Source organism: Spinacia oleracea, chromosome 1 (genome assembly GCF_020520425.1).
Source record: "Spinacia oleracea cultivar Varoflay chromosome 1, BTI_SOV_V1, whole genome shotgun sequence".
Classification (NCBI taxonomy): Eukaryota; Viridiplantae; Streptophyta; class Magnoliopsida; order Caryophyllales; family Amaranthaceae; genus Spinacia; species Spinacia oleracea.
Window position 1 is genome coordinate 18,201,288 of NC_079487.1, and position 72,089 is coordinate 18,273,376.

Consider the following 72,089-nt stretch of genomic DNA (forward strand, 5'->3'; position numbering starts at 1 on the left):
GAGCTGAATGCCTAGCTAGAGGCCGCTTCAGTTCAAGTGGAATTAATGATATTAATCCACAGCTTACTCTTGACTGAACCCGTAGGGTCACACAAATAGTACGTAAACGGATCAAGTATTTAATGGCATTAAATACTCCATCTATGAATATTCGGAACCGACGGATCTTGGTTTCAGTGGGAGCTAAGATCGTCACAGGCAAGAAATGAATACTCCGGAAACGATGATATTGCCGGAAACGGAAATATGGATCGTATCGGAAATATGAATATTATCCAAGTCGTAGATGTTGCCGGAAACGGAAACATGGTACGTATCGGAAAATATTATTGGAAATGGAAATATTACCAGAATCGGAAATATTGCCGGAAACGGAAATATTGTCAGAATCGGAAATATTACCGGAATCGGAAAATAATTCCGGAAACGGAAATATTAAATATTTGTTCGAAACGGAAATTAATTCCGGAATCGGAAATATTAAATATTGTTCGTATCGGAAATAAATTCCGGAACTGGAAATTTAATCGGAAGCGTATCGTACGAATTAGCATCGGACGAGGCCTGCCGGACGAAGGCCCAGCACGAAGCCGGGCCATCGCCCAGCAAGCACGCACGCCACAAGCCCAGCCAAGGCAGCGCCCAGGCCTACCGCAAGGCAGGCCCAGCGCGCGCCAAGGCCACGGATGCGTGGGCCGCGCTGCGTGGGCTGCTGCTCGCACGCGCATGGGCAGCCCTTGTGGCTGCCGTGTGTGTGTGAGTCTGTGCTCATGCGTGATTCCTAAATCTACAAGTGTTAGTGTATGATTAAATTTCTATTCCTAATTGGATAAATTAATTAATAGAATTCATGTAGGATTCTAATTTCAATTAATTCGTATCCTACTAGGATTACGATTCCTTTTCCATAACTCTATAAATAAAGGCCTAGGGGTCATTATTTATACACAAGTTTTAAGTATTCAAAACTAAGATTTTTAAGCAGAAAAATCAGCCAATATTCTTGCCTACCTAACCGAAAATATTAGAACCTTAAGGGCGATTCTAGTTGGTCAATCTTAAGGCGGATCCGGACGTGCTGTGGACTATCTACGGAGGGACGACACTTGGAGTCCTAAAGACTTGTTCTTGTTCGGTTCGGGCGCAGCTAGGGAAGGCACGCAACAAAGAGTATGCATCTAAACTATGCTAAATGATTATGTGTAAATAATATGTTTCCTGGCTTTATGGTTTTTCCGCATGATTTATGAACTGTCATATGAATCATAACCTTACATTTTTAGAGCATCCTGGAATTCGAAACATGCACGAACCTTGTCATGGTCCCACCCAATACCCAAAGGACGAATGAAATGATGAACTTTCCAGTCCTTCGCTTGCAGTAACGTAACATTTGAATTAAAAATAGGAACTTCACCCTCAACCCACCTATTTCCCCCTGCCAAAACTTTCCTTCCATTCCCAATTTTCCAGCTACGACCTTTAAGAATATTGTTGAAAGCTCTTCCCATGCCACGCATACCCCAAGAAAGAGCACGCCCTCTAACTGAAGCTTGAACCCCGGATTGTAATGGCTTTGCAAACTTATGATTAACAATAGCAGCTAACATAGAATGGGGGTTATTACTTAAACGCCAAATATGCTTCATGAGTAAAGCCTTATTTAAGCAGGACGTACCTTGAATGCCTAAGCCACCTAGTCCTCTAGGGAGCTGCAGAACTTGCCTATTAACCCAATGCATGTATTCCTTTATTTGAATTTCCAACCCAAAAAAACCTAGTTATAATTGAGTCAAGCTTGGTTGTTATGGAAAGAGGAATTTCCATGCAATTGAAAATATGGGAAACCATGGCAATAAGAACAGAATTGATAAGAATCAATTTTTGAGGTTGGAATTCTTGCGGCTTGAAAATTGAAAATTGCGGCTTGGAATTCTTGTTGCCTGTAGATGGATGGAGTTTATGATGATAATGGTATTGAATTAATGAGGTTGTGAGGGAGACTTTGTTGCGAGGGAAGTTGCTAAAGGCGAAGGCGACGACAAAATATGTAAACAAAAACATCAAGATACATTGTTCTTATGTCGAATTCGGAGTTACCCATGTACTTTTTTTTAATGAGATAAAAAAAAACATCTATTTAGTCCTTGCACTTGCATATTTATAAATGGAAATTTACGAACAACTACCTTTACTTTATTCAACTTTGCGAAGAACTACCTTATAATTTACTTTTTGTTGAGATCGCATGAATAACTCACTCGAGTTTTCCAATTATAGAATTAACCATTCTGCAAGTTCCCTTTTTTGTATTGAGAGTCTTATGCATAAAATTTTAAATGTTAAGAAAATATTTATATTCCAGTTTGAATAAGCTCTTTTAAATTTTCGGTAAAATTAGCGGTAGCGGGTAGCGGGCAGCGGTTCGAGTAGCGAGTAGCGGTGAATGGTAGCGGGTGACGGTTAGCTGTCAAAGTAGCGGCTGACTGATATGTGTGTTCGGTAAAAGTAGCGGTTGATATTCTAGAATAAAATAAAAGGTAGAATATTGTTTTAAACTTTATTATAAATTTGTCAAAAGCTACCCGCTACCTTAAAAGCTACTAATTTTAACGTTTGACAAAAACTACCCAAACGCTACCTCTACCGCTAACCGCTACCTAAACGCTACCTTGCCAAACGCTTACAAATTTTACAAGTAGCGTCTTGACTAGGTCAAAACGCTACCCGCTACCTCAAACGCTACTGCCGAACACGCCCATAACCTATTTATAAAAAAGAAGAAAAAAGATAATACTTGATCCTAGAAACACCTCATTTATAGACCGATGGTGATATAATAAGATAAAGATGTACGGAAATCGACAAATCCGTGCATCGCACGGGCTTCAAAACTAGTAGAATATAAAGGGGAGTTTTTTCAAGAACATTTATAAGCATTTATAGCGGCAATAGCGCCATGTAGGATTTTCACGTCATCAAATATATATACCTAATATTTATTTCTGATTTATGAAAATAAAAATAGATAAATAAAGTCCCGGTAAAAGATAAATAAATACTTAGTAAAAGATAAGATGAGATAAATTTTACTAGGAATTAACTACCATTCTATATATAATGCAACTACATTACCACAAAAAGCTAGTCCCTCCGTCCCTTAATACTCGCACCGGTTTGACCGGTGCGGAGTTTAAGACATTTAAATTGACTTATTAATTTAATGGGTGTTAGTTGATAGTGGGTTTTTTTTTAATATAGTTAGTGGGAAATGGGTAAGAGGTGGAGAGTAGTGAGTGGGGGTGTGAATTTGTAAATGATTTTTTGTAGGGAATAGGGGTGTAGGTGGGTTTAGTAAGTTAGTGTGAGAAATAATATAATATTGATATAAATTTCCATTTATAGAAGCGGTGCAAGTATTAAGGGACAATCCGAAAAGGAAAGCGGTGCGAGTATTAAGGGAAGGAGGGAGTACAATTATTTAGAATAACGTACAACTACAATACTCTATATAATCAAGGTTTGATTATGTAAAAATTGTAAAACTCTAAATAGTACGTGTAATATTTCAACATTAACACTCAAATCATTACTCCAATTTATTCCTCTTTTATTCAAGAATGTTCACTTGAATATTTTTGGTGTAGTTAATCAAGAAATCGGGTGTACACTAAAGAGCCCATACTTAATTCCACGTCATTTTTTTCTTCTTGATAATTGAAATGCAGTCACACTTCATTTTTAGTTAAGTATCTGATGGCCAGTGTTATTTTCCAAATAAGATATCATTATTTTTATTTTTATTTTTCCACAAAAGAACAATCCCGACATATAACAGGGTATTTCATGTTTAATAATAACTCTTTGAAAAAATATACAAGCTAGTTCGTAAAAAGATAATGTTTTGATAACCAGTATCAAAAGATAAGATTGAAGAAAAATAACATGTTTAATAAAGACTCTTTGAAAAAATATATTTCGTACAAGTTTAGTAAAAAGATAATATTTTGATAACCGGTGTTAATGTGTTGAGTAATTTTTATTTTATTTTATTAACCATAAAGATTGAGTAAATGATTACCACTAATTTACACAACCATGGATATATATATTGACATTGGACCCATAATTATTATAATGATGAATGAGTTGTATCATGAGCATCTGTCACCATGTCATTAAGATAAGAAAGAAATAAAAGTAGATAATAAATAAAAGAGTATAGAAAGAATGAGTAACTAGCATACTCAATTAATTAAATAAATAAATATGTATGGATTAGTTCAGTTGTGGAATCACTTCCCATAAGCACGCAACTTGATGATAAGTTCACCATAAATTCTTATTTACAATGGGTGTACAATAAATATTGTACACCAGAGTAAAAGTTAACTCAAAAGGCTTAAAAGTTAAGCTTATATACGTAAAAGTTATCTACTTTTAAGTGAATTTTTTTTGATTTTAGTAAAACTTATTTTTTTCAAAATTACTAACAATGTATAAAATTAATCATTTAACCCTTTAAAATATTTATCTATCAATTTTTTTTAACTAATAAAAAAGTTAATCAAAACTAGGTTAAAGTTACAAAAAACAAAAGTTAAAGTTATCTTGGTGTACAATAAATTTATTGTACACCTTGTGCGCGCAAGACCTTTTGTAATCTCACAGTTCGTTTCAACCGGCTTCCTTCTCTTTTGACGTTAGAATCATGTGCTAATTAACTGTAATTATTTGACAAGCTTTCATCAGGTCATAGTCTTGTAACCTTGTGTTGTATACTGTATTACTTTGACATGCAATTATGTAAAACTTTAAAGCCAGAAAATGTTTATCATGGGGCAACATGAAGGTTGTACTTAGGAAGCAATGTATAAATTCATGATACTCAACTTGGCCTATGTAATACATTCATGATACTCAACTTAGCCTATGTAATACATTCATGATCATGTACTACTATCTTTCCAGAAATGTATCATATACTCTCGATGTTCTCACTTGGCTGCTTTCTGATGCTGTTGTGATTTCTAGTCTCCTTTTCCTAGACTTTGAAAAACCGATATTCATGGAAGGTAAAGCACCTCTATATATTTTTGTATACTCCTTCCGTCCCGGAATACTAGAAACGATTTGACTTTTTGCATTATTTACATAATTTACTTTGACCCTATTTTATTTCAAGTGTATGAAAACAAATGTTAGTATATAATATATTGTTGGCTTCATCTTAATAAATATTTTCAAAATATTAATATTTTATATTATAAGGTTTTTATAATATGTAGTTAAAGATATTGGTGGTCAAAGTTGTGCATTGACAAGCGTGTCCAATATTCCTCAACGGCTTACTTAGGCTCCGTTTGGTAAGGCGTAAAACGTTTTCATTGTAAAATGATTTTTCATGGAAAACACTTTTCAAGGGAAAACACAATTCCAAACTAGTTTTCATTTGTTTGGTACCTTAAAGGAAAATGGGAGAAGATGGTGAAGATTGAAGGGAAGAAAGGAGAGGGAGGTAAAGAGGAAAGAAGGAAAAGTGGTTCCCCTCCTTTTCAAATGGAAAATGGTTTTCCACCTTTAAGGGAGTCATGGAAAATTATTTACATCTCTTACCCAACCAAACAACGTAAAATGATTGAAAAGGGGAAAATCGTTTTCCATGAAAACGTTTTACGCCCTATCAAACGGAGCCTTAGTCTTCGACTTCTTCCTTGACTCGTTCAAACCTCCTGACGGCGCTGGACCTTGGGCCTTGACCCACAATCTTAACCTAACTCTTGGTCGTCTATCCCTTGTCGTCAGTCGCTTGAACCTACTCACGACCCTTCTAGGCGACACGTCTTTTCGTGCAGTCACAACATATACCTTAAGGGTATGAAACCCTTGGCTGTGATTGGTCTAAAATTTTAAATTCTATGTGGAGTAGCTATTTTAGATTTAAATTTTAATCCCATATGAGATTGCTTATGTGAAAACAATCAATGAGAGGCCAGGAGTGTTACTATTTGATACCCTTGGGTAGGGATGGCAATCACATCCGAATCCGAACCGAGTCCGACCCGATTCGAAGGAAAAAACCCGATCCGAATCCGAGAAAAAAAAGTCCGAATCCGAATCCGATTAAAAACATCCGAATCCGAATGGATATGGATCGGATATGGAGTCTGCAGAGACTCCGGCCCGACTCCGACCCGAGTCCGAATCCGAATCCAAATCCGACTCAAAATTATTTCAAAGTGTATTATTTTTCGTACATAACTGTTTTTTAAAGGAAGTTCCCAATTTAATCTAATATATTTAATTAAAGCGCATACATTTGTATTTATTAATTTATTAGAAACTCATTAGATTTTGGTAAATGAGAAATATGATTTCTAATTTATTTTAAAATTAAGAAATACAAGTTCTATGTAAGTAAAGTTAACGCATTATTCGGATTTGGATTTGGATATGGATTCGAATTTGGATATTATATGGATGCAATTTTGGAGTCCGAATTTTAAATGGATTTGGATATGGATATGGATATGGATATGGATATGGATGCAATTTTGGAGTCCGAATTTTAAATGGATATGGATATGGATGCAATTTTGGAGTCCGAATTTTAAATGGATATGGATATGGATGCAATTTTAGAGTCCGAATTTTAAATGGATCGGATTTAGAGTTTACTACATCCGACCCGAATCCGATCCATTGCCATCCCTACCCTTGGGGTATATATATCAGTTCCCAATTGTTACCTTCTGGAATTTGGTTTAGTGGTGGGCCATTTGTATGGGTTGGTACATTGCCATTTTGATGAAGCCTAAGGCAAGGACAAAAGTATCAAAGGAAGGCAAGAAGTAGGAGAATAAAAAGTACTCCCTCCGTCACTTAATACTTGCACCGCTTTTTTTTTGGGTCGTCCCTTAATACTTGCACCGCTTGTAAAAATAATTTTTTTTTACCAATATTATATTATTTTTCATACTTACCTACTAACTCACTCCCTACAAAAAAATCATTTAAAAATTCAAACCTCCTTACACATTTGACGCTAACTATATTAAAAAAATACTCCACTATCAACTAATACCCATTAAATTAATAAGTCAATTCAAGTGTCTTAAATTCCACACCGATCAAACCAGTGCGAGTAGTAAGGGACGAAGGGAGTGCACTTTTATTTATATTGGAATATACAAAAACTATAAGAATTAATTTGTGATGGTGGAGAAGTGTACGCAAGGAATTTTGGTGGAAACCACGTACACTTTTCTCATTCCTTAATTTCTCCATCTTTTCTCACCCCCTCTATAAATATCTTAGGTGAACTCCAAAGACTTCCCATTCATTAAAGTTACGGGGATAGAAGACGGTGGCGGCAAACATGATGTTGCCGGATAATCCAGTGATAAGTGATATTTGTGCCACTGTTATAACGGCAGCTATTGATCGCGGTGTGTTTCGGATTTGGGAGTTGACTGCTAAGTACGACGTCTTGGACTCTGTAAGCTTTAAACTTTTGCTGTTTATTTTGGTTTGATTTTTAGTTGTCAGAGATAAATGACTGAAGTTTGTAGTCATAAACTTGTTATGACAACTAGAGAAATCTTTCTTCATCTCTATTGCTTATCTATATATGTTCTCCTATTTGTGTAGAGACTGTACAGGAAGCTTGTGCATATCAGCATTGGACTAGTTTTCATGCTTTGCTGGCCATTATTCAGGCAGGTAGTCCGGTTACATTTTAATCTGCAAAGAGAATTAATTGTGATGAGTAATTGTTAATTGACTGTTGCAGCTCTGGGTATCGTGGTGCATTTCTAGCTTGTCTTGTTCCCGGACTCAGCGCAATACGCGTGCTTCTTATTGGACTTGGGATCTGTAAGGGTGAATCCACTGTCAAGTCTTTGAGCCGATTTGGAGACTACAGGTGACAATTTTCAGTATCAGTTTCCTTGTGCCTTTCTATGGCTTGTTATTTATTTTCATGGCTTCTTCGTGCAACAGGGGACTTCTGAAGGGATCTTTTTACTATGTATCGGCCATCAGTTTCGCTTGTTTAGTTTTTTGGAGGACTTCCCCAATTGGGATTGCAGCCATTTGTAACCTGTGTGCTGGAGATGGGAAGTAACCAACTTATGTTCTTGAGTTTTGAATGACAAATGTTTTTACTTTTCATCTTAAACTGACGCCTATTGTAATATTTCAGGTATGGCTGACATTGTGGGAAGAAGAATAGGCAAGGATAAACTTCCATATAATAAAAACAAGTCCTATGCTGGTAGTATTGCTATGGCAACTGCTGGATTTGTGGCCTCTGTCGGGTAAATTTCTGTATACCTTTTTTAAATTTTAATCTTTATTTAGGTGTTATTGACATTGATATATAACAGGTACATGCACTATCTTTCTGCATTTGGATTCATGCAAGAAAATTGGGGTTTGGTATTTCGTTTGTTGGTTGTATCACTTGTTAGTTCAGTTGTGGAATCACTTCCCATAAGCACGCAACTTGATGATAATCTCACAGTTCCACTCGCTTCCTTTTCAACCGGCTTCCTTCTCTTTTGACGCATTCTTAGTATGTGCAACTGCAATTATATCAAGCCATTCTCCCTCTGTATACTGTATTACTTAGGAAAATGTATAAATTAATGATACTCACCCTATGTAATACACTCATTATTGTGTACTACTACTATCTAATAGAAGATACTAAGGGTATACTCGTAATTGTATTACTATACGATATTTTATTATATATATGAGTCACCCGTATACCCTTACTATCTTTTCAGAAATGTATTCATATACTCTCGATGTTCTCACTGGGCTGCTTTCTGACGCTGTTCAGATTTCTAGTCGAGGTTGTTTTTTCGCATATCAGATATGTGTGGCAACACACATATCAACTAAAAGACAAATAGCTAAAAAACAAAAAAGGAAGTACCATTCATGTTAAAAAAAGTACCATTCTGTAAAAAAAAGTACCATTCTGTAAAAAAAAAGTACCATTTTTGTTTAAATAAGTACCATTTAATTTCTTTTTTGTCCTTTTGCTTATTTTGTCTTTTGTTCTGATATGTATTTGCCCATACATATCTGATATGCGCAAAGACTTCCTCATTTCTAGTCTCCTTAGCCTAGACTTTGAAAAACTGATATTCACGGAAGGTGAAGTACCTGTATATATTATTATATAATCCTTACAAACAAAACATATTTTTTGGGCACTTATATATACGGCCATAAATAATGTATCGTTTCTTCTAAGAGGGTCTAGAAAACACAAATTCTTATTTACGAGTGGTGTACAATAAATATTACAATAAATAGTATAATAAATTAATTTTTCAAAGTCACTATAAATTAATCATTTAACACTTCAAAATGTTTATCTAACAACTATTTTTTAATAATATTAAAGTTATTCAAAACATATTAAAAGTAACATAAAACTAATGCTACTGATCACATCCATACATTTCGTTGAATGCTACACTTCACAATGGAGTGCCCCTTAACGACATTTATTTTCTCCAAAGCTACTAATCACAACAACTTATTATGGACTGCTATGCTTCGCAATGAAGTGCCCATACGACATTTATTTTCTTCAATGCTACTGATCGCATCCATACATTTCGTTGAATGCTACGCTTCACAATGGAGTGCCCCTTAACGACATTTATTTTCTCCAAAGCTACTAATCACAACAACTTATTATGGACTGCTACGCTTCACAACGAAGTGCCCATACGACATTTATTTTCTTCAATGTTACTGATCACATCCATACATTACCTTTTGTGCGGAATTTGCAACCTTAGTATTGGTTCTTTCTTTCATTTCCTTTGGACCGTCTGTATTTAAAGACAGTCCTAATTATACATCATAGCAGAATACAGACTGTGGCGTTTATCAGCCTACATACATATCATCCCTACATTTCGTCAAATGTAGTACTTTCTCAGAGTGCTGGCATTCCAGGAATTCTTGAGTGTGGTACCGTCTGTAGGGGAATACAGTTAAACATACATAACATGTGCGGAACATCCCCAAAGCCAGGAAACATGTAAAAAGAACAGTTTAAGCAAACTTACACTTCGAAGCGTGTTTTCCCGAGTATTGTATCAACGAACACGAACAAAGAACTCCACCTGTTGTTCCTCTACTTGGTTCACCGACACGTTCAAATCCGTCTTGATTATTGTAGCTTAGACAACGCACAAGATATTTGCTTTTCGGGATGAACAGTTTTCACAGAGAGAAAACTGAAAAACGTAATATTGGAATTAGGTTTAGGGTTTCTGGAAAACTGAATGTTGTGTAGTGTGTGTGAAAATATAATTAACCTAATTATATCAATGATGTAACCGGCCAAAGACCAAATGGCCTTGACCGGCCACATCACCACATACGCCCAAACCTGCGCCCAGCCACACGCTGCAGGCCGAATCTAAAGGAAATAATGCCCTTGGTCCAAGTATGCATTCAATGTTAAGTCTACTAAATGCGGTTCAGTATTAATTAACAAGTTAATAATTCAGTGAGAGCAAGTGATCTGAATGCCTAGCTAGAGGCCGCTTCAGTTCAAGTGGAATTAATGATATTAATCCACAACTTACTCTTGACTGAACCCGTAGGGTCACACAAATAGTACCTAAACGGATCAAGTATTTAATGACATTAAATGCTCTATCTATGGATATTCGGAATCGACGGATCTTGGTTTCAGTGGGAGTTGAGATCGTCACAAGCAAGAAATGAATACTCCGGAAACGATGATATTGCCGGAAACGGAAATATGGATCGTATCGGAAATATAAATATTATCCAAGTCGTAGATGTTGCCGGAAACGGAAACATGGTACGTATCGGAAAATATTATCGGAAATGGAAATATTGCCGGAATCGGAAATATTGCCGGAAACGGAAATATTGTCAGAATCGGAAATATTATCGGAATCGGAAAATAATTCCGGAAACGGAAATATTAAATATTTGTTCGAAACGGAAATTAATTCCGGAATCGGAAATATTAAATATTGTTCGTATCGGAAATGAATTCCGAAACCGGGAATTTTATCGGAAGCGTATCGTACGAATAAGCATCGGACGAGGCCTGCCGGACGAAGGCCCAGCACGAAGCCAGGCCATCGCCCAGCAAGCAATGGCGCGCCACAACACAGCCCAAGGCTGCGGCAGGCCTACCGCAAGGCAGGCCCAGCGCGCAGCTAAGGACCATGGCAGCCTCGTTGGCTGCGGTAGCTCGCATGGGATTCGTGGGCGTGTGGGCTGTGCGCGGGCATGGCCTGCATGCTTGCGGGTCATGCTCGTGTGTGTGTTTGTGTCCATGCATAATTCCTAAAACTATTAGGATTTGATGTATGATTAAATTCCTATTCCTATTAGGATTATTTAATTAATTAGAGTCCTTGTAGGATTCTAAGTTTAATTAAATCGTATCCTACTAGGATTCCAATTCCCTTTCCAAACCTCTCTAAATAAGGGCCTAGGGTCATAATTTATACGCACAATTGAAGTATTCAAAGGGTAAGTTTTTGAAAGAAAAATCAGCCATACACTTGCACAACAATAGCCGAAAATTCCTAGCACCTTAAGGGCGATTCTAGTTGGTCAATCTTGAGGCGGATCCGGACGTACTGTGGACTATCTACGGAGGGACGACACTTGGAGTCCTAAAGACTTGTTCTTGTTCGGTTCGGGCGCAACTAGGGAAGGCACGCTACAAAGTGTATGCATCTATACTATGCTAAATGATTATGTGTAAATAATATGCTTTCCTGGCTTTATGGTTTTTCCGCATGATTTATGTATTGTCATATGTATCATAACCTAACAGTGGTATCACGAGCCTCTTATTATTTTCATAATCTGAATTGCATAAACATGGTTAAATATTACAAATTTGCAAGAATTAAAAGGGGTGATTAATTTTCGTAATTGTTAATTAATTGCAAATTGCGTTTATTTAATTATATGTACGCAGTTTTTCGTCAGTTTCTTCGTTACTCATCCAAATCGAGTGATTTTTGTGTCAATTCCGCATGTAAAAGGCATTCTAAAGTTTTGACAAAAACAATATTTTTCGGCCGAACCCAGAATTCTCAAATTCGAAGCCTAACTATGACTTTTCGGAGGTTTTAGTTTTTCGAACGCAAAATTTCGTAAATTTAAGATGTTAAATTAAATATTTGCGATTCTTGTTGATAAATCTTGAATTTTTGATTGACCTACTGTATATGTTTAACAAGTTTGAATGCCTAGCCTTGTTAATTATGCAATCTAATTTGTAATTATGATTAATTTGTTGAAAATTGGAATAATTTAGAATTAATTTGATTTTCATAATTAGTTAGTAATTTAATTAGATACCTATGATTAAAAACCACCATAAAAATTGTAAATTTGTGTTAAATTTTAAATTTTTATGACCTAGACTTGAATCCATGATAATCGGAAATCAATTAATTAATAAATTTTTGATTTTTCGCCCTAAAATTATGAAATTAATATGATTTATTAATTTGTCATTAACTTTGAAAATAAAATTTTTAATTTTTATGCAATCGCTCATAAAACTTGCACGCACAAAGCAATGGACGCTACGTGTTACCCTTAAGGGGTGTTGTATAGTGCGGGCGTGCGACGACGAGCAAGGGAGCTCGTCGCCCACGCGGTACGAATGCAGCGAGCAAGGCGATGGCGCGCGAGCACAAGGCAGCAGCCCTGCCTTGTGTCGAGCGCTGTGCGCGATGGGCGATGGGCGAAGCAATGGCACGCTGTGGGCGCGCGAGCGAGCGAGAGCTGGTCGCCCAGCGATCGCTGCTCTGCGCACCACAACGCGTGGCCTCGAGCGAGCGATGCGAGGAGCATCGTGGCTGCTGCGATGCCAGGGCAGGCAGGCTGCGCGCAAGCGTGGCTTTCCTTGCTGCCTTGCGCGTGGCTGCTGCGACGTTGTGCCATGGACATCGATGGGTTGTGCACTCGACGGGGTTTGGCGCAAGCCCAAGTGCTCGTCATGTCACGATTGTCGAGTTTTAAAATTTTAATTTGAAATTTTCAGTTTACGTAATTTTAATTAATTTTAAAATTAATAATTTAAATTGTTTTCTTGGATTTTAATTTTGAATATTATAATTATAATAAATTTCATTTGTTCTAATTATTTTACTAAAATTAAAATCATGAATTAATTTAAATACGACTGAAAAATAAATTAAATAAGCGGATTCAATTATAAATTTATATGAGCTTTAAATTTTAATTAAATTTGTATGTTTTCGGTTAGACTAGAAATACATTTTTATGTTTAAAATTAGTAAAGCATATGAATTTATTGGTTTAAGTGGGAGCCCTTTTAGTCATAAACTCTTGATTAGGTCTACAAATCCTTAAGGTTAAAACAACTTGATTAGAATTAATAAGGACTGAATAATTTGTAGATTATTGGTGCCCTTGATTAATTGCTGCAAATATTTATGTGATGCATAACGTGTTTTACTAACCAGCTATGTGGGCCATCCATGATAATGAATGGGTGAATGGTATATATTGTATATGTACTGTTTTGCAGGTTATGAAGTGACTAGTATGGCTCAAATAGGATAGAAAATATGGTTTGCGTACCATTAATTTCAATGTAATTGGTCTAAAGTACCAAAATTGTTTTTCAATTCAAATATGGACTGCGTACCATCAAATAGTTGTAATTAGTTTAATTATATCTTATCCTATTTGAAGAAAATGGTGCCTCCCACGGAGATTTTCGAGACGGACTTTGAAGTTGAAGCTTCAAGATGAAGTCGGGCCATACTAGATCACATTTATCTTATGCATGCTTTAAGTTATTTATTGCTTTAAATATGTCTTAATTATGCATGAGATTGCGGCTTGATTATGTTGCATGATTAAGGATTTTAGTTCACTTAAAATCTAACCAACATAGTAAGAGCCTTAAGTTCCAAACTTAAAAATTGAGTTAAAAGGTGCCATGCCAAAATATACACTTGCTTGGATATCCTTTACATCAATCTAGTAATAGTTTTCGCTCAGCGAGGTGTTACTTATTGGTCCTAAAGGGGCAAGGTACACAAATAATTGTGAGTACATGTTAGTTTTGGTGAAACTGAACGATATAAGTAAGGAGTCCTTTTATGTCGTGGCAAAATCGATAAGTTTACCTAATAAGTTCTTAGACTTGCATATCAACCAAGAATAGTTTCTAGACTATTAGCAAAAGGTTTTTGCTTACCTAAGATGTTTTAGGATTAAGTCGACAAACTGTGCTTAATTCTTCAATGATTTTAGGATCTTGGAATCATTTTATTCACACCTGCCGGAACAATAAATTCGAATAAAATGCTAATAACTTGTTTAAATTGCATGATTGCTTTAATTTTCAAGTTATTATTCATGATAAATGTTTAGACTTTGCATGCTTCAATGAATGTTTTAATTATTGTTTATAATTAAATATCTTGCACTGCAATAAATCCTTTTAGAAAGGTAACAGTAAATTTCCTCGATTGGTAGTGAATCTAAGAACGATTCACGGAAATGAGAGAAAGTGAGCAATTTAAAATGTACGTTTCTTATATCGACTTTTATGGTTGTTTTCTAGTATCAAAGTCGAATGGCAAACCGATTGGTGCTTGTGAATTCAAAATACAATGTAGTTTTGAGATCATAAAGCATTGAGTTTAAAACGCTCAGCTTTACCAATGGTTAACAACCTAATATCTCTGTCCATTTAATTCTCGAATGAGTCTAGTCCCTAGACATTAGAATAGCTCGATGCTTAGAGAACTTTAAAAGCTTCTGGTAAGATCATCTAGTTGAAACTTAATAAATGGTAAGAACTTTGTTGTAATGACATTGGACATGTCTAACAAAGTATAAAAGTCAACACTAGAGAATTCAATTCTTAAGACTATAAGAAAGGGTACAAGAAATAGGAAAACAAGTGAAAGGAATTTACAATTCTGTTTCTACCTAAAAGTTAATGTTTAAAGAGAAGTGACCTAGCAATCAAACTTTCTTGGTATCATATACCGCTTGAGGTTCTTACTTCGGTAATAACTCAAACAATGGAAGCTAGGATACACTAGTGGCCTACAAGTGGGAAATGAAGCATGAAAATGCTACATTAATTGTAGGGTCATCTAGTTTGTTTTAAGTCCTTTCAAAGGCTGGAACTTAATGGCTATTTTGTTCCATAATCAGCATACCTAAATTTCTGTTTTCAAACACAGAAAGACTCACATTCAGAAGAACGAAAACAATGCTTGTTTGTTTGTTTGTTTATTTGAATGAAATTGTCATTTACGGGTTGAGTCAATATGCTTGATTAAAACAAACAACTCTTTAACAATAAAACTTTACTAGGTTCAAATCAACCCCTTGATTTGAGTTCCACTAATCTTTGGCATTGTTGCTTAGACCATATCAACAAGTTAACATTCAAAAGCTCTATTTTGATGGACTTTTGAAAGTTCATTGATTTTTAGATCAATTTAAGACGACTAGTATTACTTGTTGAAAGTAACAAAAGATATGAACTATTGTTAGAACGCCTAGACAATAGAGTTCAAAGCTAAAGAAAGATTTTATGACTTTATTATTTCACATGGTTTTGAGTGCATATTGGTTTATTTACTCAATGTGATATAAGTTTGAATCTGTTTGGCTAGTTCAAAGACTCGGAAGTATAAAATCCACCTGGCAAGGAATCATAAAGATCTAGGTCAGATCATGTTGATGATTACTTGAGTCAAGAATGATCATCAATGATTGTGTGTTGCAAATTCACGATCTAGCTCCATAAGATATGGCATATCTACGTTGGAATAATCGAAGTCAATTAGTACTTGATTCGATCAATGATGAATCATAAAGACTTTTCCTATAATTTCTAAAACAAAATGCTCTACTACCACCAAACTAAACCAAATTCGTCAAAGCTATTGAAAAGTAATTTCAGAATAACTTTTCATAAGATATATCTAGAGAGTTGCAAAACTCAGTGGGAGCTTAGTGTTTGTCATTCGACAAACTAAGGCCCAAGTATAGATATATGTTTCATTGTGATTTATTCAAATGAGACACAAGGGTATTGTTTCTACCACGAATTTTTGAGAACATAATGTTTGTTTGCTCGAAATAATGTCCTTTTGGAGATTCGTTTCCAAAATGACAAGTGGGAGAAAATAGACCTCGAAAGGTCTTCGAGGCGAACAACAAACATAAACGGACATTCAGGAGGCTTTTCGAAGTTCTTTAGAAAATCCGAACATGTATTCTTTAAGGACTTTAGAAGTGGCTTTAAAGAATAGACATCTCTTAGAAGACTTTACAAGTGCTTCAAGGAGAACAGAATATTCAAAGGACTTTCAAGTGGCTATTGATATTCTATTTGTTTGATGTTCTATACCCAAGTAGGCATAGAGTTCAAGTCACTGAAACTATGAGATTCTTCTATTAGATAGTGAAGAAACCTACAACTTGCAGTCAAACTATTATCATGTAGATTAATGAGTTTGTGACCTGTAAGAAAGCTATGACGAAACCCATATTCCCTAAAATGGTTAGAGGCCATATATAGACTCAAATGTTTTAAATGGTTAGAGGCCATAAAACACACTCAATGTTTTGATGACAAAATTGAAATTTTGTTGATTTGCAAGAATAGTTTCACACCTATTGGTTGCAAGTTTGGATAAAAACCATCAAACATGAAATTGTGTTCACACACAAAGCTAGATTAGTTCCTAAAGGTTACAAGAAAATTCACGACGTAGATTGTGTTTAAGCCTCATGCAAAATCGTAATGCTTAAGTCTATAATTCAAGCAATGATTTCATATTGGTACATATGGCAATTGGATGACAAAACGTATTCCTCAATCAAATGTTGGAAGAAAAACTATGTACATGGCATGTCATAGGATTTGTGGATCCAAATAAATGCTTGAAAAGGAATGCTAGCTTATGAAATCTAAGTACAGATTTAAGCAAGCAATTGGGAATTGGAACTGTATTTTAGTGAAGCTAATAAGCATTTTAGTTTCATAAAATGTACATGATTCTTATAGATGTATAAGAAGTTTAGTGGGAGTACATAAAAACTTAATTGGTCCTATGTGTATCACACACATATCTCTCTATTGTGAAATAACATTCAAATGCTAATGACTTAGATTTGAAATTATTCATCAATGATGGACCAAGGCGAAACTTAGTACATACTGGGTATTAAGATCTATTTACAAAGATCTTATATTAATGTTTTGGATTAAGTAATGGCATTTACTAAATCAAACACGAAAGACTCCATTGGAGATATTCGACCCATGTGAATAAATCTAAGTAAAGAATGTTTGAACTATGTATAAGCATTTACTAAGTTAAACATCAAAGGATCTAAGTAAGATTCTTAACCTATATTATATGTCAAAGAATTTAGCTGGATTTAGTATCTTCTGAAACTAGATGAGCTAAAGTTACATGAATAGATTTCAATTGGGAATTATTCTGCAATAGAATTTATCATGTATGATATAATATGAGGATCGCCAAAAACGTATCGTATTACTTTAGGCATGACGAACATATACCAATCTCTATTGATCTAAGTGAAGATCAACTAGATTGAGATCAAGAATACTTATGGTACTTGAAAAGGTACATAGGAATGGTTCTTGATTCAAGGAAATAAAGATATGCTAAATATTGATGCTACACGCATAAACACTGGCAAAGGATCAAGCAAGACCCTTTGGAGTTAACCATTGATAAGGACGAGCTATAGAGCATCGTGTTTTGAAATGACAACATGGATTGGAGACCATGAGTTGTTGCGTGGGAAATTAAATATTAATTTCTATGTTCTAAGATATAGTTGGAAAGACTTCCGCATATCTATGAACTGCTTGGATAAGTAAATCCAAACAAAGCATCACTAGCAACCTAAACAGTTGAAGTAAAAGTACTTATTGCCTAAGAAGCAATAAAACAGAGTTGTTTATATTAATGAGTTCTTCATTGAACTTGGGAAGATCACATGTCTGTTAACTTAATGGTTCTTCATTGCAAAATGCGTAGAACCACTAATGTAGTTAGAAAGACTAGATTGAAGGAAATAATGCCCTTGGTCCAAGTATGCATTCTATGTTAAGTCTAATAAATGCGGTTCAGTATTAATTAACAAGTTAATAATTCAGTGAGATCAAGTGAGCTGAATGCCTAGCTAGAGGCCGCTTCAGTTCAAGTGGAATTAATGATATTAATCCACAGCTTACTCTTGACTGAACCCGTAGGGTCACACAAATAGTACGTAAACGGATCAAGTATCTAATGGCATTAGATACTCTATCTATGAATATTCGGAACCGACGGATCTTGGTTTCAGTGGGAGCTAAGATCGTCACAGGCAAGGAATGAATACTCCGGAAACGATGATATTGCCGGAAACGGAAATATGGATCGTATCGGAAATATAAATATTATCCAAGTCGTAGATGTTGCCGGAAACGGAAACATGGTACGTATCGGAAAATATTATCGGAAATGGAAATATTGCCAGAATCGGAAATATTGCCGGAAACGGAAATATTGTCAGAATCGGAAATATTATCGGAATCGGAAAATAATTCCGGAAACGGAAATATTAAATATTTGTTCGAAACGGAAATTAATTCCGGAATCGGAAATATTGAATATTGTTCGTATCGGAAATGAATTCCGGAATCGGAAATTTAATCGAAAGCGCATCGTACGAATAAGCATCGGACGAGGCCTGCCGGACGAGGCCCAGCACGAAGCCAGGCCATCGCCCAGCAAGCCAAGCGCGCCGCACAAACAGCCACGCCAGGCCCAGCGCAAGGCCAGGCCCAGCAGGCTGCGCGCAGCGCGCGCGGGCGCTGAGTGGGCTGCTGCTCGCGCGCACGCATGAGGCCCATCGTGGCTGTCGTGCGTGTGTGTGCAAGTGTTTGTGTTCGTGCACGTTTCCTAAAACATGCAGAGTTCGGTTAATGATTAAATTCCTAATTCTATTTGATAAATTAATTAAATTAGAGTTCTTGTAGGATTCTAGGTTTGATTAATTTGTATCTGAATAGGATTTCGATTCCCTTTCCATACCGCTATAAATATGAGGCTAGGGCTCACAATTTATAACACAAGTTTCAAAGTATTCAAAGTGAGTTTTTGAGAGAAAAATTCAGTCACATATTTGCCTATAAAGTGCCGAAAATAATAGTACCTTAAGGGCGATTCTAGTTGGTCAATCTTAAGGCGGATCCGGACGTGCTGTGGACTATCTACGGAGGGACGACACTTGGAGTCCTAAAGACTTGTTCTTGTTCGGTTCGGGCGCAGCTAGGGAAGGCACGCAACAAAGAGTATGCATCTATTCTATGCTAAATGATTATGTGTAAATAATATGTTTTCCTGGGTTTATGGTTTTTCCGCATGATTTATGAATTGTCATATGTATCATAACCTAACAGTGGTATCACGAGCCCCTTATTATTTTCATAATCTAAATTGCATGAACATGGTTAAATATTACAAATTTGCAAGAATTAAAAGGGGTGATTAATTTTCGTAATTGTTAATTAATTGCAAATTGCGTTTATTTAATTATACGTACGCAGTTTTTCGGCAGTTTCTTCGTTACTCATCCGAATTGAGTGATTTTTGTGTCAATTCCGCATGTAAAAGGCATTCTAAAATTTTGACAAAAATAGTAATTTTCTGCCGAACCCAGAATTCTCAAATTCGAAGCCTAACTATGACTTTTCGAAGGTTTTAGTTTTTCGAATGCAAAATTTCGTAAATTTAAGATGTTAAATTAAATATTTGCGATTCTTGTTGATAAATCTTGAATTTTTGATTGACCTACTACATATGTTTAACAAGTTTGAATGCCTAGTCTTGTTAATTATGCAATCTAATTATTAATTATGATTAATTTGTTGAAAATTAGAATAATTTAGAATTAATTTGATTTTCATAATTAATTGTAATTTAATTAGAAACCTATGATTAAAAACCACCATAAAAATTGTAAATTTACGATAAATTTTAAATTTTTATGACCTAGACTTGAATCCATAACAATCGGAAATCAATTGGATAATAAATTTTCGATTTTTTCGCCCTAAAATTATGAAATTAATATTATTTATTAATTTGTCATTAATTTTAAATATAAATTTTAAATTTTTATGCGATTCGTTCATAAAACTTGCACGCACGAAGCAATGGACGCTTCGTGTTACCCTTAAGGGGTGTTGTATAATGCGGGCATGCGACGACGAGCAAGGGAGCTCGTCGCCCGTGCGGCACGAATGCAATGAGCAAGGGCGTAGTGCACGAGCACAAGGCAGCAGCCCTGCCTTGTGTCGTGTGCCACGACCAATGGACGAATGGGCATGGGCGTAGGGCGAGCCAAGGCAGTCGCGTGTGGGCAGCAAGCGAGCTGCGCCACAACGCGCGCTGCCTCGCACAAGAGCGCGCAGCCTCGCGCGCAGCGAGCGCAAGCTCGCGTGCCACGAGCGCTGCGCCTAGCATTGCTCGCGCGCACAGCGAGCGATGTCGCCCGCCCAGCGAGCGATGTCGCGCGCCCAGCGAGCGATGGCTCGCGCGCACAGCGAGCGATGTCGCCCGCCCAGCGAGCGATGTCGCGCGCCCAGCCAGCGATGGCTCGCGCGCCCAGCGAGCGATGTCGCGCGCCCAGCGAGCGATGTCGCGCGCGCACTGCGAGCGATAGCCCGCGTGCGATGAGCGCTGGCGCGCGCAGCGAGCACCAATGCGTGCGGAGGCTTGCGATAGGGATGCAGCAGCTATGCGACGAGCGCATGGGCTGCGCGCGCATGGCCAGCGATGGCTGTGTGCGTGCGGCCCATGGGCGTGCTACGCGTAGGGTGTTTGCGTTACGATTAGATCGTTTTGAATGTTTAATTTGAAAATTTCAGTTCACGTAATTTTAATTAATTTTAAAATTAATAATTTAAATTATTTTCTTGGATTTTAATTTTGAATATTATAATTATAATAAATGTTATTTATTCTAATTATTTTACTAAAATTAAAATCATGAATTAATTTAAATGCGACTGAAATTAAATTAAATTTTTTGGATTCAACTATAAATTTATATGAGCTTTAAATTTTAATTAAATTTGTATGTTTCCGGTTAGACTAGAAATACATTTTTATGTTTAAAATTGGTAAAGCATATGAATTTATTGGTTTAAGTGGGAGCGTTTTTTTTTAGTCATAAACTCTTGATTAGGTCTACAAATCCTTAAGGTTAAAACAACTTGATTAGAATTAATAAGGACTGAATAATTGGTAGATTATTGGTGCCCTTGATTAATTGCTGCAAATGTTTACGTGATGCATAATGTGTTTTACTAACCAGCTATGTGGGCCATTCATGATAATGAATGGGTGAATGGTATATATTGTATATGTACTGTTTTGCAGGTTATGAAGTGACTAGTATGGCCCAAATAGGATAGAAAATATGGTCTGCGTACCATTAATTTGAATGTAATTGGTCTGAAGTACCAAAGTTATTTTTCAATTCAAATATGGTCTGCGTACCATCAAATAGTTGTAATTAGTTATAGCTTATCCTATTTGAAGAAAATGGTGCCTCCCACGGAGATTTTCAAGACGGACTTTGAAGTTAAAGCTTCAAGATGAAGTCGGGCCATACTAGATCACAAATATCTTATGCATGTTTTAAGTTATTTATTGTTTTAAATATGTCTTAAAATGCATGAGATCAAAAGCTTGATTATGTTGCATGATTAAGGATTTTAGTTCACTTAAAATCTAACCAACATAGTAAGAGCCTTAAGTTCCAAACTTAAAAATTGAGTTAAAAGGTGCCATGCCAAAATATACACTTGCTTGGATATCCTTTACATCAATCTAGTAATAGTTTTCGCTCAGCGAGGTGTTACTTATTGGTCCTAAAGGGGCAAGGTACACAAATAATTGTGAGTACATGTTAGTTTTGGTGAAACTCAACGATATAAGTAAGGAGTCCTTTTATGTCGTGGCAAAATCGATAGGTTTACCTAATAAGTTCTTAGACGTACCTATCAACCAAGAATAGTTTCTAGACTATTAGCAAAAGGCTTTTGCTTACCTAAGATGTTTTAGGATTAAGTCGACAAACTGTGCTTAGTTCTTCAATGATTTTAGGATCTTGGAATCATTTTATTCACACCTGCCGGAACAATAAAATCGAATAAAATGCTAATAACTTGTTTGAATTGCATGGTTGCTTTAATTTCAAGTTATTATTCATGATAAATGTTTAGACTTTGCATGCTTCAATGTATGTTTTAATTATTGTTTATAATTAAATATCTTGCACTGCAATAAATCCTTTTAGAAAGGTAACAGTAAATTTCCTCGATTGGTAGTGAATCCAAGAACGATTCACGGAAAAGAGAGAAAGTGAGCAATTTAAAATGTACGTTTCTTATATCGACTTTTATGGTTGTTTTCGAATATCAAAATCGAATGGCAAACCAATTGGTGCTTGTGAATTCAAAATACACTGTAGTTTTGAGACCATAAAGCATTGAGTTTAATACGCTCAGCTTTACCAATGGTTAACAACCTAATATCTTTGTCCATTTAATTCTCGAATGAGTCTAGTCCCTAGACATTCGAATAGATCGATTCTTAGAGAACTTTAGAAGCTTCTAGTAAGATCATCTAGTTGAAACAAAATATTCAACATAAAATGGTAAAGAACCTTGTTGGTGACATTAGACATGTCTAACAAAGTATAAAAGTCAACACTAAAGAATTCAATTCTTAAGACTATAAGAAAGGGTACAAGAAATAGGAAAACGAGGAACAAATGAAAGGAATTTACGATTCCGTTTCTACCTATAAGTTTATGTTTAAAGAGAAGTGACCTAGCAATCAAACTTCCTTGGTATCATATACCGCTTAAGGTTCTTACTTCGGTAATAACTCAAATAATGGAAGCTAGGATACACTAATGACCTACAAGTGGGAAATGAAGCATGGCAATGCTACATTAGTTGTAGGGTCATCTAGTTTGTTTTAAGTCCTTTCAAAGGGTGGAACTTAATGGCTATTTTGTTCCATAATCAGCATACCTAAATTTCTGTTTTTCAAAACACAGAAAAACTCACATTCAAGAAAAACAAAAACAATGTTTGTTTGTTTATTTGAATGAAATGGTCAATTACAGATTGAGTCAATATGCTTGATTAAAACAAACAACTCTTTAAAGAACTTTACTAGGTTCAAATCAACTTCTTGATTTGAGTTCCACTAATCTTTGGCATTGTTGCTTAGACCATATCAACAAGTTAACATTAAAAAGCTCTATTTTGATGGACTTTTGAAAGTTGGTTGATTTCTAGATCAACTTAAGACAAGCTAGTCTTACTTGTTGAAAGTAACAAAGAATATGAACTATTGTCAGAACGCCTAGACGATAGAGTTCAAAGCTAAAGAAAGGTTTTATGACTTTATTATTTCACATGGATTTGAGTGAATATAGGTTTATTTACTCAAATGTGATATAAGTTGAATCTGTTTGGCTAGTTCAAAGATTCAGAGGTATAAAATCCACTTGGCAAGAAATCATAAAGATCTAGGTTAGATCATGTTGATGATTACTTGAGACCAAATATGATCATCAATGATTGTGTGTTGTAATTTCACAATCTAGCTCCATAAGATATGGCATATCTACGTTGGAATGATCGAAGTCAATTAGTACTTGATTCGATCAATGATGAATCATAAAGACTTTTCCTATAATTTCTAAAACAAAATGCTCAACTACCACCAAACTAAACCAAATTCGTCAAAGCTATTGAAAAGTAATTTCAGGATATCTTTTCAATTATATATATCTAAAGAGTTGCTAAACTCAGTGGGAGCTTAGTGTTTGTTATTCAACAAACTAAGGCCCAAGTCTAGATATATGTTTCATTGTGATTTATTCAAATGAGACACAAGGGTATTGTTTCTACCACGAATTTTTGAGAACATAATGTTTGTTTGCTCGAAATAATGTCCTTTTGGAGATTCGTTTCCAAAATGACAAGTGGAAGAAAATAGACCTCGAAAATCTTCGAGGCGAACAACAAACATAAACGGACATTCCGGAGGCTTTTCGAAGTGCTTCAGAAAATCCGAACTTATTCTGTAAGGACTTTTACAAGTGGCTTTAAAGAATAAACATCTCTTAGAAGACTTTACAAGTGCTTCAAGGAGAACAGAATATTCAAAGGACTTTCAAGTGACTATTGATATTCTATTGTTTGATGTTCTATACCCAAGTAGGCATAGAGTTCAACTCACTGAAACTATGCAATTCTTCTATTAGATAGTGAAGAAACCTACAACTTACAGTCAAACTATTATCATGTAGATTAATGAGTTTGTGACCTGTAAGAAAGCTATGACGAAACCCAGATTCCCTAAAATGGTTAGAGGCCATATATAGACTCAAATGTTTTAAATGGTTAGAGGCCATAAAACATACTCAATGTTTTGATGACAAAATTGAAATTTTGTTGATTTGCAAGAATAGTTTCACACCTATTGGTTGCAAAGTTTGTTTTAAGGATAAAAACCATCAAACATGAAATTGTGTTCACACACAAAGCTAGATTAGTTGCTAAAGGTTACAAGCAAATTCACGATGTGTATTGTGTTGAAACCTCATGCAAAATCGTAATGCTTAAGTCTATAATTCAAGCAATGATTGCATATCGGTACATATAGCAATTGGATGACAAAACAATTCCTCAATAAAATGTTGGAATAAACTATGTACATGGTATGTCATAGGATTTGTGGATCCAAATAAATGCTTGAAAAAGAAAGCTAGCTTATGAAATCTAAGTACAGATTTAAGCAAGCAATTGGGAATTAGAAATGTATTTTAGTGAAGCTAATAAGTATTTTAGTTTCATAAAATGTACATGATTCTTATAGATATATAAGAAGTTTAGTGGGAGTACTTAAAACTTAATTGGTCCTATGTGTATTACACACATATCTCTCTATTGTGAAATAACATTCAAATGCTAATGACTTAGATTTGAAATTATTCATCAATGATGGACCATGGCGAAACTTAGTACATACTGGGTATTAAGATCTATTTACAAAAATCTTATGATATTGTTTTGGATTAAGTAATGGCATTTACTAAATCAAACACGAAAGTCTCCATTGGAGATATTCGACCCATGTGAATAAATCTAAGTAAAGGATGTTTGAACTATGTATAAGCATTTACTAAGTTAAACATCAAAGAGTCTAAATGAGATTCTTAACCTATATTATATGTCAAAGAATTTAGCTGGATTCAGTATCTGCTGAAATTGAATAAGCTAAAGTTACATGAATAGAATTCAATTGGGAAATATTCTGCAAAAGAATTTAACATGTATGATATAATATGAGGATCGCCAAAAACGTATCGTATGACTTTAGGCATGACGAACATATACCAATCTCTATTGATCTAAGTGAAGATCAACTAGATTGAGATCAAGAATACTTATGGTACTTGAAATGATACATAGGAATAGTTCTTGATTCAAGGAAATAAAGATATGCTAAATATTGATGCTACACGCATAAACACTGGCAAAGGATCAAGCAAGACCCTTTGGAGTTAACCATTGATAAGGACGAGCTATAGAGCATCGGGTTTTGAAATGACAACATGGATTGGAGATCATGAGTTGTTGCGTGGGAAATTAAAATAATAATTTCTATGTTCTAAGATATAGTTGGAGAGTCTTCCACATATCTATGAACTGCTTGGATAGGTAAATCCAAACAAAGCATCACTAGCAACCTATACAGTTGAAGTAAAAGTGATTATTGCCTAAGAAGCAATAAAACAGGGTTGTTTAAAGTTCTTCACTGAACTTGGGTAGATCACCTATCTGCTGGCTTGATGGTTCTTCATTGAAAAATGCGTGGAACCACTCTTGAAGCAAGAAAAACGTCTGCTAACTTGATGGTTCTTCATTGCAAAATGAGTAAAACCACCATCAAAGTAAGAAAGACTAGATCACATAATAAACAAACTCGAAAAGATCTTATCATCATATCTCGAAGAACATTCGATGAAAATGATATTAAGATTGGCAAAGCATGGTAACTAAACCTATGCAACAAGTGAGAAGCAACACTCACGTTGTAGCACTGGAAATCAAGCATAGCTTTGAATTCCATGAAATGTTTTAAAGATGGGTTAGAGGCCCATGGTTGTAAAACATTGGGGTTGAACATTTATCATATATGAAATGTGTTTTCATATTCCATTTAATCTTGGTTTAGTATTAAATGATGAGTCCCTTCAATTTGACAATATATTCAAGATAGACTGTCAGGACCAGTCCTGTGACTAAGAAATGTCTATCAAGTGAACTTGAATGTCAAAGGTTGAAAATGGTCCCTAATCAGAGTTTTCTATAAAATTGGACGCATAGAAAACGTTAGACGATTAGAATGCAAGATGACTAGTAGTTCTGTTTCTTGAACTATGTGGACATGGCAATGTCATAATCATTTGCATAGATACTTACTTTGGGAAGACTAGTATCGGACAAGACCTATGAAACTTTACTGTAAGAGATGAAAGTCTGTCATAAGTAAATTTCATTAAATTATTAGACACTAAATCCTCAATACCTGAGTGATTTGAGATTACTTGTTTGAGAACTGGTTGCTTTGACGTTGACCAACCGTCGCACCGTAAAAGGAGGCTATAAAGGCAACGCTCAGGTAATCACCTATCAAACGAAGTCTAATCTCAAGATCGCAAGATTGGGATTGTCCTCCCATAAATCGGGATGAGATGCTTAAAAGTTGTACAAGGCCACTCGGAGAGCTAGAAACTGTGAAATGCATGGCCGTGCTCGGATGAATCATAGGCTATGATTATCTGTTTATTTGATCAGTTGAACTCTGAAACCGAGGAACACCTCTGGACATAATAAGGATGACAACTCTTACCTTATGTTCAAGAGCAAGCATCGAGAGACAAAGGAATTAGGAAATGCACACTTGTCCCTAAGGACAAGTGGGAGACTGAAGGAAATAATGCCCTTGGTCCAAGTATGCATTCTATGTTAAGTCTAATAAATGCGGTTCAGTATTAATTAACAAGTTAATAATTCAGTGAGATCAAGTGAGCTGAATGCCTAGCTAGAGGCCGCTTCAGTTCAAGTGGAATTAATGATATTAATCCACAGCTTACTCTTGACTGAACCCGTAGGGTCACACAAATAGTACGTAAACGGATCAAGTATCTAATGGCATTAGATACTCTATCTATGAATATTCGGAACCGACGGATCTTGGTTTCAGTGGGAGCTAAGATCGTCACAGGCAAGGAATGAATACTCCGGAAACGATGATATTGCCGGAAACGGAAATATGGATCGTATCGGAAATATAAATATTATCCAAGTCGTAGATGTTGCCGGAAACGGAAACATGGTACGTATCGGAAAATATTATCGGAAATGGAAATATTGCCAGAATCGGAAATATTGCCGGAAACGGAAATATTGTCAGAATCGGAAATATTATCGGAATCGGAAAATAATTCCGGAAACGGAAATATTAAATATTTGTTCGAAACGGAAATTAATTCCGGAATCGGAAATATTGAATATTGTTCGTATCGGAAATGAATTCCGGAATCGGAAATTTAATCGGAAGCGCATCGTACGAATAAGCATCGGACGAGGCCTGCCGGACGAGGCCCAGCACGAAGCCAGGCCATCGCCCAGCAAGCCAAGCGCGCCGCACAAACAGCCACGCCAGGCCCAGCGCAAGGCCAGGCCCAGCAGGCTGCGCGCAGCGCGCAGCGCGCACAGCGCGCACAGCACGCGCAGCGCGCAGCGCGCGCGGGCGCTGAGTGGGCTGCTGCTCGCGCGCACGCATGAGGCCCATCGTGGCTGTCGTGCGTGTGTGTGCAAGTGTTTGTGTTCGTGCACGTTTCCTAAAACATGCAGAGTTCGGTTAATGATTAAATTCCTAATTCTATTTGATAAATTAATTAAATTAGAGTTCTTGTAGGATTCTAGGTTTGATTAATTTGTATCTGAATAGGATTTCGATTCCCTTTCCATACCGCTATAAATATGAGGCTAGGGCTCACAATTTATAACACAAGTTTCAAAGTATTCAAAGTGAGTTTTTGAGAGAAAAATTCAGTCACATATTTGCCTATAAAGTGCCGAAAATAATAGTACCTTAAGGGCGATTCTAGTTGGTCAATCTTAAGGCGGATCCGGACGTGCTGTGGACTATCTACGGAGGGACGACACTTGGAGTCCTAAAGACTTGTTCTTGTTCGGTTCGGGCGCAGCTAGGGAAGGCACGCAACAAAGAGTATGCATCTATTCTATGCTAAATGATTATGTGTAAATAATATGTTTTCCTGGGTTTATGGTTTTTCCGCATGATTTATGAATTGTCATATGTATCATAACCTAACATAGATCACATAATAAACAAACTCAAAAGATCTTATCATCCTATCTCGAAAAACATTCGATGAAAAGGATATTAAGATTGGCAAAGCATGATAACTAAACCTATGAAACAAGTGAGAAACAACACTCACATTGTAGCACTGGAAATCAAGCATAGCTTTGAATTCCATGAACTGTTTTAAAGATGGGTTTGAGGCCCATGGTTGTAAAACATTGGGGTTGAACATTTATCATTTATGAAATGTATTTTCATATTCCATTTAATCTTGGTTTAGGATTAAATGATGAGTCCCTTCAATTTGACGATATATTCAAGATAGACTGTCAGGACCAGTCCTGTGACTAAGAAATGTCTATCAAGTGAACTTGAATGTCAAAAGTTGAAAAATGGTCCCTGGTCGAAGTTTTCTATAAAAATTGGACGCATAGAAAACGTTAGACGACTGGAATGCAAGATGACTAATAGTTTTGTTTCTTGAACTATGTGGACATGGCAATGTCGTAATCATTTGCATAGATACTTACTTTAGGAAGACTAGTATCGGACAGACCTATGAAACTTTACTGTAAGAGATGAAAATCTGTCATAAGTAAATTTCATTAAAATTATTAGACACTAAATCCTCAATACCTGAGTGATTTGAGATTACTTTTTTGAGAACTGGTTACTTTGACGTTGACCAACCGTCGCACCATAAAAGGAGGCTATAAAGGCAACGCTCAGGTAATCACCTATTAAACGAAGTCTAATCTCAAGATCGCAAGATTGGGATTGTCCTCCCATAAATCGGGATGAGATGCTTAAAAGTTGTACAAGGCCACTCGGAGAGCTAGAAACTGTGAAATGCATGGCCGTGCTCGGATGAATCATAGGCTATGATTATCTGTTTATTTGATCAGTTGAACTCTGAAACCGAGAAACACCTCTGGACATAATAAGGATGACAACTCTTACCTTATGTTCAAGAGCAAGCATCGAGTGACAAAGGAATTAGGAAATGCACACTTGTCCAAGTATGCATTCAATGTTAAGTCTAATAAATGCGGTTCAGTATTAATTAACAAGTTAATAATTCAGTGAGATCAAGTGATCTGAATGCCTAGCTAGAGGCCGCTTCAGTTCAAGTGGAATTAATGATATTAATCCACAGCTTACTCTTGACTGAACCCGTAGGGTCACACAAATAGTACGTAAACGGATCAAGTATTTAATGACATTAAATGCTCTATCTATGGATATTCGGAACCGACGGATCTTGGTTTCAGTGGGAGCTGAGATCGTCACAAGCAAGAAATGAATACTCGGGAAACGATGATATTGCCGGAAACGGAAATATGGATCGTATCGGAAATATAAATATTATCCAAGTCGTAGATGTTGCCGGAAACGGAAACATGGTACGTATCGGAAAATATTATCGGAAATGGAAATATTGCCGGAATCGGAAATATTGCCGGAAACGGAAATATTGTCAGAATCGGAAATATTATCGGAATCGGAAAATAATTCCGGAAACGGAAATATTAAATATTTGTTCGAAACGGAAATTAATTCCGGAATCGGAAATATTAAATATTGTTCGTATCGGAAATGAATTCCGAAACCGGGAATTTTATCGGAAGCGTATCGTACGAATAAGCATCGGACGAGGCCTGCCGGACGAAGGCCCAGCACGAAGCCAGGCCATCGCCCAGCAAGCAATGGCGCGCCACAACACAGCCCAAGGCTGCGGCAGGCCTACCGCAAGGCAGGCCCAGCGCGCAGTTAAGGACCATGGCAGCCTCGTGGGCTGCGGTAGCTCGCATGGGCTTCGTGGGCGTGTGGGCTGTGCACGGGCATGGCCTGCATGCTTGCGGGTCATGCTCGTGTGTGTGTTTGTGTCCATGCATAATTTCTAAAACTATTAGGATTCGATGTATGATTAAATTCCTATTCCTATTAGGATTATTTAATTAATTAGAGTCCTTGTAGGATTCTAAGTTTAATTAAATCGTATCCTACTAGAATTCCAATTCCCTTTCCAAACCTCTATAAATAAGGGCCTAGGGTCATAATTTATACGCACAATTGAAGTATTCAAAGGGTAAGTTTTTGAAAGAAAATTCAGCCATACACTTGCACAACAATAGCCGAAAATTCCTAGCACCTTAAGGGCGATTCTAGTTGGTTAATCTTGAGGCGGATCCGGACGTACTGTGGACTATCTACGGAGGGACGACACTTGGAGTCCTAAAGACTTTTTCTTGTTCGGTTCGGGCGCAACTAGGGAAGGCACGATACAAAGTGTATGCATCTATACTATGCTAAATGATTATGTGTAAATAATATGCTTTCCTGGCTTTATGGTTTTTCCGCATGATTTATGTATTGTCATATGTATCATAACCTAACAGAATCCCACAGCGTGCGCAACCGAGCAGCTGGGTCGTGGGCCTCGCATGCTCGCTGATGCGATGCTGTTGTTGTTGCGCGCTTGTGCCACGCCACGGGCTGGCCTGCTCGCCTTGCTCGTGAGCTCGCTCGGCCACATCACCACATACCTTGTAAGGTTTTTATATGTTGTGACTATTTTTTGAATTCACAGATTGAAAGTCTGCCACAAATGGTTGTTGGTGTTTGTTCAGATAACGGAAATGCTCAACTTGAAGCTACTACTCATTTTCGCAAGCTGCTTTCAATATGTAGCTATCTGATGTTCTCTATATGTATTGGACTCTGGGAATATGTGTATAAGCATCTTACTTTGTGTAAAAGGTAGAGAAATTCTTATATAGTTCCTCAATGAATGTATATTGCCTTTTTCTATCGATGTATCACTATATTCTCCTGCTTTTTGTTATTGTTGCAATTGTATAATTCAGAATTCTGTTGTTTTGTGGTTGATTATTATAGAAGAGCTCTATTAATTCCTGAAGTTTAATGTTCTATATTAATTCTTTAGGTTGGTACTAAGATTTAGATTCTTTGTCATGTAAACGCATGATTACTTTGTTTCACTATTTAGATGTATGATTATATAATATAACCTTAATTTTTTAAAATATGAATTTTGTGAACATTTTTTTAATCCAATATTTACATTTAGTGGTAGTAATACAATTTTAAACTTTTATATAATCCCGCACGCATCGCGTACATATAAGACTAGTACGTATTATACGACATGCCTCCTAGTGAGTCCAATCGGGGCCTTCGATGATGTGGTACATACCGTAATAAAAGCCCAACAAGGCCCAATCAGTAATAGGAAAATGTTGACGTTGTCTAGGGAGGTAATTGAGAAAGAAGGGAGTTTAAAAACATCACCCTTGCAGTTGCAGCCTTGCTTGTATTACAGACTTGCAGTGACAAGAATGCTAATGCACACTTCTTAACGTGTATCTAGCTTTTGAGCCCGTTCAAGGAACGGGCGGTTGTATAGAGTTATTTAATCTATCTTTTTAAGTTCTAATTTTATTGAGCTTGTGATTTTAAAGAGAATATATGATTTAAATAGAAGTAATTTTGAAAGTTGAAATAATACATAAATTAAATAGTGCATTAATATTAAGTGTTAATCGGGAAGATGAAGTGGAAGATATTGAATGAATAGATTGGTGAATTGATGTTGTATTAGGAAGATGAAGTGAAAGAGACAATTGGAGTTGTGTAATATATCAAACAACAAAGAAAAATAAATAAAAACCCAAATTGATGGAGGAAAGAATGGGCGACACGTGTCATCTAATTAAATGTGTTGACACGTGTCATCTAATCAAATGTGATTTTGCTTTTTATAGACTAGGTATAGATTAGTTGCATTTTCATACAGATTATTTTTTTTTCTTCTCTATTTTCATTGCCTTTTATCGTAATTTGGCTTGTGTATGCCATCTGAAAATCCTCACGAGACCTTACTTGTCCACTAGAGTAACCTAGGGGTTTAAAGCCTAGGAGGCATAATTTTTAACCCAGGCGTATAAATAGTGGTAGTTTTAAAACAAAACTTTATTTATTATTATATTTAAAACACGTCGTTAAGTAACTTTAAAAAAAAAAAGTTTTGCGTGCACCCGTATAGTAAATTTATTGTATATCCGGGTAACTTTCACCTAGTTTTTGTTAATTTTTAACATATTTTGATTAACTTTTTATATTATGAAGAAATTTTTGATGAATGAACTTTTTAAGTGGTTATATACTCAATCCACAGTTACTTGTCATTATACTTTTTATTAAAGAGAAAAAATATTACTAAAAAATAAATAACTTTTACATTAATTATAAATAACTTTTACATTCATTATACGTAATTTCTAACATTGTTCATAGATAACAGTTGTGTTTGAAAAAAGTTCAAAACCGGAGGAGTAATTACAAGTTTTGACTTCTCTTAAGTCATTACTCTTACTCTTACGTAGTTAATACAGAATTAGTAACCTAATTAAAGCAACAAAAACGTTTACGGAGTACGGAGTAGTTATATTGGTTGACAAGTTTTGACTTCTCTAATTCTCTGAAATCATTAATCTTATGTAGACATGTAGTTAATATTGAATCTATATATTATACTAAAAGAGAGGAAATCAATGTGGTGATGACAAATGTCACTCATGGATTCGCCTCTTTTTTAATATAAATATAATATATTTGAAAAAGAATTGAAATAACATTCCATTTATAGATTGTTTATTTTTGTTATAAAAATACTGAAGTATAATATGTTTCTACAATAAATGGCATTTACCACTATTTACCACTGATAATAAGACTTTCAATAGCTATCGATGGATCTCAACTGTTTAAATTCAAAGACCAATATAGTCAATTACTTTGTACGACTATAAGTTTTAATAGATAATTAGAAGGAGAAAAAAACACAGAACATTAAGGATTTCCCAATCAATATAATACAGATCGTAAATTACATGTTAGTGTTTCTACAACTAACAATTAAATGTTATCTTAATTAATCATTTTTCTTCCACCCAAAAATGTTTTAAATTACTATATGTGCCATGACTTAAAAACCATTGACGACCTTGCATAGTTGAAGAACAACTCCGATGAAGAAAGATAAAGAAAAGGATGAATTTCAATTCGCTAATTAGGGCTAAAATAAGAAATGAAATCTTCAATTAATAATTGAATTGTGAATTTGGGAACTCTTAAAATTAAATTATCAATAACATCTATGGAGGGAGAGAAAGTAGACTTGATAAAGATAGAAGAGTGGGAGGTTAATGAAGTAAATATCCGTGAGTAGGCTATAATTTATGATGTTGTTATGAGGTCAATAGTTTGATCCGTAATATACAAATATACAATGTTACTAATTAAGCTATAATTTAGGTTGTTGTTATGGGAACTAACTAGCTAAGGATATACAAGATATCTACATGCTAAATTTAAAATGTACATAAATTATTTAGTTTACATAATCTAATTTACACATATCATAGTAATATATTGCAATTTCAGTACATAGCGGTACACGTCATTCACTCTTGACTCATTCATAATTGTATATAATTTTTTTAACTACTCTTAGAAGAATATTTTATATACATACTAAGTGTTACCATCTATATACTTCGTATATGATATAAATGACAGCAGGTGATAAAAATTTAATTCCAAAATATTTGTGTCCAAAAGATTGCATCTTAGGATACATATGGTATTCTGTAAATTGCTTCCAAGATATTTGAGTCCAAAGATGTAGTCTATATAATACTATACTAACTATATTTTTTTTAGATGCAACTCTTTGATTTTTACACTAGCTATTATATTCACACACACATCTTTCCACTTTTTGTCTTTGTTTTTTTGGTGATTATTAATACTTTATTATTTGATGCAAATTATTAATACTTTATGATGAATGTAGTCATGTACTCTGTAACATTTTGTTGGAATTGTCTAAATACTTACATAATACTACCATTTTTTAAAAATAATTTTCCTAATTGATAATTTAAGATATTAATAGTTGATGTCACTTGCTAACAACCGTGAAAATAAAAGTGATTTATCCAAAAAAAATAAAAAAAGTAGTAAACAAGAAACTCTATGCGCAACTAACACAAGGTCCTCTCTACTTAAAAAAGCTCCTCGAAATATTTTAGGCTAAAAAATTTATTCGCTCATATTATTGAAGTTTTAAAGGCATGTTGATTGAAATTTTGACTAATATATCGTAATCAACTATTTCCAAAATCGTAAGATCTAGATGATTAAGTTTCCTTATTATTAAATATTTACAACAATAAAATATTTTTTATATGTTAACGTAAATGATTGCTATATCACTTTAAAATTTCGTGAAAAATAAATTTTTACATATAAATGGTGCATGACAATTGATGATGGAGCGAGTTTGAAACTTAGATTGGGCAGCGACAAAGATAAACATAGATGATTGACTAATGTTGACTAACAAATAGAGATTTACTGTTTGTGGGCCGGTATAAGGATAACATGTACCCACCTGGTAATAGGGCGAGTTTGAATTGATTGGATTTGAGAATACTCACCCAATAATAATTATGTATGTCGGTTTTAAATATTTTTATTAATATTATTATAGCTAATACAATCAATTTTAATACTTTGTAATAAACTTATGTCAATATATTTAAAGTTAATTGAAAGGAAAAGTAGATAATTTATCGAATATAGGGATGTCAAATTGTTAGTGGGCAGTTTTTTTGAGAGACCCCCTCCATGCATCCGCCACACGTGGGCTGTGATGGGTTTGAAAAATGTATTCGTCGCGGGTGACGGGGCGATAATCGATTTTAGATTATTGGATCATACCACGTTGCTACTCCATAATGTACGTAATTGATTATGAATATATTAAAAAATAAGTTAATACTAACTTACATATTATAATTTTCTATTTATTACTCAATTACTCTAATTAGACAAACGAATTGTCAAAGGATCTAGAATAGAGTTTAAAAATTCAAGATTCTTTTACAAAAAAAATGAAGTTGAGTCTAGGGGTGGGTTTGAGGGTGGTTTTAATACACGGGAGAGGGGGGTGATGGAGTGGAGATAAATTTTATTTTTTACCTCTCGAGACGGGGATTGAGAGGGGTGAGTATCGTTCCTATTGTGGATGGAGGGGATAGTAATTGTACGTATGCAGGTATGAGTGTGCGCGCCTCACCTCAAAGTCATCTCTAACTAAATAAAGTAAATGGTGTAGGAAGGTGTTTAGTGATCTGGTAATGAGGTTGATAGGGCGACTGTGAGAGTATTAATTAAGTGAGTATTACTACCGAAATGAAGGGTGGACCGAATAAAGTATTACGGAGTAATATTAATGAAATAATGTTAGAGTAAAGAATGTTTAATGGAGAAAATGATGGTGCATCTAGCATTAATCCATAATATTAATACTATATGGCAATGAGGTTGATAGGGCAACTGGGTTAAGTGATCTGGTAATTAGGTTGATAGGGCGACTGTGAGAGTATTAATTAAGTGAGTATTACTATCGAAATGAAGGGTGGACCGAATACATTTATGCTTGACACAACTCACAAGTGGTGAATGAGAATGAAAACAATTGAATCTATGTACCCTTATTTGTTTTAATAAATAAGACACCGAATGAGCAATAATAAATTCTTCCATCATTATTTTAATTTGAAGAATATCTATAAACTATATTTTGATGATTATTATCTACCATATTTCATATAAGTTTATATTTAGATTATAAATCGTGCATCGCACGGGTATTATACTAGTTAGTAACCTAAAGCCGCAAAAACGTTTCTTTACTACAGAGTAGTTTTATACTCCGTATATGGTTAATTTAGTCCAATTTACATAACCTCCTTCATTTTTATCCAATTTACAAGTTCTGAAAAATTATCACTCGGAATAAAATAACTTTTACATTATTATATCAGGATAACTTGTTAACATTTTGAGCTAGCTTTACATGTGCCTTACCATATTTATCGTACACGTACTGATCTTCAATAAGAGTTGCGTTTGAAAAAAGTACAACAATCCGAGGAGTAATGACAAGTTTTGACTTAAGTCATTACTCTTACGCACTAAATACAGAATTAGTAACCTAAAGCCACAAAACGTATCTTTACTAGTATTATATAGGTTAATTTAGTCCAATTTACTATTCCTACTTCAATCTTATTTGCCTAAAATGGTTCTTCTATCACTAGCCTTCGTACCAACAATCTTTCTCATAATTTTATTATTGTACCGTCGAACTCAAGAGCACAAAGTCAAGCTCCCACCGGGCCCGAGGCCGTGGCCGATAGTAGGTAACATCTACAATCTCAAACCAATACACTTTAAGTGCTTCTACGAATGGGCCCAATTTTACGGCCCTATTATATCGGTCTGGTTTGGATCGGACTTAAACGTCGTAGTTTCGAGCTCTGATTTGGCCAAGAAAGTGTTGAAACAACATGATCAAGAGTTGGCTAATAGACACAGAATTAGATCTCAAACTAACTTCACTAATGATGGAGTAGATCTCACTTGGGCTGATTATGGGCCTCACTATGTTAAAGTAAGAAAAATTTGTAACCTTGCATTGTTTACGAGTAAGAAGATTGAAGCCCAAAGGCCCATTAGAGAAGACGAGGTCACCTCCATGATCGAGTCAATCTACAAAGACTGCAGCAATTCGTCAGGTATGGTACTTAACTAGTATAGCATCCGTGTAGTTGCATACGGAGTAGTTTACAACGTTAGGAATAATTGAGTCTAAATTCAACTTTTGGTCTTTTCTCTTTTATTAATTCTACATATGATATTTGTTTTTTTTAATAATCCAAGCTATTGGGCTATTCTCTTCTAATACTCCCATATGACGGTCCAACTGAATAGTTAGTTATCCTTTTATTTTAATTACTCCATCACTCCATAAACTTACCTACCAACAATTATGCCTCAACGAGTTATCGGACCATTAAAGAAGAGGGATCTGTCGGGTTGAAGGGAAAAAGAAGGAAAGAAAAAAATATGCCTCGACGAGTCATCACACAATTAAAGGAGAGGGGTATGTCGGCTTGAAGGAAAAAAGAAGGATAAACAAAGCTATTAAATAAAATTAGACGAATAGCAGAGTGACAGTCAAGGTAACATGCTACAACATGTTGACTACCTGTTAGGACCATTAAACGAGAATAGGGTCCAAACATTGAAATAATCTCATACTTCCTCCATTTTTTAATAATTGCACCATTCTTGAATTTAGCACTATTCACATATTCTTATATAGTTATTTTTTGTGATTTATAGGTAAAGAAAAATATATTCATGTGGGATCTTGTTAGATTCGTCTCGAAATATACTTTCAAATCATCAAATTTATATAATTTTTTAAAATGTATAATGAGAGATATTAGTGGTTAAAATAGTGTATTGGCAAGCGTGAAATCCCAGATGGTGCAATAAAAAAAAATGGAGGAAGTATGTGGTTTTAATAAAAGAAAGTCAACCAATGTAAGATGATTATGATCAATTTTTCTTACAACATTATAGAATAAAATTTTGCACAAGTATCACAATCGATCTATTGCTTTACATTTTTTGCAAAATTTTCAATATATTGTTGTACAATTTTTTGCAAGATTTATCAATTACTCATTAATTTTTATGGATTAAAACGTAGAAAAATGCGTGATAACATTGAGAAAATACTTGGTGGAAGTGGCAATAAACCACATAAGTAGGGTAACATTTGGAAAGAGGTTTCTCAACTTAGAAGGCGAATTGGACGAGCAAGGACGAGAATTTATGAGCATAATACTTAGTGTGAGGTCGATTAAGAGGCCGAGTATGGTGGTGGAGCACGTTCCATGGCTACGGTGGATGTCACGCTTCTATGATCCACCTCTTAACGACCATAAGGATCGAATGGACCGCTTTGCTAAAGAGATCATGGAGGAAGAAGATAAACAACATCTTGTACATGCATTGCTATCATGCAAGGACGAGTATGGTCTAAGTGAAGAAACCATCATTGGCCTCTTTTGGGTATGGCTCTTAATTATAACTAGACCTATCAAATTAGTCATGAGATTAATTTTACAACAACTTTTGTGTAAGACTGTCTTACTGGAAACACCACTTTAATTGTTTAACTAATTGGTTCTATTTGTTAACTAATTATTCTCATTCCTTAACTGATTGGTTTCAGTGTTTAACTAATTAGTTCAGGTGCTTAACTAATTGATTCCATTGCTTAACTTATATGACATCAAGGTGGTCTTTTGTGTAAGACCGTCTTGTATAAAAGTTCGAAAATGATAAAGGTCGCAACATGCGACCTTTAAGCCGTGTCACAATGATGACATGTCATTCTTATGTTTCATGATTTAAATTGGAAACTAAAATATTTAACTTATATAATCTATTATACATATTTCAAAAAAAGGTAGGAAAATCTTAACATTCTAATTTGTTTCCTTCTTTACATCGATTACCCTATTTGCATATTTTCATAGTAAAAATATTGCATTGATAGTAAAAATATTTTGATGACGCAAACCCACGTGACGCCTATATGTACCAATTAAATTTCAACACGTACGATTGCGACAACTAAATATTGTCGTAACTTGCGACCTTTATCATCGCCCATAAAAGTTTGTATTAATTTTATACATTAAGCCAATTTTGATCGCCTTTTTCTTCCATTCAAATCTGTTTTTGAAATTTTTCTACGATTAATTTGTTAGAACATAAAGGCGCATAAATTTCAATTTAAAATCAACTTTTGTGTTTTCTCTCAACATTTGAATTTTGTATACATTGTATTTTTTTTTTGTTATTTTTTTTAACAGGACATGATCATGGCGGGTATGGACACAATTGCAATCACAATAGAGTGGGCTATGGCGGAGCTACTAAGGCACCCAAGAGTTATACAAAAGGGTCACGATGAACTAGATCATATAATCGGTCATGAAAGAAACATAGTCGAAAAAGATTTGGAAAATCTCCCATACTTACAATCTATCATCAAGGAAGCCTTGAGAATGCACCCTCCTACCCCTTTGATGTTACCACATAAAGCTAATGCCAACCTAAATATTGAGGGTTATGAAATTCCAAAGGGAACAAGTGTCCTTGTAAATGTTTGGGCCATAGCTCGTGACCCGGATATTTGGCCCAACCCACACGAGTTTAAACCTGAACGATTCTTTGAGGAAGACGTGGATATCACGGGTCATGATTTTAGAATTTTACCATTCGGAGCGGGTAGACGTGTTTGTATGGGTGCAAAAATGAGTATAAGTTTGGTTACGTTGATGTTAGGTCATTTGTTGCAACACTTTGATTGGCGTCCGCCGAACGGAGTTAAGGCTGAAGAGATTTCTATGGCTGAAATTCCAGGAGTTGTTAGCTATATGGCCACCCCTCTACAAATTGTGCCTCTTCCAAGGTTACCGTCACATTTATATAAACGAATAATAGTTGATCATTAACTATGAGCGTTTTCGGCGGTAACTTGTTGAAATAAATTTGTTTACTAGCCTTTTATTTTTTATTTTTTATTTTATAATACTCCCCTTTGTTTAATTAGCACAATAGTTTCATGCTTTGTGTTGATATTATATATGTAACTTGGTTAAATAATGAGCTTATTTTTTATAATCTGATCTGGTCTGATTTTTTATAATTAAGATTTAAATAAAAACTACATTATTAATACTATATTTTAGCCCGTGCGATACACAGATTCTATTAAATTGTTAAGTTCAAATAAAACTCCTATATACACCAACTGTTTTTATATTACACTAGACTTGAAACCCGTGCAATGCACGGTTTATTATAGATATATTCATATTATCATATATAAAAGATTATTTGATGAAATACAATGAAGTTAGAAGAAAAAAAATCACAATCAGTTATGCCGATAACTAAAAATAAACACAAAGAATTTGCTAATAACAAAACATGCATGCTGAGGGAGTGTAATTAATAATTTCTTTTGAACCATCAACTAATGGATTACGATTTGTATTTATATTTCTATTTTAATTATTATAGTTTACTCAACGCAAATGATATTTAATTTGCATATATGTTATCCTAAAAAATGGTACTCTTTAGATAAAGAGTGTTCTTTATCGTAAACTTGGAGTAAAGTATAACTCTAAGCTATTACTCAATTCCAACAATTAATCTTATCGATGCACAGATATGTATTTTCATTGCATGATAAATACACATTATAATAATATGAAATATATAAAAACGCGGTTAGTTTATAATTCAACAAATACATACTATAAAGATATATTATAAAATACTCGTATAAGATATTGTTAACCTTGTACTTTGTTATACTCATTTTCTTTATCGGTTGGTTAATTACATTAAATATCGAATAATTGCTTCGTTATGATGAGATAAAACTAACATAAAAAATAAGGAGGATAAATTTTAGTCTAAGTAATTTATATACTTCTTACTCGTTTTCCATTGGTAGCATAAATATAACACTTACCAATTACCATTCAAACAACCCATGCATATGATGCATAACTAACTACATGTGAAGGAATTTGAGAAAAAATGGTGATAGAAGTTACAAAGAAAAACACCACAATCACGTACAATTACAAAATCGAGTAGGAGGAGAAGGAGTGACGAACCTAAGAGAACCAGAACTATTTATAATGTTTTCATGGTTAAAGTTTAGGTTACATTAAAACTCTAGTATTTTTAATTGAATTTAAACTTTGACAATACTTTTATCAATACAAACCTTATCTCATGAAGTATTTATCTTATGACTCAATATTAATTATTACTATATAATTTTTTTAAAAAAACCATTCTCATATTTCAATATTCAACCTATGACCCAAATAATTAAAAATAGGGGAAACAAATCTACCCGCTTCTTTTGTTTTCCCACCCAAAATCTACCACTAAAAAAAAAAAAAAAATCCCAAATGTTTGGATATAAATCCATATATGTAGAAGTACTATGTAGCAAAAGATAGTTTTTTCCATTGATTGAAAATCTACTTCGTGGAAGCAAGTGTGCAATACAAAGGAGCAGCTCAAACAGTTCTTTACTTGTGCAGATTTTGAGAACATGCCTCATTACTCAGTGAAACAAGTGTATGAGAAATTCCTAGGGGACAAGCCAAGGGTGCATGGGGACAAAATAGTTTGGAGTAGGCTGAATGTTCCAAAACATAGATTCATCTGCTGGTTGGCTGTTCAATCAAAGCTCCAGACTACAGACAAACTAGCAAAGATAGGCATTAGTCAATCTGCTAGTTGCTTGATTTGTGGCTTGGATGATGAGACTCATCAGCATCTCTTTTTTCAGTGCCAGTATAGTAAGAAAATTATTATAGCAGTACATCAGTGGATAGGTTTCTCTATTCATGGCAATTTGGTTCAGTTAGTCAGGAAAGCTGGACAAAGTAAAGCTTCAAAGTTCAGGAAACAGGTGTATTTTGCAGCTGTTGGTGCTGCTGTCTACCTTATCTGGAGGTGTAGAAATACAAGTTTTTGGGATAACTCCATTCCCACTGTCAGTCAGAGTATGAAGGTTTTGAAGCAAATGGTCAAGAGCAGAATTCAGGTTGTTCTGCCAAAGCATGTAAGCAAGAGAGATAGTGAATGGTTCACAAATTTGTAATAGCTTTTAGGCATTGTGGTTGTGTTTTAGAGCTTGTATAGCTTTGTGTTTGCTGATTTCAAGGGCATAGAGTCCAACCTAGTTGGTTTGTATGTCTTGGAATTGGCTTAAGGTGTAATTGTTTGATCCAATTAATATATTTCTCTCTTGCTTAGCAAAAAAAAAAAAAAACTACTTCGTTTATGTTATCAAATTAACATACGTAGTCTATTTTAATATTAATATATATATTTAATATTAATTAAATATTGTGTATTTGGAATTATCATCCTCAATCTATAGTAATACCGTATGAAGTGTGATTCTACGGAGTAATATTTATCTTTCATAAACATTTAAATATATTTAACTAATATTTGATACTTTAAAATTAATTAAAATATCTACGTGTCACCTAATTAATTATCTACATGGCACTTGATTAACCAATGGTAATCCTAAGTGGCGCTTGGTACCTAATTGTTTATCTATATGACATTCAACTTTATTTTATCGGATTAGTGTTTGACTCTGGATTGAATTTTATTTTGGATTATTATTTAATTTTTGATGAACTCTTTTTTAAATTTATTTTTTAATTATTGGAGTGTTTGATTTTGGATTAAATTTTATTATTATTATTATTATACGGAGTAATAATAATTATATTATCATTATTATTATTATTATTATTATTATTATTATTATTATTAAATTGAATTGAACTGAATGCTCATGAACTGAACTGAACTACGAAATAATTCCTGAAAATGAAATTAAGCAAAAAAGAACAGGGTCTTTAGTATATTAAAAATGCTACATTACTACAAGGAATTAAAAGGGCGAATAAATCTTATTTAGATTAATTGCTTTAAAAATCATAATTGAGAAAAGAGGTGAAAGTTGAACAAATAATAAACGACATAACACTGAATTGAATCAAAGATTTAGTAGTAGGATAATACTAAAATAAACCATATAGAAGCCTAATTAATCAATGAGTTGAATATGAAAATTGAGGCGGTTCTGAGAGCGAAAGGACACAATTCGAATAATCTGGCCTTCCCGGAGCAAGTTTAACCTCAACAAGTTATTCCACCCGTTCTTCAACAAATAATACGTCAATCCACCCATGTTGTCAGGGTTGATATTACTACCGATGTTAAAACGTTCCAAGTTGTGATGGATGATATTACTGTTGGAAATTCTCATTGGGAAACACAAAGGAAAAAAGGGTGAGTGAAAATTCAAGAGTCCCACATTGGAAAAACTCTTCATATTCCTCTTGTTTATTAATTGGGGAATGAGTGTAACTCTTGTTTAAGAAAGTGTGAGAATGGTATGGGTGGACACATCACACACGCGCGCGCGCGCCGGGCCGGGCGCGGGCCGCGGGCCTTGGGCCTTGGGCCTTGGGCCGTGGGCCGTGGGCCGTGGGCCTTGGGCCTTGGGCCTTGGGCCTTGGGCCTTGGTACTTGGTACTTGGTACTTGGTACTTGGTACTTGGTACTTGGTACTTGGTACTTGGTACTTGGTACTTGGTACTTGGTACTTGGTACTTGGTACTTGGTACTTGGGTTCGCGGGCGTGGGGTGGGTTTTGTGGGTCAACCCTACGTAACCGTTGGATTAATTACGTCCGTTACTACATTCAATGTCTCTGACCGTTTTTGGCTGTTGCAACATTCATTCCCTCAGCCGTTTTTGTCTGTTGCAATGCTTCACACAGAAAATCAGAGTTTCAGTTCCCTTCACACAGAAAATCATACACACAAAATACGAAAACACATTCTTACTCTCACACAAAATTGCTCTCGGTTTTGGGCATACGTTCTGACTCCATCCGGCTTTGTGAGTGCACACAACGTCGGAGTTGCGCTAATCCTGGAGGGCGACCGCATTCTGTTCTACTGCACCGGGAGGTAGCGCGGAATCGTCTTTTAGGACAGTGGGTGTCCACGACGCAACAATTGTTCTTCGTTCAGTTCATCGAATCAGATAAGTTTGTTCTAATTTTCGCTTTAATCGCAACAATCTAAAAGACGATTATTATGGCTTTGACTTCCAAATTCATGATTCCTGATATGTCTAAGTTAGAACCTCTTGATGGCAAGAATTATAAACGTTGGGCTGTTAGGATGCGATTCTATTTAGAACAAATTGAGATTGCTTATGTGCTTGATGACGTTGTCGAACCTGATGATGAAACTGAATTGCATGCTTTTGAGTTGAAATTTGCTAAAGATGATAGGACATGTAAGGGCATGTTGCTGCATCATATGTCGAATACTTTGCTTGATATCTATATGGGGTTTAATCATGCTAGGGATATTTGGGATGCATTAGAAAAGAAATATGGAACTGATGATGCTGGTACTAAGCGTTATTGTGTCAGTAAGTGGTTAGCTTTTCAAGTCCAAGATGATAAACCAATTATTGATCAGATTCATGCTTATGAAAATATTTGCATTGCTATGGCTGCCGAGGGTTTGAGTATTTGTGAGATTACCCTTGCTATAGTTTTAATTGAGAAACTCCCACCCTCTTGGAAAGATTTTCGTAATCAGTTAATGCATAAGAAAAAGGACCTTACCTTAGAGGAGCTTGTAGGTCACCTGAAAATTGAGGAGGAAAATCGTATTAAGGATAAGGGTCAATCTGTGTTTTCCGGGTCTGCTAAGGCTAACCTTGTAGAACCTAAGCCTCATGCATATTCTGAAAAGTTTAAGGGAAAGGGAAGTCCTTTCAAGCCTCAAGGGAAACCAATGAAGTATAAGTTCAAGGGCAAGTGTTTTGAATGTGGGAAAACTGGTCACAAGTCTGTAGATTGCAGATCCAAGAAGAAGTCGGATCAGAACCAAGCCAACCTTGCTGAAGCTAATGAAGTTTCTAATCCTAACCATTTTGTTGCTGTTGTTTCAGAAGCTAACTTGACAGGTAATGTTGCTGAATGGATCGTTGATACTGGAGCAACGAGACATATTTGCACCAACAAAGACATGTTCACTACCTACGAAAAAACTGATGGTGAAAATGTCTTCATGGGTAATTCAGCTTCTGCAACTGTTCAAGGCAAAGGGAAGATCGTTCTCACTCTTACCTCTGGAAAACTTATTACTCTTACCAATGTGTTGCATGTTCCAGAAATGCGTAGGAACCTGATTTCTGGTAGCTTGCTAATGAAGGCTGGATTGAAGCTTTCATTTGATTCTGATAGGCTTGTTATTACTCATAATGGGGAGTTTGTGGGAAAGGGTTTCTGTAATGGGGGTTTATTTACTCTTGATGTCAAACTTGAAATTATGAATAAGAATGCTAGTACTTCTTCTGTTTATATTGCTGAGTCTATTGATTTATGGCATGCAAGGTTGGGTCATCTTAACATTGCTTCAATTGAAAGGCTTAAACAACTTAACTTGATTCCCAGTTTTTCTAAAACTGATTTTGCAAAATGTGAAGTATGTGTTGAGGCCAAGTTTGCAAAGAAGCCATTTAAATCAATAGATAGACAAACTAAAGTACTAGAGCTTGTTCATAGTGACTTGGGGGATTTTAAAAATTATGAGAGCAGGGGTGGTAAAAGGTATTATATTACTTTTGTTGATGACTGCTCAAGATTCACCATGGTTTATCTTCTCAGGTCAAAAGATGAGGCTGAGGAAATGTTCCTCAAATACAAGGCCGAAGTGGAGAACCAACTTGATAGGAAGATCAAGAGACTTAGGAGTGATAGGGGTGGTGAATATGACCCTAACACTCTTAAGGCATTTTGTGAGCAGAATGGGATCATTCATGAGACAACGGCTCCCTACACACCCGAGCAGAACGGGATTGCTGAAAGGAAGAACAGAACATTGAAGAACATGATGAATTCTATGCTTATTAGTTCTGGGTTTTCTGATAACATGTGGGGGGAAGCTATATTATCTGCTTGTCATGTTTTAAACAGGGTACCTCACAAGAAGCTAGACAAGACTCCATACGAAATATGGAAGGGTCGTGCACCTAACCTAAGTTATTTGAAAGTGTGGGGGTGTTAGGTTATGATACATATGACATTTACATAGATCATGCGGAAACAACCATTAACCCAGGAAACATATTATTTACACATAATCATATAGCATAATTAGATGCATACTCTTTGTTGCGTGCCTTCCCTAGCTGCGCCCGAACCGAACAAGAACAAGTCTTTTAGGACTCCAAATGTCGTCCCTCCGTAGATAGTCCACAGCACGTCCGGATCCGCCTTAAGATTGACCAACTAGAACCGCCCTTAAGGTACTAGAAAATTCGGCACTTTTATGAGCAAGATGTGTTTTAATTTTCTCTCAAAAACTCACTTTTGAATACTTTGAAACTTGTGTATAAATTATGACCCCTAGGCCTTTATTTATAGAGTTATGGAAAAGGAATCGTAATCCTAGTAGGATGCGAATTAATTGGAATTAGAATCCTACATGAATTCTATTTAATTAATTTATCCAATTAGGAATAGACATTTAATCATACACTGACTCTTGCAGATTCAGGAATCACGCATGAGCACAAACTCACACACACACGGCAGCCACAAGGGCTGCCCATGCGCGTGCGAGCAGCAGCCCGGGTAGCACGGCCCACGCAGCCGCGGCCTCTTGGCGCGCGCTGGGCCTGCCTTGCGGTAGGCCTGGCCGCTGCCTTGGCTGGGCTTTGTGGCGCGCATGCTTGCTGGGCGATGGCCCCGGCTTCGTGCTGGGCCTTCGTCCGGCAAGCCTCGTCCGATGCTAATTCGTACGATACGCTTCCGATTAAATTTCCATTTCCGGAATCTATTTCCGATACGAACAATATTTAATATTTCCGATTCCGGAATTAATTTCCGTTTCGAACAAATATTTAATATTTCCGTTTCCGGAATTATTTTCCGATTCCGGCAATATTTCCGATTCTGACAATATTTCCGTTTCCGGCAATATTTCCGATTCTGGTAATATTTCCATTTCCAATAATATTTTCCGATACGTGCCATGTTTCCGTTTCCGGCAACATCTACGACTTGGATAATATTCATATTTCCGATACGATCCATATTTCCGTTTCCGGCAATATCATCGTTTCCGGAGTATTCATTTCTTGCCTGTGACGATCTCAGCTCCCACTGAAACCAAGATCCGTCGGTTCCGAATATTCATAGATGGAGTATTTAATGCCATTAAATACTTGATCCGTTTACGTACTATTTGTGTGACCCTACGGGTTCAGTCAAGAGTAAGCTGTGGATTAATATCATTAATTCCACTTGAACTGAAGCGGCCTCTAGCTAGGCATTCAGCTCACTTGATCTCACTGAATTATTAACTTGTTAATTAATACTGAACCGCATTTATTAGACTTAACATAGAATGCATACTTGGACCAAGGGCATTATTTCCTTCAGTCTCCCACTTGTCCTTAGGGACAAGTGTGCATTTCCTAATTCCTTTGTCGCTCGATGCTTGCTCTTGAACATAAGGTAAGAGTTGTCATCCTTATTATGTCCAGAGGTGTTTCTCGGTTTCAGAGTTCAACTGATCAAATAAACAGATAATCATAGCCTATGATTCATCCGAGCACGGCCATGCATTTCACAGTTTCTAGCTCTCCGAGTGGCCTTGTACAACTTTTAAGCATCTCATCCCGATTTATGGGAGGACAATCCCAATCTTGCGATCTTGAGATTAGACTTCGTTTGATAGGTGATTACCTGAGCGTTGCCTTTATAGCCTCCTTTTACGGTGCGACGGTTGGTCAACGTCAAAGCAACCAGTTCTCATACAAGTAATCTCAAATCACTCAGGTATTGAGGATTTAGTGTCTAATAATTTAATGAAATTTACTTATGACAGACTTTCATCTCTTACAGTAAAGTTTCATAGGTCTTGTCCGATACTAGTCTTCCCAAAGTAAGTATCTATGCAAATGATTATGACATTGCCATGTCCACATAGTTCAAGAAACAGAACTACTAGTCATCTTGCATTCTAATCGTCTAACGTTTTCTATGCGTCCAATTTTATAGAAAACTCCGATTAGGGACCACTTTCAACCTTTGACATTCAAGTTCACTTGATAGACATTTCTTAGTCACAGGACTGGTCCTGACAGTCTATCTTGAATATATCGTCAAGTTGAAGGGACTCATCATTTAATAAACCACAAATTAAATGGAAAAATGAATTCCTTTCATTTATTGTGAATGATTAACCAATAATGTTTTACAAAGATTTAAACTCTAAAACTTTAAAACATTAAACAGAGACATCAAAGCCATTCTCCAATATGCTTGATTCCCATAGCTGCAGTGTGCGAGTTGTGCTTCGCTTGCGGCAGAGGTTTAGTTAATGGATCTGATATGTTGTCATCAGTTCCAATTTTGCTTATCTCGACTTCTTTTCTTTCAACGAACTCTCGTAGAAGGTGAAATCTACGAAGTACATGCTTGACTCTCTGGTGGTGTCTAGGCTCTTTTGCCTGTGCAATAGCTCCGTTATTATCACAATACAGGGCTATTGGTCCTTTAATGGAGGGGACTACACCAAGTTCTCCTATGAACTTCCTTAGCCATATAGCTTCCTTTGCTGCTTCATGTGCAGCAATGTACTCCGCTTCAGTTGTAGAATCCGCAATGGTGCTTTGCTTAGCACTTTTCCAGCTTACTGCTCCTCCGTTGAGGCAGAAGACAAACCCAGACTGTGATCTGAAATCATCTTTGTCGGTTTGGAAACTTGCGTCCGTATAGCCCTTAACAATTAATTCATCATCTCCACCATAGACCAGGAAGTCATCTTTGTGCCTTTTCAGGTACTTCAGAATGTTCTTGGCAGCAGTCCAATGCGCCTCTCCTGGGTCTGACTGGTATCTGCTCGTAGCACTGAGTGCGTACGCAACATCCGGGCGTGTACATATCATAGCATACATTATTGAACCAATCAATGATGCATATGGAATCCCATTCATTCGTCTACGCTCATCAAGTGTTTTTGGGCACTGAGTCTTGCTTAGAGTCATTCCATGAGACATGGGTAGGTAGCCTCGCTTGGAGTCCGCCATCTTGAACCTATCAAGCACCTTATTGATATAAGTGCTTTGACTAAGTCCAATCATCTTTTTAGATCTATCTCTGTAAATCTTGATGCCCAATATGTACTGTGCTTCTCCTAGATCCTTCATCGAAAAACATTTCCCAAGCCAAATCTTGACAGAGTTCAACATAGGAATGTCATTTCCGATAAGCAATATGTCGTCGACATATAATACTAGGAAAGCAATTTTGCTCCCACTGACCTTCTTGTATACACAAGATTCGTCTGCGTTCTTGATGAAACCAAAGTCACTGACTGCTTCATCAAAACGTATATTCCAGCTCCTGGATGCCTGCTTCAATCCGTAGATTGACTTCTTTAGCTTGCATACCTTTTTAGCATTCTTTGGATCCTCAAAACCTTCAGGCTGTGTCATAAACACAGTTTCTGTTAAAACGCCGTTTAAGAAAGCAGTTTTGACATCCATCTGCCATATTTCGTAATCGTAATATGCAGCGATTGCTAACATTATTCGAATAGACTTTAGCATTGCAACTGGTGAAAAGGTTTCATCGTAATCCACACCGTGGACTTGCCTGTAACCTTTTGCAACCAATCTAGCTTTGAAAACTTCAAGTTTCCCATCCTTGTCCTTTTTCAGTTTGAAAACCCATTTGCTTCCAATGGCTTGGTAGCCATCTGGCAAATCGACCAAATCCCATACTTGGTTTTCAGACATGGAGTCTAATTCAGATTGCATGGCTTCTTGCCATTGCTTGGAGCTAGGGCTCGTCAAAGCTTGCTTGTAAGTCGCAGGTTCGTCATAGCTCTCGTTCGTCAAAATACCTAAGTACCTTTCCGGTTGAGATCTATATCTTTGCGATCTACGCGGGGTAACATTTCTAGATTGACCATGATTCTCACCAGATTCTTCTAAAGATCTCTGAGTTTCATCCTGAATGTCATCTTGAGCATTCTCTAGAGTTTGTTGTTCGACTCGAATTTCTTCGAGGTCTACTTTTCTCCCACTTGTCATTTTGGAAATGTGATCTTTCTCCAAAAAGACACCATCTCGAGCAACAAACACTTTGTTCTCAGATGTATTGTAGAAGTAATACCCCTTTGTTTCCTTTGGATAGCCCACAAGGATACATTTGTCAGATTTTGGATGAAGTTTGTCTGAAATTAATCGTTTGACGTATACTTCACATCCCCAAATCTTAAGAAAAGACACATTTGGAGGTTTTCCAAACCATAATTCGTATGGAGTCTTTTCGACAGCTTTAGACGGAGCTCTATTTATAGTGAGTGCAGCTGTATTTAGTGCATGTCCCCAAAATTCTAATGGAAGTTCGGCCTGACCCATCATTGACCTGACCATGTCTAGCAAGGTTCTGTTCCTCCGTTCTGACACACCGTTCCATTGTGGTGTTCCAGGAGGAGTCAATTCTGATAGAATTCCACATTCTTTCAGATGGTCATCAAATTCATAGCTCAGATATTCACCGCCTCTATCAGACCGCAGTGCCTTAATCTTCTTGCCTAATTGATTCTCTACTTCACTCTGAAATTCCTTGAATTTGTCAAAGGATTCAGACTTATGCTTCATTAGGTAGACATAACCATACCTACTGAAGTCATCAGTGAAAGTGATAAAGTAGCTGAAACCACCTCTAGCATTTGTACTCATTGGTCCACATACATCTGTATGGATTAAACCCAATAGTTCATTTGCTCTTTCTCCGACTTTAGAGAAAGGTTGCTTTGTCATTTTGCCAAGTAAACATGATTCGCATTTACCATAATCCTCTAAGTCAAATGGTTCTAGAATTCCTTCCCTTTGAAGTCTTTCTAAGCGTTTCAAGTTTATATGGCCTAATCGACAATGCCACAGATAGGTGAGATCTGAATCATCCTTTTTGGCCTTTTTGGTATTTATGTTATATACTTGTTTGTCGTGATCTAATAAATAAAGTCCATTGACTAATCTAGCAGATCCATAAAACATCTCTTTAAAATAAAACGAACAACTATTGTCTTTTATTATAAAGGAAAATCCCTTAGCATCTAAGCAAGAAACTGAAATGATGTTTTTAGTAAGACTTGGAACATGGAAACATTCTTCCAGTTCCAAAACTAGCCCGGAGGGCAACGACAAATAGTAAGTTCCTACGGCTAATGCAGCAATCCGTGCTCCATTTCCCACTCGTAGGTCGACTTCTCCCTTGCTTAACTTTCTACTTCTTCTTAGTCCCTGTGGATTGGAACATAAGTGTGAGCCACAACCTGTATCTAATACCCAAGAAGTTGAATTAGCAAGTATACAGTCTATAACGAAAATACCTGAAGATGGAACGACTGTTCCGTTCTTCTGATCTTCCTTTAGCTTCAAGCAATCTCTCTTCCAATGCCCCTTCTTCTTGCAGTAGAAGCATTCGGATTCAGAAGTGGGTTGACTGACCTTCCTCTTTGCAGATTTGGCGCCAGTTTGCTTAGTTGGGCTGGCCTTGTTGCCACCTTTCTTAGCATTCCTCTTCTTTCCAGATTTCTTGAACTTGCCCCCACGCACCATAAGCACATCCTGCTTATCACTTTTGAGCGTCTTTTCAGCGGTCTTCAGCATACCGTGAAGCTCAGTGAGCGTTTTGTCCAGACTATTCATACTGTAGTTCAGTTTGAACTGATCATACCCGCTATGAAGAGAATGGAGGATGGTGTCTATAGCCATTTCCTGAGAAAATTGCTGATCCAGCCGACTCATATTCTCAATGAGTCCAATCATTTTGAGAACATGTGGACTTACGGGCTCGCCTTTCGTAAGCTTGGTCTCAAGAATTTGCCTATGAGTCTCGAATCTTTCGACTCGAGCCAGATCTTGGAACATGTTCTTCAACTCACTGATGATTGTGAAAGCATCTGAGTTGATGAACGTTTTCTGCAGATCCGCACTCATGGTGGCGAGCATTAGACATTTCACATCCTTGTTGGCATCAATCCAACGATTGAGGGCAGCTTGAGTGACCCCGTCGCCAGGAGCTTCGGGCATCGCCTCATCTAGGACATACTCCTTTTCTTCCTGCATAAGAACTATTTGCAAGTTCCTTTGCCAGTCAAGGAAGTTTTTCCCGTTCAACTTCTCCTTTTCGAGAATTGATCGAATGTTGAATGAATTGTTGTTTGCCATATTAAAACTACAATTGAAAAGAATAAACAAATAAATAACCATTCACAGTTTCTCTTAATAAACTTAAATTCTAGCATACATGCATAATTCAATGTTTATTAAGCATTTTATTCAAGTTATGTGTTCCGGCAGGTGTGAATAAAATGATTCCAAGATCCTAAAATCATTGAAGAACTAAGCACAGTTTGTCGACTTAATCCTAGAACATCTTAGGTAAGCAAAAGCCTTTTGCTAATAGTCTAGAAACTATTCTTGGTTGATAGGTACGTCTAAGAACTTATTAGGTAAACCTATCGAATTTGCCACGACATAAAAGGACTCCTTACTTATATCGTTGAGTTTCACCAAAACTAACATGTACTCACAATTATTTGTGTACCTTGCCCCTTTAGGACCAATAAGTAACACCTCGCTGAGCGAAAACTATTACTAGATTGATGTAAAGGATATCCAAGCAAGTGTATATTTTGGCATGGCACCTTTTAACTCAATTTTTAAGTTTGGAACTTAAGGCTCTTACTATGTTGGTTAGATTTTAAGTGAACTAAAATCCTTAATCATGCAACATAATCAAGCTTTTGATCTCATGCAATTTAAGACATATTTAAAGCAATAAATAACTTAAAACATGCATAAGATATTTGTGATCTAGTATGGCCCGACTTCATCTTGAAGCTTTGACTTCAAAGTCCGTCTTGAAAATCTCCGTGGGAGGCACCATTTTCTTCAAATAGGATAAGCTATAACTAATTACAACTATTTGATGGTTCGCAGACCATATTTGAATTGAAAAATAACTTTGGTGCTTTAGACCAATTACATTCAAATTAATGGTACGCAGACCATATTTTCTATCCTATTTGGGCCATACTAGTCACTTCATAACCTGCAAAACAGTACATATACAATATATACCATTCACCCATTCATTATCATGAATGGCCCACATAGCTGGTTAGTAAAACACATTATGCATCACGTAAACATTTGCAGCAATTAATCAAGGTCACCAATAATCTACCAATTATTCAGTCCTTATTAATTCTAATCGAGTTGTTTTAACCTTAAGGATTTGTAGACCTAATCAAGAGTTTATGACTAAAAAGCGCTCCCACTCAAACCAATAAATTCATATGCTTTACTAATTTTAAACATAAAATTGTATTTCTAGTCTAACCGGAAACATACAAATTTAATTAAAATTTAAAGCTCACATAAATTTATAATTGAATCCAAAAATTTAATTTAATTTCAGTCGCATTTAAATTAATTCATGATTTTAATTTTAGTAAAATAATTAGAATAAATTCCATTTATTATAATTATAATATTCAAAATTAAAATCCAAGAAATTAATTCAAATTATTAATTTTAAAATTAATTAAAATTACGTGAACTGAAATTTTCAAATTAAACATTCAAAACGATCTAATCGTAACGCAAACACCCTATGCGTTGCACGCCCATGGGCCGTACGCACACAGCCATTGCTGGCCATGTGCGCGCAGCCCATGCGCTCGTCGCATAGCTGCTGCTGTCTCATCGCAAGCCTCCGCACAGCGCCCCATCGCACGCGAGCTATCGCTCGCAGTGCGCGCGCGCGAGATCGCTCGCTGGGCGCGCTGGCTCGCTCGCTGTGCGCGCGAGCCATCGCTCGCTGGGGCGCGACATCGCTCGCTGGGCGAGCGACATCGCGCGCTGCGCGCGCGAGCCATCGCTCGCTGGCGCGAGCCATCGCTCGCTGGTGCGCGACATCGCTCGCTGGGCGAGCGACATGCGGATACATATGACATTTACATAGATCATGCGGAAACAACCATTAACCCAGGAAACATATTATTTACACATAATCATATAGCATAATTAGATGCATACTCTTTGTTGCGTGCCTTCCCTAGCTGCGCCCGAACCGAACAAGAACAAGTCTTTTAGGACTCCAAATGTCGTCCCTCCGTAGATAGTCCACAGCACGTCCGGATCCGCCTTAAGATTGACCAACTAGAACCGCCCTTAAGGTACTAGAAAATTCGGCACTTTTATGAGCAAGATGTGTTTTAATTTTCTCTCAAAAACTCACTTTTGAATACTTTGAAACTTGTGTATAAATTATGACCCCTAGGCCTTTATTTATAGAGTTATGGAAAAGGAATCGTAATCCTAGTAGGATGCGAATTAATTGGAATTAGAATCCTACATGAATTCTATTTAATTAATTTATCCAATTAGGAATAGACATTTAATCATACACTGACTCTTGCAGATTCAGGAATCACGCATGAGCACAAACTCACACACACACGGCAGCCACAAGGGCTGCCCATGCGCGTGCGAGCAGCAGCCCGCGTAGCACGGCCCACGCAGCCGCGGCCTCTTGGCGCGCGCTGGGCCTGCCTTGCGGTAGGCCTGGCCGCTGCCTTGGCTGGGCTTTGTGGCGCGCATGCTTGCTGGGCGATGGCCCCGGCTTCGTGCTGGGCCTTCGTCCGGCAAGCCTCGTCCGATGCTAATTCGTACGATACGCTTCCGATTAAATTTCCATTTCCGGAATCTATTTCCGATACGAACAATATTTAATATTTCCGATTCCGGAATTAATTTCCGTTTCGAACAAATATTTAATATTTCCGTTTCCGGAATTATTTTCCGATTCCGGCAATATTTCCGATTCTGACAATATTTCCGTTTCCGGCAATATTTCCGATTCTGGTAATATTTCCATTTCCAATAATATTTTCCGATACGTGCCATGTTTCCGTTTCCGGCAACATCTACGACTTGGATAATATTCATATTTCCGATACGATCCATATTTCCGTTTCCGGCAATATCATCGTTTCCGGAGTATTCATTTCTTGCCTGTGACGATCTCAGCTCCCACTGAAACCAAGATCCGTCGGTTCCGAATATTCATAGATGGAGTATTTAATGCCATTAAATACTTGATCCGTTTACGTACTATTTGTGTGACCCTACGGGTTCAGTCAAGAGTAAGCTGTGGATTAATATCATTAATTCCACTTGAACTGAAGCGGCCTCTAGCTAGGCATTCAGCTCACTTGATCTCACTGAATTATTAACTTGTTAATTAATACTGAACCGCATTTATTAGACTTAACATAGAATGCATACTTGGACCAAGGGCATTATTTCCTTCAGGGGGTGTCTAGCAAAGGTGGCTATACCCAGCTTCAAAAGGGACAAGATTGGTCCTAAAACGGTTGATTGTATTTTTATTGGTTATGCTTACCAAAGTGCTGCATATCGTTTTCTTGTTAAAGGTGCTAACAATTCTTATGCAGGTGGTAACATCATTGAGGCAAGAGATGCCGAGTTTTTTGAAACAGTATTTCCTTTGAAAATATCTTGTATCAATGATGTGCCTTCTTCTAGCACTTCTTCTAGTATGCCTGTTGTTGCTCCTCCCACCTCTGATGTGAATTCTGAATTGGAGCCAAGGAGGAGCAAGAGGGCAAGAAAGGAAACCAGTTATGGTGATGATTTTATTACTGCTTTCTTAACTGAACCTTACTTGATTGATGATGACTTTGTTTATGTCTTTATTTTGGAAGATGATCCTAGGACCTATGAAGAGGCTATGAAATCTGTTGATGCAGTGTTTTGGAAAGAGGCAATAGATAGTGAACTTCAGTCAATCCTAAGTAACAATACTTGGGAGTTGGTTGATCTGCCTAGGGGTTGCAAGCCCATTACTTGTAAATGGATCTTTAGGAAAAAATTGAAATCCACTGGATCCATTGACAAGTATAAGGCTAGAATTGTGGTAAGGGGATTCACCCAAAGGCATGGTATTGATTATTTTGATACTTATTCTCCTGTCACTAAAATTGCTACTATTAGAACTTTGATTGCTCTTGCTTGCATTCATGATCTTGTTGTGCATCAAATGGATGTTAAAACTGCATTCTTAAATGGTGATTTGGATGAGGAAATTTACATGGTTCAACCGGAAGGGTTTGTTGTTCCTGGTCAAGAGAATAAGGTTTGTAAATTAGTCAAGTCCTTGTATGGGCTTAAGCAAGCTCCAAAGCAATGGCATGACAAATTTGACAAGACTATGACAGGTAATGGGTTCCATGTAAATGAAGGTGATTCTTGTGTTTACTCTAAGCATGATTCTGATGGTTGTGTGATTATTTGTCTTTATGTGGATGATATGTTAATTTTTGGGACTAATTTGGATCGAGTAAATGAGACAAAAAGTTTTCTAAGTTCTAAGTTTGAAATGAAAGATATGGGTGAGGCAGATGTGATTTTAGGAGTGAAAATCAAGAGAACTCCAAATGGCATTTGTCTTAGCCAAGCTCACTATGTTGAAAAGTTACTTAAAAAATTTAACTCTTTTGACGTCGATCCAGTTAGGACTCCCTATGATCCAAGCATCCACTTAAGGAAAAATAATGGTGATCCTGTTAGCCAATCTGAATATGCTAAGATTATTGGTAGTGTTATGTTTCTGATGAACTACACTAGACCTGACATTGCTTATTCTGTGAGTAGATTAAGCAGGTATACTCATAACCCAAGTCATGAACATTGGGATGCTTTGAAGAGATTGCTCAGGTACCTTAAGGGTACCATGGATTGGAGTTTGCACTACTCCAAGTTTCCAGGAGTTTTGGAAGGCTATTGTGATGCTAACTGGGTTTCTGGCAATGATGAAATTAACTCTACCAGTGGTTATGTTTTCACCCTAGGGGGTGGAGCTGTGTCTTGGAAATCTTGTAAACAATCTTGTACTGCTATGTCTACTATGGAATCTGAGTTTATTGCTCTTGAATTGGCAGGTCATGAGGCAGAATGGTTGAGAAATGTGCTTGCAGATATTCCGCTGTGGGGGAAGCCAGCTCCTTCAGTTGCACTTCATTGTGATTCGCAAGCGGCTATTGCTGTGGCAAACAACCATGCCTACAATGGGAAGAAAAGGCACATTCGTTTGAGGCACAAGGCCATCAAAGAATTGTTGTCAAGTGGGGTGATATCACTAGACTATGTAAAGTCTGAAATGAACATTGCGGATCCGTTAACGAAAGGCCTATGTAGAAAACTAGTTTTGGAAACATCGGAAGGGATGGGCCTGAAGCCCGTTGAATGAATTGTAAAATAATGAACTCCTACTCACAGAGTTCAAAGGACGACATTATTGTTATAATTCGGAAGCACAAAATTTTATTTTTTGTCCATCCCCTAGATGTTATAATGTGCTTGCTACAATAGGAAAGAGGTTGAGCATACGGCTCTTAATGAACCCATACCATATGTTTGGTGGTGTGAATGTAGCTCACACTTGATGGGATTCACCTACGTAGGTGTGGAAGTGTGGCCGCTTCCTATGAGAATTGCGATGTGGGCTATTCTCTAGAGCACCTATGAGCATATCCAGGTCGGACGTATGGCCAGTATAAGGCGTCACTTTATTCGCGGAGTCAGAATGTCATACATATTCAGTTGCGTGCTTTAAGTGACGGGTTTCTATCTCCCTATCAAGTTCAATACGAAAGTCACTTGGTAGGAAAGAGATCATAGCTTAAATGTCACTAAGTGTTAATTCAAGTCGAAAGACATTGACACCTATTCAATTGTTTTGTTTGCCCAAAACCAATATCCTTCTCCTTTCTTTTCTTTCTTTTCCGCATATTCGAACCTGTGGGGGATTGTTGGAAATTCTCATTGGGAAACACAAAGGAAAAAAGGGTGAGTGAAAATTCAAGAGTCCCACATTGGAAAAACTCTTCATATTCCTCTTGTTTATTAATTGGGGAATGAGTGTAACTCTTGTTTAAGAAAGTGTGAGAATGGTATGGGTGGACACATCACACACGCGCGCGCGCGCCGGGCCGGGCGCGGGCCGCGGGCCGCGGGCCGTGGGCCATGGGCCGTGGGCCGTGGGCCTTGGGCCTTGGGCCTTGGGCCTTGGTACTTGGGCCTTGGTACTTGGTACTTGGGAATGCGGTTCGCGGGCGTGGGGTGGGTTTTGTGGGTCAACCCTATTCTTTTTGGTAACTGGACCGTTTTGCTTAAGTCATTGTTACGGGAATCTGTATTGATTACGTAACCGTTGGATTAATTACCATTAATTACGTCCGTTACTACATTCAATGTCTCTGACCGTTTTTGGCTGTTGCAACATTCATTCCCTCAGCCGTTTTTGTCTGTTGCAATGCTTTCCTTCTAATTATTTAAATCAGAGTTTCAGTTCCCTTCACACAGAAAATCATACACACAAAATACGAAAACACATTCTTACTCTCACACAAAATTGCTCTCGGTTTTGGGCATACGTTCTGACTCCATCCGGCTTTGTGAGTGCACACAACGTCGGAGTTGCGCTAATCCTGGAGGGCGACCGCATTCTGTTCTACTGCACCGGGAGGTAGCGCGGAATCGTCTTTTAGGACAGTGGGTGTCCACGACGCAACAATTGTTCTTCGTTCAGTTCATCGAATCAGATAAGTTTGTTCTAATTTTCGCTTTAATCGCAACAATTACTACCAAAGTTAAAACGACATAGAAGCATATTGAACACAGACCAACCATGGATGATATTAGTATATTACTACCCTCAAGCATGCATATCCTTGATGAATTAGGAAACAATTAACAGTGAAATTATAATCAGGGCCGCTCTTGATAATTTATGGGCCTAGGAAAGTAATAGATTAGGGCTAAACTTTATACATCTGATATATCAAATACTTACAAAACCGGAAGAAGCTGTTAACATAAATAAGTATTTTTCTTAAATAAACTTGGTCCACCTATTATTATTGTGGACCAAGCCCAATAGAGGAAGGCTATCCCCTTACTACTTCTATTTATACGTGTGAATGAAGTAAGTCCATTTTATATTTGTTGTTTCTTCCTCTTCTCATTCATTTACTCGTCCACTATTTTCTCTCTCCTCATTCACGGTTTCTGCTCTCTCCTCCGTATTGAAATACCAAATTTATATTGTTAGTTTTAGCTTTTGCCCGTAATAATATCTTGACAAAAATGAAACAAAACAAGAGTGGGTTTTCTCTAAGAGCATCAAGAAACAAATTGTTGGATGAATGGGGGTTTAATCCAGGGAGTATATCCTTAGTTCCTTACTCCTTAGATACGGAGTACAAAATTATGCAAGGCTAAATGTTGATTATTATTTACACATTAGATAAAGATGCCTATAATGTTGGAATCTCATGTAAATTAGATAAATATTGAAAAATAATAATAATAATAATAATAATAATAATAATAATAATCTAATATATATATATATATATATATATATATATATATATATATATATATATATATATATATATATATGGGAGTTTTTTCAAGAGCAATGAAAGTGTCCAGGTAAGCTTCTGGAGAATCTGAATGCAACATCTATCACTCTAATCCCAAAAACTACATGTCCCTCTACTGTGATGGATTTTAGACCCATCTCATGCTGCCATCTTATACAAGTGTATTACCAAGCTGCTGTGCTCCAGGATGCAGTTGGTTCTCCCTGATATTATTTCCAAGAACCAAGGTGCTTTTATTCCAGGAAGAAGCATTATGCATAATGTTCTTATTTGCCAGGATTTGGTGAAACACTATACAAGGAAGACAAAACAGAAGTGTTGCATGGTGAAGATAGATATCAAAAAATTAAAGCCTATGATACAGTTGATTGGAGTTTTGTGGAGGAAATGTTGGAAGCTCTTGATTTTCCTGCTCACTTCAGGAAACTTATTATGGTGTGTCTCACTTCCACCAAGTACACTTTGCTCCTTAATGGCTGCTCACATGGCTATTTTCCTGCTAAGAGAGGGCTTAGACAGGGGGACCCCCTCTCCCCTTTGTTGTTTGTGATTTGCATGGAGTACCTTTCCAGAACAATGAAGTATGTTGGCACTCTTCCTCAGTTCAGCTTTCACCCTAGATGTGCTGGGATGACCTTAAATCACTTGTGCTTTGCAGATAATGTTTTATTGTTCTGCAAAGGGGATGCTCAAGCCATTTTCTGTATGATCCAAGGCTTAAAGCTTTTCTCTGACACTTCTGGTCTGCAGGCTAGTAAAGAGAAGACAGCTATTTATTGCAGTGGAATGGAGGAGGGGGAGGTACAAAGAATTACTGCTGCTTCAGGGTTCTCTGCTGGCTCTCTCCCCTTCAAGTATATATCTAGGAGTTCCCATCAGTACAAGGAAACTAAGTGCTGCTGATTGTGAGCAACTGGTTGAGAAGATCACTTCTAGAATAAGAGTTTGGCAATCCAGGCACATCTCTTATGCAGGAAGAATGGTTCTCATCAATGCAGTCCTTATGAGCATTCATGTCTATTGGGGGCAAATTTTCATCTTGCCCAAAGCAGTTCTGAAAAAAATAGTGTATATATGTAGGGCCTTCTTATGGTCAGGGGATGCAGCCAGTACAAAGTATGGCTATGTGAGTTGGGAAAAGATGTGTGAGAGTAAGAAAACTGGGGTTTGGGGTTTAGAAATATTCTGGAATGGAACAAAGCTGCAATTGGGAAGCTTGTGTGGTGCATTGCTCAAAAGCAAGACTCACTGTGGGTTAAGTGGGTTCATGAGGTGTATGTGAAACAAGACAATTGGTGGGTTTTTGAAGCTCCACAGTCTGCTAGCTGGAGCTTAAAGTGCATCTGTAAAGTTAAGCAACACCTTGTCCAGAACTTGAGATGTGACAATTGGCCTGCAAGCCAACATTACTCCATTTCTCAGGTCTACAAATAGTTACACAATCCTGGTATGGCCATTTATTGGTCTTCTCTCATTTGGGCCAGGACAGTCATCCCTAAGCATAGATTCATTATGTGGTTGATTATGCTACAGAGACTCCCTACTAGAGCAAGGCTATACCATTTTGGCATTGCTGATTCTGAGTTATGTGTGATATGTGGGCAAGCTTCAGAAACACAGGATCACCTATTTGGTTCCTGCACCTATGCTGTCAGGTGTTTTGCTGAGATTTTCCAGTGGCTTCAGGTTCCTTACAGAACTGTGGGAATTGAGCCACTGTGCAGATGGATTAAGGGTGGGTACAGATGTTCAAAATGGAGAAAAGAGGTCATTCTGGCTGCAGTTGTTGCCACAGTTTATATGGTTTGGCAAGTTAGGAACAAGGGGTATTGGGACCATACAATATGTAGGGTAGAGAATACTGTAAAGAACATTAGATTTCTTGTAAAGAATAGATGCATACACACAATAGGAATGAAAGTAGATAGAAGAGATAGAGAATGGATGGATACTTTGTAAAGCTGTTGGGCTGTTTTCTTTCCCCTTGTTCTTCGGTTTGAAGAACTCCTTTGGGGTGGCTGTTTGCCTTGACTTTTAATATAACTTCACCTTTACCAAAAAAAAAAGATAGCCCAGTCACAAAATCATTATTTATTATATTTTAAATTAATTAAAAAGATAAAAATATTAATTATAAAAGAGATAAATATCCTGTAACAAAGATAAAGATAAAGAAAAGATAAAGATTGAGTAATTCAAATGTATTATATCTCAATCTCTCTATGGATATATTAACCATCTATCCCACTCCAACCCCTAATACATATTGATTGAGTTTAGACGTTAAGTTCTACATACAAGAATGTTTTTGCATTGCTTTTCCATATTTCAACCTTTTGAATTTTGTTTTTATTGGTTGTAATTTGTAAAACTTGAAACAATTTATCATATTCACAAATGAACATGCGGTAGGTTTTAAAGTTTAATGGTCATGGAATGGTTTTGCATTTGTTCTTCCATATTTCTACTTTCTTTCATATATTTTTAATGGTTGTAAGGATTTATTGTATTATACTAATTATGATTAATTTTCTTTGTTGGTATAGCCCGTATATGTGATGATAGTTCAGGATATAACTATGCTTTTAAAGGAAGACAAAAGCACAATCCCACGAGGCCACGATAGTAGAGGGGCCGGAGAAACATGCCAGCATGGATGATTATACCAAGTTTGAAAAGCACGAGTATTTATTGATCATCACATAATTACTTTTATATGGATCTGTTATTCATTCTTATGTTTAATTTGTCACTAAAAATTATGAACTTTTTAAATGAATGACTGATCTTGAAACCAACTCTTTATTAATCATCATATTCTTATTTTTATCATCATTAAAAGAGTTTAACTAATTTTATGATCGATATTAGGACTTGTAGGTCAAATATCCGTTTTTGGAAATATTTTCAATTCATTATAATACGAATCGGAATTGCAAACTTTTTATTCTTTGTTCTTCGCATCAAAAGGTCTTGCGCGCACAAGGTGTACAATAAATTTATTGTACACCAAGATAACTTTTACCCATTTTTTCGTAACTTTAACCTAGTTTTAATTAACTTTTATATTAGTAAAAAAGAAAGTTGATAGAAATGATTAAATGATTAATTTTATACATTATAAGTGATTTTGAAGAAATAAGTTTTATTAAAATGAAAAAATTAATCACTTAAAAATAGATAACTTTTACATATATAAGCTTAACTTTTAAGCATTTTGAGTTAACTTTTACTTCGGTGTACAATATTTATTGTACACCCATTGTAAATAAGAATTTGTGTGTCCTCGCATTACGGTTTGTAGGTCAAATCTCTGCTTTTGGAAATAATTTCGGCATGTATAGAATGGGACTATGGATTCGATTATTACAAGATTTTATTGTAATTTTTTTGTTGAAAATTAACTTGTTCGAGTTGATTGCTATTGCTACTAGACTACGTACTCGTATTTGATGAATTTGTAGTATGGTCCTCATCTCTTGCTATAGCATAAGAATTATGTGTTTTATGTATTGTAAATTACATTAACTAGATTCTATCCCGTACATGTATGGATATCCCGTACATTGACTGAAATATTTCTTCTCCTAAATATATTGTATAATTAATAAATAAAAAATTCTCCAATAGGGAGGGAATAGAGTTTTTATTCCCAATATAAAATCAAAAGTTAGGAAAAGCAAGAAAAAATGGGCTTACCATCAACCTAATGGTTGGTGGTAGCCCCTAGAAAATTAGGGTTTTGAAAGAGGAAGAGAGGAAAGGGAGATAAAAAAGAGGAGCGGCCTTGTGAAATTGATACTTCATACACTTCCAACTCCCGTATGACAAAAATATTATACAATATGATTTGACTAAAATATTATCACAAATCATTTTTAGTAAATATCTCTATAGATATTGCCATTATATATAAAACCAATATTATGTTTTTATATAAGTTAAATAAACAATTAATTAAAAAAAATATAAATGAAAAATAAAATAAAGTAGAGATATTTTAAAAATATATTTTTGGTGCGAAAATTTTGGACAAGAAGTGAGTCGAGAGTCTAGACCTAAGACGCTAAGAAAATGGAAGTAACATTGTTTTTAAATAGTTATGAGTGTTTGTAATTGGGGTAAATGTCGAGGATTTAATTAATACGATATAAGAAAATGAAGCAATCTCTATAGGATGGACTAAATAGAACATGATGCGTGAAAATAAGGACAGAGGGAGTATATACTTATACAAAGTATATGTAATGATTTTGTTGAGATGACATTAATAACTAACTCGATTTTTCCAATTTATGAACTAATCATTTCATAACTCGGGTTTTTATGAGTGCCTTATGCATAACCATTTTAAATATTATGAACATATTTATACTCCAACTTGAATAATTGCGACCTATTTTACCTTTCTATTATAGGTATAATTTATCAAACACCTATTTTTATATGATGATTTATTAAGACAAAGATGTACGAAAATTGACAAACTCGTGCATCGCACGAGCTTCAATACTAGTAATAATAATAATAAAGTGATAACATGCATACATATAATTCCCAAAAAATAAAAAACATATATATAAATCATGAAAGTTCTAATTAAATCATAATTCCAAGTTACGCAATGTACTTAATTACTAATGCACTATAACTCTTCAATATAGGAATTGAAAATTCTAATCAAATCATGAATCTAAGTTACGTTCTAATACTAATGCACTATAACTATTCAAGATAGAAATTGAAAGTTCTAATAATTTTCAAATTTATAATTGATTAAGTCATATAGATTGATCGTATTGTTCAATTCATAACCCATACACAATCACATATTTGACTTTTAATTTTGGTGATTGGAAAATAAAAGTATAGCCTATAGGATGGTTTGTAGCTAGATATTCTATTTTATGTTTTCGGCTACATAAGCCTATTTACCAATAACACTCCATACATGAAATTCTATGATACGTTTTTGCTACAAACTAACACTTCATGCATGAAATATAAACATGGTTCACTCATAATTCATATGTTCATCTCTTAATATACGTTTTCTTATATTATTGTTGTTATATTAAAAAGTTAGAAACTACAGCGATTGGACAACTCGAAGTACAACGTACTAAAGAAATTATCTCTAAAACGATGATATCTCAACTCTCATCGATCATATCCAGAAAACTGTTGGAAAGGTATTTAATATTTTTTACATTAATTTTTTTTCCTATAGAAATATATAATTGTTCATGTTCAAGCGTGGTCATATTTGTACATTAAACCCAATCTAAGGCCCTGTTCTGTTCGCCTTATTTTCATTTATTTCAGGAAAAATAAGTTCAGATAAGTTCAGGAAAAATAAGGGTTGACCAAGTACAACTTATAACTAAATAAGTTTTGATAAGCTTTAATAAGTTCAGATAAGTTCAGATAAGATAAGTTCAAAAAAAATAAGTGAAAATCAGTTGAATAGAATGCACCAACTTAACTTTATTATTTATGAATATTTATAGGATTTAATCTTCTACTATAAGGCAAAAGTTACTAAAATCATGCATGGGTGAAACCCGGTTGTAAAAAATGCGTCACTCAAAGATTAAAAGACTTTTATAGTTTTATTGTATCATTTGCGAGAAATCTATTGAAAGACACATTTTCAAGGTTTATACGACTGAATTTTAATTGAAGATTTTTATTTTAAGCTAATTTTAATTGAAGATTTTTATCTGTTGTTAGAGTTGGAATTATGAGTAATAATGGTAATTGGTGAAAGTGATAAGGATAAGTGTTGAGGGTTTAGAATGATAATTGTCAAATTTCCACATGGGTTATTTTGTTTTTAGAATTGAAAGTAAAAGCTACAAGTCTAAAGCAACAGTATAGGGAAAGTTTATGCCTTGGACTTGAGTCAAATAGAGTGGGTATGTGCTTCTTAAAAAAATGATGGACGTGAGCTACAAATTTTGGTTTCTTATTTCATATCATAAATTTTGTTAAATTATGTATATACATTGATTTGGGGGTTAACATAAAAAATAAAGCGAAGCTAACGGAACCCATGTATTCACCAAAACGCAACCTAATAATATAACTAAAAATAGTAATTAAAATAAAATATTAAACGAAACTCGTGCATAGCACGGGCTTCAAAACTAGTTAAAACAAAAATCAATCCAAAACCGAACACTTTAATAATTAAGTTATAAATCTAAAATAAAATCTAATCCAAAATCAAATAATTTAATAATTAAATAATAAATCCAAACTATATTAATTACAATAGCTACTATAAAAATGTAACACAAATAATTGTTATAACCATAAAACTTGCAGTATTAATCATATTGGTAACAAGGGCGTCGGCCATGAGGGAGGAACATATATGAACAATGTCGATGAAAACATTTGGCCTGGTTTGAAAGTGAAGATAGTTTGCAGACTTTTAGTAGTGAGATTGAGAGCCACATAACGGTGAGAAAAGAGAAGATAGACAACATCTCCATCAAAAGGATTGAAACCCATGATTCTTATCACTTGTCGATTACTACCACTGATCATGATAGGAGGCAAATTTACATCATCAAGATCAACATAATGTTTTACGCTCCAAATACGATTATTGGTGTTGTAGTCCTTTAAATCCCAGACAGTTAATGTTGAAGTTGAAATCATACTCCATCTATAAAGCCGAATGTAGCCTTGAACATTGGTTATGCATACGCAGTCTTTCATCGATGTTTTATCAGGGTAATTGATAAAGTCACAATGGTTAGGGTTGTTGAAGGGATCATGTCCAACAATCATGTTATTGTTACACCAAAATAACATTCTGTTGTAAATAGTAGAACATTTATTTCTTCCATCCCAGCATACGTTTCCAAAATAACAATGTTATTTTTCGTGGGCCAAACTCAATTTTTTACTTGAACTTACCATTTAGCCCTTAATATACCGACTGAAGTTATATTTTGACCTTAGTATACCATTTTAATGGTATACCCAGTATAGATTCAGAAAACCTCGTATATCATGTATGTCGTACAATATGCTTTCCTAATACTATACAAAGGTGTATTAAGGAAATAGTATACGAATGAAACTCCAGTAATACACCAGTTCTTAAATGGACTTGGTCCACACTAAATTTATTGTTGACCATGTCTTAAAGTAAAGTCAACAACTTAATCCTAATTTATTTTGGCATTTTATTAAGATTATTATGGGAAAAGAAAATATCAAATTAGTGTCGTCGATACATGTTATGCTTGAATAATGTGATTTTAAGTCACAATTCGCTTTTAAAAACATAGGGATACTATGCTTCAAAAAATGTATGTCTAATAATTTTGGTGTTTAATTTATTATAGTTACTATATGAACAATAAAGGTCACTATGAGCGTAAAAAAGGTGCTACAGAAAATTATTAATTTGGGTCCACAATAAGGTTATTGTGGATCCACGCAAGAATAATCCCTAGTAATATAATATGTCATATAATAGAATTGAGGATACTTAGAGTGAAACTATGGTATATTTGGAGAAATTGCAAGTGTACTAATTTATTGATAATTAGATGCATATTCATCATCTTACAAACGATATAGTATTTATTATATTACCCGCACAGCACAAAGGCACCAGTGGTCTAGTGGTAGAATAGTACCCTGCCACGGTACAGACCCGGGTTCAATTTCCGGCTGGTGCATTTGGTCTTTTGGAGACCAAAATAAGTGTTCCATTTTGTTTTTATGATCAACCTTTGAAAGCTATAATCGTTTTTTCTTTTGACGATTTCAAAATTAATCTTTAAGGTTCCTAACATCATCAATTATTATCACAAATCGGTTTTCACATTTACCTCTTGAAGAATATTGTAAAAAGTATGGGATAAAACTCGAGAAAATTGTACCAATAAAACGGGTATATCATTTCTCTCACTCACCACCAAGAATATTGTAGTATTCTCGAGCTTTATCCCATTTTTACTACAATATTCTTCAAATTGATCTTTATCGAATTGCACACATTTTAATTTCATACCAATTTTTCATTCTACTTTTGCATGAAATTCCTTAAACGCGTCAAGAACTTGGTCTTTACTTGTTAAAAGAAAGACCCACACTTTCCTGGAATGGTCATCAACAAATATAACAAAATATGATGCACCACATCTGTATGAACCAAATCTAGAAACCAAGATTTTCTAGATGGTGGATTTCTTCGAAATAAAACTCTGCATTGTTTACCTGCCAAACAATCCACACATGATTTCAAATTAACATTCTTCAAAGGAAGGAGTTGCTTTCGAGTGAGGAATCGTAATCCCTTCTCACCCATATGTCCGAGTCGCTTATACCATAGCTCGGTTGTTGCATTTAGTTGTGAGTTGAGCTTCTCATTTGTGATATAAAGGGTTTGTTGCTTTTTTTTCCGTGCGCAACAATCATCGAGCTTTTAGACAATTTCTATTTGAAAAGTGATTTGCACGCCCTTCATCATCAAGTTTACCGGCTGAGATCAAATTCAATCGAATATTTGGAACATGTCTTGACATCGTGAAGTGTTAGCTTACACCATGTACTGGTTTCTAAGCAAACAGCTCCATTACCAATAATTTTGTAGGATCAATTATTTCCCATCCTGTTTTTCCTTTTCTTTTGGACTCTTGGCCGACTTTCTATTGTTAAGGATTTAATAGGGTGTGGTCCAAAACACATTAGAAAAATATAAAAAAAGCTTTCAACGTAAAGTAATAAAAATTAAATAAAAAATAAAGATTTTTAATGAAGAACCAAAACGCGCGCTTCGTGGGCTTCATGCACTTAAGCGCGCCTCGGCGCGTTTAATCACAAACGCTTTGCTCAAACCTAATTAAGCGTTTTCCCCTAGAGCTTCGCGCTTCAGCGCTTAAGCGCGCTTTTTTAAATTACACTGGGTTATAACACGCATAATCACCTACAAAATAAATATCATCACCTACTGTTGTAGATATGACATTTTTCTTATCTTCATTATCACTACTCCTGTAATTCTTAGATCTAATGTCCCGCTTTTTCCATATTCTATATTCACTTTGCTTATGTCCTCGCTTTTGTCAATAAAACCAAGTGCACCTATTTTTGGAATTTAATCTCCCTCTGGATTCGATCGGTTTATTTAATACATATAAAAGTTAAAACCTTTGTAGTGACAAAAAATGAAACAAACGAGCAAATTTTAAAGTTCGGGATTGTTAATATTCAAAACTTGCTCATTGTGCCTAAATGAGCAAATATTTTAAATCTCAGATTACTTAACATTCAAAAAATTTGCTCATTTTTTATAGTTTACACAAATGTTTAAATTTTAAAGTTTGGGTTTGTTAATATTCAAAATTTTTGAGTGTTGCAGCATTTTCCGGATGTAAACATCAAAATCGAAGCTGAAAATTACTATAGAACATTAGGAATTACTCATCAATTGCATATACCCACCATTTAGAGAAATGAGCAAAAACATCACTCACAAATTGCAGCAGAGAAGAAGACGCGTAGATGATGGAAGCTTGGAGATGGTGGCGGCGCGGTGGTTGCAGCAGGTGAGGAGACAATAGCGGTGAAGAGAGAACTACGAAGGAGAACAAAAATGGAGGAGAGAGAACCACGAAGGAGAACGAAAATGGAGGAGAGAGAACCACGAAGGAGAACGACAATGGAGGGAGAGAGAAGGAGCTGTTGAGATTGAAACGGGAGGAGAGAGAAACTGAGAAACGGGAGCAAAATTGGAAAAATAAAATATTTACAATATTTACGATTTTTCCATTACTGAACGCGCTATGTAGAACTTACCTCCGTTAGATCTATTCACAACCAACGCACAAGATCTCTTCTCATTCTTCTCATTTTAAGCTCCCTTCCCATTTGAGTGTAAATATATATATATATATATATATATATATATATATATATATATATATATATATATATATATATATATATATATATATATATATATATATATACCTTATAATGGGAAGAATGAGAAGGACTATCAGCCGTCCAAATCAGTAGTCCATATTAAATTCCAGCACTTTTGCTTATTTTTAATGTGTCTCCATGTTCGCCTCCTCTGAGTTCTAGAATTCCATGGTTGAGCGCGCTGTGAAGGAAATAATGCCCTTGGTCCAAGTATGCATTTAATGGTAAGTCTAATAAATGCGGTTCAGTATTAATTATACAAGTTAATAATTCAGTGAGATCAAGTAAACTGTATGCCTAGCTACAGGCCGCTTCAGTTCAAGTGAATTAATAATATTAATCCACAACTTACTCTTGACTGAACCCGTAGGGTCACACAAATAGTACGTAAACGGATCAAGTATTTAATGGCATTAAATACTCCATCTATGGATATTCGGAATCGACGGATCTTGGTTTCAGTGGGAGCTGAGATCGTCAAAGGCAAATAAATGAATACTCCGGAAACGATGATATTTCCGGAAACGGAAATATGGATCGTATCGGAAATATAAATATTATCCAAGTCGTAGATGTTGCCGGAAACGGAAACATGGTACGTGTCGGAAAATATTATCGGAAATGGAAATATTACCGGAATCTGAAATATTGCCGGAAACGGAAATATTGTCGGAATCGGAAATATTATCGGAATCGGAAAATAATTCCGGAAACGGAAATATTAAATATTCGTTCGAAACGGAAATTAATTCCGGAATCGGAAATGTTAAATATTGTTCGTATCGGAAATAAATTCCGGAATCGGGAAATTAACCGGAAGCGCGTCGTACGAATTAGCATCGGAAGAGCTTGCTAGACAAAGGCCCAACACGAAGCCAAGCCCACGTCCAGCAAGCAAGGCACGCCACACAAACAGCCCAAGGCCGCGCCAGGCCCACCGCAAGGCAGGCCCAGCGCGCGCCTAGGCTGCAGCGCTCTCGCGTGGGCTTCGTGGCTCCGTGTGCTGTGCGCGGGCATGGCCTGCGCGCATGCGGGTCATGCTCGTGTGAGTGTTTGTGCTTCCGTACGAAACCTAAATCATGTAGGATTCTTTTAATGATTAAATTCTTATTCCTAATGGATAAATTAATTAATAGAGTTTTAATTAGATTCTAGTTAATTCATTCGTTTCCTAGTAGGATTCCAATACCTTTTCCATACCCTATAAATAGGTGATTAGTGCTCACAATTTATAACGCGTTTTAAGTATTCAAAAAGAGAGAATTTTAAGCAAAAATTCAGTCACTTATTTGCCCTCAAATCAGCCGAAATAATAGTACCTTAAGGGAGATTCTAGTTAGTCAAACTTAAGGCGGATCCGGACGTGCTGTGGAATTTCTACGGAGGGTCGACACTTGGAGTCCTAAAGACTTGTTCTTGTTCGGTTCGGGCGCAGCAAGGGAGGGCACGCTACAAAGAGTATGCATCCTAATTATGCTAATTGTTATGTGGCAATTAATTTGGATTCCTGGCTTTAATGGTTTTTCCGCATGATTTATATTCAGTTATATGTATCATAACCTAACAGTGGTATCACGAGCCTCTAATTAATTCCATATTAATTGCTTAACATGGTTAAATGATAGGGCGTTTTTCCGTCGTTGAAAGATCAACGCCACAATCAAACTAAATTTATAAACCACTAAACTAACCAACTATATGAATTATAGTGGCAAGTAAAGGGATCGTCCCAAAGAAACGATGGTTCTTGAGTTTAAATGTCAAGCTAATTCGAACAAGAGGTTTGATTTTAATTATCACTAAGATGCTAAACTAACAATTAAACTAGATTGAATCAAGGAAGCTAAACGTTAGGGAGTTGGGGATAGTCTAGGGAAATCGGGGGAAATAAACTACCACATAGTAATCATGAATGATGCAATGAAATAGCACATAGGGGAATGAAAACTAATGACGTACTCGCCACCTCTCGGATAGAGCACGCGAAGCAACCTAGCCTATGGAAAGCTTTCGCATAGTCCTAAGCTAGATTAGCTAGCATATAATAGGTGCTATCATTCACTTGCATGAACTAGGCTCACAATGTCTTGCCAAACCTAAATCATACATTCCAATCTAACTCAATCAACTAGCATTTGCAACTACTACTCAATTGATCATGGAAAATCCTAGCACTAAATCAATTTAATCACATCAATCATTAATCAATTAAATCATCAAATTCCCCTAATTAATCCCCTAGATTCTCCCCTTTCCCTAACTTAAATCTACTCACTAGCCATTCTAGAAATCAAGAAATCCATTAATTCTACACTAGCAAGCATGAAATTGAAGGATTAGGAAGAGAGAATCAAAGACTATAACAATGAATTGAACAATCAACAAGTAAAGATCAAAGTAACTAAAGTAA

At 35.9% G+C, this 72,089-nt stretch overlaps 3 protein-coding genes and 1 non-coding gene across 4 annotated transcripts; all 4 read left to right on the plus strand.

Moving 5' to 3' along the window:
- Positions 1-7,257: 7,257 nt before the first annotated feature.
- Positions 7,258-8,785, plus strand: LOC110803567 (farnesol kinase, chloroplastic-like). The gene is made up of 6 exons (XM_056835125.1): positions 7,258-7,498; positions 7,651-7,718; positions 7,793-7,924; positions 8,002-8,116; positions 8,203-8,318; positions 8,388-8,785. Exons 1-6 carry the CDS (start codon positions 7,379-7,381, stop codon positions 8,563-8,565), a joined length of 729 nt encoding a protein of 242 aa, XP_056691103.1. The 5' UTR covers positions 7,258-7,378; the 3' UTR covers positions 8,566-8,785.
- A 27,944-nt stretch (positions 8,786-36,729) lies between these two features.
- Positions 36,730-40,027, plus strand: LOC110779503 (cytochrome P450 98A2-like). The gene is made up of 3 exons (XM_021984012.1): positions 36,730-37,225; positions 38,209-38,573; positions 39,383-40,027. The coding sequence occupies exons 1-3, from the start codon at positions 36,730-36,732 to the stop codon at positions 40,025-40,027; spliced, it is 1,506 nt and encodes a 501-aa protein (XP_021839704.1).
- A 1,628-nt stretch (positions 40,028-41,655) lies between these two features.
- LOC110779502 (uncharacterized) lies at positions 41,656-42,321 on the plus strand. Its single transcript, XM_021984011.2, has 2 exons — positions 41,656-42,171; positions 42,241-42,321. Exons 1-2 carry the CDS (start codon positions 41,656-41,658, stop codon positions 42,319-42,321), a joined length of 597 nt encoding a protein of 198 aa, XP_021839703.2.
- Positions 42,322-67,357: 25,036 nt separating this feature from the next.
- TRNAG-GCC (transfer RNA glycine (anticodon GCC)) lies at positions 67,358-67,428 on the plus strand. The gene has a single exon. It is a non-coding gene; the product is annotated as a tRNA-Gly (tRNA).
- The last annotated feature ends 4,661 nt before the right edge of the window (positions 67,429-72,089 follow it).

What these genes read in the sequence shown, in the direction of transcription:
- LOC110803567 (XM_056835125.1), top strand. Translation starts at nt 7,379, where the DNA reads ATGATGTTGCCGGATAATCCAGTGATAAGTGATATTTGTGCCACTGTT. An exon ending in AGTACGACGTCTTGGACTCT is followed by an intron (nt 7,499 to 7,650) that starts GTAAGCTTTAAA and finishes CTATTTGTGTAG; the next exon opens with AGACTGTACAGGAAGCTTGT. An exon ending in GTAACCTGTGTGCTGGAGAT is followed by an intron (nt 8,117 to 8,202) that starts GGGAAGTAACCA and finishes TGTAATATTTCA; the next exon opens with GGTATGGCTGACATTGTGGG.
- LOC110779503 (XM_021984012.1), top strand. Translation starts at nt 36,730, where the DNA reads ATGGTTCTTCTATCACTAGCCTTCGTACCAACAATCTTTCTCATAATT. An exon ending in AGACTGCAGCAATTCGTCAG is followed by an intron (nt 37,226 to 38,208) that starts GTATGGTACTTA and finishes ATTAAAACGTAG; the next exon opens with AAAAATGCGTGATAACATTG. An exon ending in CCATCATTGGCCTCTTTTGG is followed by an intron (nt 38,574 to 39,382) that starts GTATGGCTCTTA and finishes TTTTTTTAACAG; the next exon opens with GACATGATCATGGCGGGTAT.
- LOC110779502 (XM_021984011.2), top strand. Translation starts at nt 41,656, where the DNA reads ATGCCTCATTACTCAGTGAAACAAGTGTATGAGAAATTCCTAGGGGAC. An exon ending in AGGTTGTTCTGCCAAAGCAT is followed by an intron (nt 42,172 to 42,240) that starts GTAAGCAAGAGA and finishes GTTGTGTTTTAG; the next exon opens with AGCTTGTATAGCTTTGTGTT.